Genomic DNA, 72,089 nt, shown 5'->3' on the forward strand with positions numbered 1-72,089 from the left:
TCATCACATTTAAGGACACATTTGTATTCCATTTGGGAAATGTGCCTACTTGCAAGCATACATATAGACATTTATCCTTTATGCCTGCCAATGACTCGCTTGTCAATAGAACCTGCTCGCACTGCTCAATTCTTACTAAAGTACAGTTATAATTCTGTGTGTTTACCACCACATTCCCACTTTATCTCTTTCTGACTTGTTCAATTATTTACTATTTTGCATTATTGGATGCCAGAGTAGCTTTGCATAAGGAAATGTGCAATGCATTCAAACCGCTCAAAGCACACGTCATGTTAAGGCCGACGCTAGTGGAAAGCGAATGATGATGGAAATTCGAAATTCACACTGCTAACTTTTCATGGGGACCTTTGATTGGCTCTAAATAATCTGAGCAATTGAAAATGCTTAAATCGAAAGAGGCAGTGCTTCAATGGTCTTTGAACTAATACAAACCCATATTCACTGACTTTAATCTCCACTGCTTTTATATATAATAATAAGCCCAATTAATGTCCTCGTCGAGCTCAACCGACATACCATAAAGGGTGCAGTCCGCATGAAGATAATATACATGTATTTTTTTTAATTTTGTTTTTATTAAGCCCGCAGATCTGGAATTATTTAGCCATTTGTTTATTTCGTAGTTACACAAAAATTTAGAAATGTGCTTTAATCAACCACTTAAAGAGGGAGGGTTATATCGGTTACTTATTTTTTAATATTTATTTTTTTTTTATATTTTGTGAAAATTTCAAGACGAGTGAAGCAAACTTTACGCTGTTTTATTTGAGCCTCCATTGTTTCAAGCTGCTCAGGACATCAAAACCGTGTTAGCCATCACTTAAAATCGACTGCATTTTGAAGTTCGTTTATATACTTAAAAAATTATTAATTTGACTGGCACAAATTAGGCGAGTTTTTTTCTTAGCAAAAAACATTATTGTTATGTCCAACGGCTACACAAAATTTAAAAATCAAACACATTCTCGCATTTATACCCCGAGAAGCACTTTTTTAAAAACGCATTTTTTTGCTTTAGCTGGTTCTGTTGTCGTGTATTTGGTGAAAACGACCGAAAGATGACTGATTTACGGTGATGTTAGTAGCTTCGTACTCCTAATGAACCTCATCAGGTTTTTAATATCAATGCCTGCCATATCAGGCGTAACAAAGATATGAGAGCCAACACACTTAAATATTAACCCTGCGAAGCCGAGCCAGTTAAGGAGATGTGTTACTGAGATGATTCTACCTCATCCTCCATACAACTGATGCAAAAAGGGCTCGAAGTAATGCCGAGTCTTACAGCATGTATAAATATACCTCGCGGTCAATGTCCTGCAAGGGCAGCCACAATAATAAGAAAGGTGATTTTTTCGCACACTGTTTTTAAATTGTTTGTTTTTTTTGTTGAATTTCTTCATGCACTAACTATACTTTCTGAGGAGCAGAAGAGGTTTAGTCTTTATACAACTCAATTATGAGATTTTTGTTTTCAAAACATAAGGCTTCCTCATGTAGTCTAGGCTACATTACAACACGTTTTATGCTGCACAAAAATAATGTATCACTTCTTTCAACTTCATATATACTTTACATGTATCGGTGTGCTCACACACACAAGTCATGGCATTGCAAGCAACAGTTTCCCGAAATGGTTAATTTTTTAAGAAAAATTTATCATTCCTCATTCCTGCTAGTCAACTCTTCTACCACTTTGTTGATTGAGCGCTTTCAAATGTTTATTTACATTTTCTGTAAATCTCATCCAGTGCTCAGCACTTAACTCCCATATCATAAACTACAATACCAGCGTATTTGCACAACAAAAGCATTTTTCATTCATCATTCGTTTTTTACCTTCACTTTACGAGCTTATATTTTCCTTTTTGCTATTATCTACTTTGTGTCCAACTTTTTACCCCTACACGTTTCTATATTTTATTTACCATTTCCTTTTTGAAGATTTCAACAATTTCACTTTATTCAATTTTCAAGCGTTTAGCGAGTGAGAATCGTAACGCAAAATATGTATGTAACGCGAGCAAGGTTAGAAATTCAAAGCTACAAATGCGTTTACGAACATAGATACATATGTAAATATCAAATCCATTACAACGTATTGAATCACAATATGACTTTCAAACGAATTGTTACAAATTCAATCGCATCGCAACGCAGCAGAATGCATTTTGGCATTGATTTGATTTTGCGCAAAACGAAATTTTACAAATATCGTACACGCGATTCATTTCTGCTGCTTTGAGCGTTAAGCTAAACTTTACTCGATTTTTTTTTTTTTTTTTTTTTCATTTTTTAGAGGTTTTAGCAGCAGCGGTTAACGTGAAAGGCTTTGCTCTCTTTGTGTTTCCACTCGTTCTGAGTGTGTGGGTGATGTACAAAGTTATTTTAAGTGCAGCAAAATTTGTTTTGTTGTTGTGCTTTGGAATTTTCACAAGCTTTAGCAATCACAACTTTTTATTTGGTGCTGCCAACTTCTTTTTACAAGAATTTGTTTTAGAAAAAATGTGTTGTGCCATAAATGCTAGCAAATAAAGGGGAATTTTTGTTTAGTGAAGCATAAAAGCATTGGTTAGCAAGTATTTTTATTCTTATTTTCGAAGTATTTAAACAACACATTAAGCTCGAATACCACATCATACTTACGGTCTAAATCAGAAAGAATGAGATGAGCCGGCTTTAAATGCAAATAACTATAAAAATTTCCAGACACGTCTGAAGTCCCTAGATTGGTTCCCTAATCCAGATTTTTTATAGTAATAGAAAAAAACTTGAAACGACATATCACTCGTTTACTAGTCAGAACTAGAATACTGCAAACATTGAATATAGAAATGTGCAACCAATCACGTTCGTGGTCAAATCCAATTTGTTCTTTTATTCATTTTTCAAGATGGCTGTTAGCCACGCTCTTAAACAAAACAAACAATACTTAAGGTCTCAACACTTAACTTAAGGTGTGAATATATTTTTAAGTTGACTAAGAACTATTGCTTAGGGGCTAATTACACATATCAATCAACGTGGATGTATGCTTATGCTCACAATACATAAATTTTTAGATAAATTTGCAGATTACCCACAAGTGCTCTATTGCAACCGTGACACATGACTTTCGGATAAATAGTATTTTTTTTGTTTTCAAAAAGTAAATTTGATGAGTGAAATATATTTTTCTTTATTTATTTACTTACAGTTTTATAAGACCTCTAATACTTTTAGGAAATTAAAATTTTCGTGCATTTGGTATATTTTTGGTATAAATTGAAACATTTTTACAACCTTAATATAGGTTAGGTCATGTAAAATTTGCTTTTTAAATCGGCTATAAAAAACAAACTAATCAATATTTTTTCAAACTTTTTTTTTTTATTTTGAAGATTGAACATTGTCATTTATGAATGAAAAATAATATGGTTCAAATTACTGCCACGACTGGCTTTACAGAGGCCATCCGATCAATCAAATTTTTAAGCACCGTTCTGTTGAAACCAAATGTCGTCCATGTCATCCTCTTCAATTTTTGGAAACAACTCGTTGAGCATGTCACGGTAACGCTCTCCATTTACTGTAACCGCGGCTCCTCGCTCATTTTCGAAAAAAATGGCCCGATAATGCCGCCTGACCAAAAACCGCACCAAACAGTGACTCGTTGGGGATGCATTTGCTTCTCTACAGTAACGTGTGGATTTTCTGAGCCCCAAATCCGACAATTTTGCTTATTGACGTAGCCACCGATGTGAAAATGAGCTTCATCAGAAAAGAAGAAGAAGACTCACCACTTTGTCTAGGTTTTCAATATTTCCCAATTTTGTTCAAGCGTTCAACTATGAACACATTTCACAAGTCATGTGTGTTACCATTCTCAAAAAAATAGGTGGTTCAAAAAGCAAACGCTATATGGCCCATGCTGTATATAAACCAAGAGAAGTTAGAAATTATAAAAACTAATAGAGAGCCTATGTAAGCTTAGAAGGGAGCAAATAACAGGGGCAGATAATTTAACTTATACAAAATTTAGTACTGGGAAAATATTTTGGATAAGTTGATTTCATAAGCATTGCGCAAAAAATTTATTTTGCTTTGAAAGTAGAAAACATTTTCCATAACTTACTTAGCTTAAATGACTCACCTTTTTCAATGGAAATCGAAAAGTTATGCGTTTTGATATTCACTTTAATTTTAAATTTTCTTAAATTTGTTTTGGCTAACGTTTTTAAAACACCACAACCTTTGGGGTTAGTTTCTGTTAATCGGGAGGGAACTTATGTCAGTGGGTAAGAATGAACGTATTTGGGTCTTTAGAAGAATCGAGCTACGCATTCTTACAACAAACTACTTTAAAACTCTACGTAATTTTTACTCTGTACCAAACAATCCAGCCAATAATAACAAACTTGAGGTCCGAACTCTAATGAATTTAAGGGTTATACACACTTGTAAGGCTGAAAAATCACGTTTTTATATTTAAATAATGTCTACTTTAAAATTAATTATAGCACGTAAAGTTAGTGAAAATATTGAAGTGCACGGGTCCTGCAGATGATCTTCCAAAAACAAGGATTCGGCGGTGAAAAAAAAAAATATCGCCGGTTTGGATTATCTGAGACCGAAAAACCAATTAGATTCTTTTTGTGGATAGATAAAGCTAGGTAGTAATCGAAGGAATAGTCAAAATTTTCGCTTCAAAACAAAAATTTTCGCTAAACACTGCCTAAAAAATAGAAAAATTCATCAAAATTCTCAATTCTTCGATTAAAACCTGGTTTAAGGGGGTCTTCTACCGTCACGGTTTGAAAAAATCGATTTTTTTTTTTTTTAGATTTTTTAAAAGCTACTAATGTTAAGAGTATGCTATAAAGAAGGTTTTATGAAAAACATGTTCCTTCATGAGCATTTCGGGGAGAATACATGCATGCGCGTGGCATTTTCGAGCGTTTCTTTATCTTTAAACGCCTTTTCCCGAAAGTTGACTTTTTTCAACTTTCTGGTCACACATCTACTATAAATATTTGTCGAATTCATTCCATCTTTTTTCCAGTTATTCAGTGAACATCTCGCTATGTTTTCCCAGACCACTTTTTTCAATTTTTGATTAGTTTAATTTTGCGGGCCTCTAAAGTGTAAAAAAAAGAGGAAATTTTCAAACTTTTTTTTTAAAATCACGCATTTTTTACAAATTTCAAAATATTTAAAATCGCCACTGGGAAAACATAGCCAACGCTACACTTTATGATAAAAAAAAAAATTTTTTGATTTCAGATAAGTAAAATGGTCGATCGCGTGCCACAAAGTCGCCTAGGACATTTTTACAAGGGCAACCTCGAGGACGGTTCAAGGACACAGGGCCAAAGAATTCGATTTGAAAAATATATTTTTAAATAGTGCAAACTTGTGCAAATTAAATAAAAAAAATCTGATTTCATTATCTCAAGTGGTTGCTTTGTAATTAATTCCCAAAAATAGGCCCGAGATTAAGGCGCGACGGTAGAAGACCCCCTTAAAGTTTGAAAAGCACTTTATATAAGGTAAAAAATCTCTGAAACGCCTTTCAAATTTGCATGTAACTTCGAAAATATTTACCGGAACGATATTAAATAAGGAAAATAAAATAAAAACAAACTCGATTTTTTGAAAATTCTAACTGTAGGTATATAACCCCCTAATAATTCGACTCGAGGCATTTCGTTTTAGTGCCAATATTTTAGTAAAGTACTGATTAACGCATTTAAACTGATAATACTTACTTATCACTGAAATGATAAATAAAATTATTTTCCCAAAACAATGCAAACATTTTCGAAATGAAAAATGGTAAGTGAAAATGGTTAGTGCAACGAAAAGCTAATAAATTTTAATAATTTGCATAACTTGTCGCTTATCCGCTAAGTTCTTTTCGCTAGCATTCCAAATTTTGTTACTACGCTTATTAATGGCTTTGAGGGATATTTTACTTAAAAACACTTAGCGCAGTGATTTTCACTTATCCAGTTGGTGGGTTTCATAACTTTGCGCAACTTCGATAAATTGCTAAAAATGCTAATTGATAAGTCATTGGTGCAACAGGAACCAAATATTCGTTTATGCGCTTTAAAAATTTCATGTCGATGTCTACTAGCAGTAAGTCATTAGATAAGAGTGCATGTGTATATTTAGTTTCATTTAAAAAAAAATTAGAAACAACGATACAAATTTAAAACTTCGAAGCTGTTTTTATTAAATTATTGGTTGTTTAAGTTATGTCAAAGGAGGAATATGACTACTTACTGTCTAAGAATTTTTTAAATGGAGATATGCAAGCCTTAGGGTAGGTTAAGTTGAAGCGGTTGCCCCGTGAGACACCCTCGGGCGCACAGCCCATTGTGCTGTGGCGTGAGAAATTTTTGTTTTTATTTCTCTTAAATTCTAGAATATTCCTGATTTCGGCAGAGCTCAGTTCTTCGAATTCATTAATAAATTGCTTACCTAAAATGGAAAGTCGACGTCTGGATATAGCAGTACAATGGCGCAGAAGGTGCGGGATACTCTCTTCCTCTTCCTTATCTATTCAGCTTCCGCAGAAATCAAGCCTTTGCCCACCCATCATCTGGGCGTGCTGATATATTAGGCAAGAACAAAACGCGAATAAACAAAATTAGCACACATTTAATAGCATGAAATTGCACATAATTGCGGTGGATACGGATTTCTTACGGTCTCTGCTATTTTTACGGCGAGAAAATATTTAGATTCATTTCTATTTTTCCGCCAGGCCGAAGACTCAGAGTTTCTTTTCTGATCAGTTGATGGCACTTTGTTTATTTACAAGCAATAGCAGGCAAGAAATAATATTTTCTTTGCGCGAAAAAATCCGCAAAATATCAATAATTTAAAAAGAAGTTGTTTTTTTTTGTAACACTGAGCAAAAAGATTTCACTACAAAACTAATTTTATTGTAATCATTCACCACCTGTCAACCCGTTAACTGTTGTCCGCTCCAATTCTGTTTCGGACCTATTCGATTGTGCTCATTTCATACATTTCTTCTAGTGGCCACTATTATCTATATATTTTATAAAGGCTTTTTCAATAAGGGCGGGTAGATGTGCAGAATGTCAATCGTGGCGTTTGCTGTGTGGCACGTAGCGCCGTCCTGCTGGAACCACATGTCGTGTAGGTCCATATGGTTCAATATGGGCCATAAGAAGTTGGTTATCATCGTTGTGTAGCGCTCGCTGTTGACGGTGACCGCCTCAGCAACGTCGTTTTCGAAAAAGTACCGACCAATGACGCCGCCGGCTCAAAATCCACACCAAACGGTAACTTTTTGAGGATGCATTATCACCTGGTGAACCACGTGTGGATTGGTTTCGTCCCATATACGGCAAATTTGTTTGTTAACACAACCATTCCTCCAAAAATGCGCCTCGTCACTAAAAATGATTTTTCGCCCAAAACTGGGGTTCTCTTCCAAACGATTCGAAGCCCAGTCAGCGAAGTCAAACGGCGTTGTCTATGGTCATCAACTTTGAGCTCCTGCGTCAGTTGGATCTTGTACGGGTGTAGGCCCAAGTCCCGACGCAAAATTCGCCAAGTTGAAGTCTGCGAAAGGCCAAGTTCTTGTGCACGGCGAGGAATAGACTGCCTCGGGTTCTGCTGTACACTTTCACGGACCGCAGCAATGTTCTCGGCTGATCGTGCGTTCCTTGAACGTACGGGTGTTGGCTGATTGTTTACTGACCCGGTCGTCTCAAATTTGGCCACCAAACGTTGAAGAGTCGACTTTGAAGGGCCACCACGTCTACCGAAAAATTGGCGCAATGCGCGCAAAGTTTGCGTTAATGAACACTCATTTTGATAATAAAGTTTTATCATTTGAACGTGCTGTTCAATCGTGTAACTTGCCATGATGATTTGGCATAAACAACTGAATAATAAACAAAAGATTTGACAGATGTCACCAAAATAAAATGGCTGCCACAGGGCGCTAAAATCAACCCGCGCCAATTGAAACCCCCTTTATATTCTCTATATATTTTATTCCATCACTGCACCTCAATGCCGATTTGATTCCCGTTTATTGACTGCACTTAGCTTTTCACAACTATTATTAGTGGATATATAACTAACTTTTATTCACTAGCTGGTTATTTACGGGAAGTAATGAGTAGCATCAGCCTTATTTTTATGCATCATATTATTCTGTACCCACTGACATGCACTAATTTATTAAATACGCTTCCACGCTAACGCCAAGCACATCCGAAAAATCTTTATTAAAATCCCTCAAACTGTTTATTTTCAACTTGCATCCATAAAAAGAATGCTCATATTTTTACATTTGACATATATTTATTATGTAGGTATATATACATATACTTTTAAACATTTTACATTTTAATCTTCAAGCTTCGAACACTGGGAAATCTGCTTTCAATTTCATATGCACTATTTTTCTCAGGTACAACATGTTTTCCGTGTGGCATTCATACCGCATATACCAATGTACGTACATACATATTTATGAGTATGCTTGTGTGCATACAAGCCACAATAAAATCACTCAAAAGCCTCTCACTTTATACATATGAATATTTCACCAAGAGATTTATGCATTTTGCATCGACCAAAAGCAGTCAATTGTATAAATTTTCAATTATACAGTACATCAGGGCGTATGAGTGACATGGGGAAATAAACGCACAGATAAACAAACGAGCTGATGTATGTCCATAGTTATTGGTAAGTGTTGAAAAGCTGTAACACACATGGCACACACACGAAATGAATATGCAATGATAGTGTGAAATTCATGGTTTTTCTTCAAAACTGTTCCCTTGCTCTTGGGACATATTGGTGGAGATGGATTTCCATTGAAAGCCTGAAAAAGAAAAATAATGCGCTTCAAGGTGAATGATGTTTATTGAAACATGAGTTTAGGGATTTCATGTTCTTGTTTTGCTGAGAAACAATATGAAAATTTCAATTTGATATTTGCATACCAACTTTTAAAGCACATTTTTAAAGCAAATTCACATCTGTTTGTATCGTCTGCTAACATTATGAAAACTAGTCAAGCAAAGCTTACTTCTACTTATCTCTTAGTTGTAAACTATGTATTTAATTTCATACTCTCACGAAAAATAATCGATGCGTTAAATTGCTTTTTAGCCACAGCTCTTGCTTTCGGCAACAAGGGTTTGGGTTTTGTTCAATATCAAGATAAGCTTTTCGATGAAGCATAACTACTACTATCTATAGGTTAACATAGGAAAAGTGAAGAAAACAGATTTTGTGCAATTTAAAAACTTTAAAAAGTTTTGGTGTTCGTACCTGCGTGCAACGTAAGGTTCACACAACTTTAATGTGCTAGGGCAGGGCAGATAGTAGCTTGTTGATAAGGTCATATGTTGATAAGTTTAGTCCACATTGCTTCTCCATATTAATTTTAATTATTTTTTTTATAAAAATATATTTCATTCTCTAACAAACACCACAAAAATTCAAGTTTTAAACTCTACGCACAATTTGCACTTCATTGCATTAAAATTTAATGGTGTATAAGACGAAGTGCCTAAATTTTTTGTTTATTCTAATTAAACATTTTAAGATTTGTTGTTTTAGAAGTTTCATGAATCCTGTACAAAGTTTGAAGTTTGGATTACTGTGGATTTTGTTATTGAATGAGCCATATTAAAAAAATAATAATAATTTATATCGAAAAAATAAATAAATAGTCAAGACTTGTCAATGTGTGGAGTTTTTACATTTTAGTCCTTATCTCTAAGCAAAATCGTACAGTATTTTCTATGTATACAACTATTATTTGTATTTTAGTATGGGAAGAGAGAATTCTTTTATTTTCTCGGTAGATTGACCCCTGTGATCGATATCTCGTAAAGAATCGACGAACAATTTGAAGTGTATGCCTTTTATCAAGGTAAAATTTCACACTAAAACAACGTTTGCTGCTTTTTGTTTGTTCCATTCAGTTGTAAGCTACAGGGTGTTAACAGTGGAAGTCAACAAAAACAAAATTCGGCATATTTTAGTGCTGTTAGAAAAAACCTGTTCTCTCAGTTGCTGTTTTGTGCTCGGAGTTTCGATCCCGCGCAGTAGTCACCCACACAGATTCTTTAGTATCTGGAAATTAATTACTTTATTACAGTTGAGAAAACATCCTTGCATTTCATAAGGCCTGTTAATACATCGATCTTCTTTGACAATTGACTATTCTTCGCTTGACAATATTTTGTAGAATATGGGAAAACCTTCCAAAAGACTATTTGTAATTTAGAGCTTTTGTGCTTAAAAATTTCAGCTATCCACTTGATAAATCAAGACTAGATAAATAATGCAAATACATAAGATTCATTGATATGACCAGGATTTAGGGGCTAATCATCATATGCAAGACTAAGATGTAGCTATTCGAACTCAGTCCAATCTATCAAACTTGTACTGTGATAGATTCTGTGATAGGATGAATAACAAATCAGTTAGCAATTACTGGGGCATTAAGCAGTCAGCCTTTCTGTGAGCAATAGCTGTAGCCCAAGATATTGTACAAAATATTACTGACTTAAAATTATGTATCATAAATATCGGCATGAGTCAGAATAATTAAATTTTACCTGTAGGGATGCAAATAAAGTCCATTAAGTTAAACTCCGCAAACAACTCACGATGCGAGGAAGAAAAGGACAGAGAACGCACAAATTTTCGAAAAATCTCGATTGCAGAAAATGTGTCTGTGTTTTCATTAAGCAAACAAAAGTTAATTTATTTTAACTACACGTTTGCAATTTTCTGTTTAACAAGCTACGTGGCGTATGAGTAACATTGGCTGTTAATGGCAATCCCGCTTAAGGGGTTATATACCTTGTGGTCCGGTGAAATTAGCGAAAGTTGGGTTTTTTTTAAAGATATGTAGCAATAATTTTATTGTATAAAAGTTTTTATTATTGGATATTACAATGTTTAAAGAAAAACAAAGGCTTTGTTTGTGTAAAAATATTTAAAAATGGCGGAGTTATGGCGTTTTCCCCCAAGACCCTTTTTTTGGAAGAGGCTTGCGGTGGACGCGATTCAAGTCCACCAAGTCAACTGAAATCAAAAAATCGAAAAGATTTCATTAGTATAGGGTTATGTCTTCTTAGTGAACGATCAATATATTAAATATTTTGATTTTTGTGAAAATAGGAACATGTTTTTAAAAAACTCCACTTCTACAGTCCTAAAATTGGCATTAAAAAATTCATATCTGCAAAATAAAAATTTATACATAAAAAGTTGATCGTTCACTAAGAGGCGACATCAATTACGAACAATTTAAAAAAAAAATTATAAAAATCGGTTGAATACTTTTTTTGCAATCGCGTCCACCGCAAAAGCATTTTTGGAAAAACACGTTTTTGAGATAATCGCGTTTAAAGTTTCAAGCGCCGCATGAGGCCGTACGCTCAGGACGTGACGACGCACAATTTAAAACGCTGTAACTTTCGATCTATTGCTCAGATCTCTATGAAATTTTTGGAAAATGTTCTCAAGGGATTGTACTTTACGATAAAGAAATAAAATTTATTTTGATTTTTTTGAAAAACACAAGGTATATAACCCCTTAATGCATACAATTAGGATTGAAAAGAAATGCACGACTATAATAAATAATTTGACACAATGACATTTTAATTTAATCATGATTTTTCCAAAGCTAAAGCATGTTAATACCTGCCAACAGAGTACAACAATCCGAATAAACGAACGATTACCGAATGAGAAAGCAAGGCTCGTTTAAAAAAAATAAAATTTTCACTAGGCATTATTGCCAATATAGCTTAACTATCATATAAATATGATAATAATTACCTTATGCAGTAGCCGAAAATCCAGTAAGTGAATGTTTATGCTTACATAGGATATGAATATTATAGCGGCAGCAATTACTGCTGCAGGAAAATCTCCTGCAAAGCTCCCCATTTATATTTTAAGTACGCCTGAGTATTTATTTGCACATGTCTGGACTTTCAAAAATGCATTAACAAACTTGTGCGCATACATTTCATACATTGATTAATGTACAACGCTTAATGCCGAAAAGAACTTTTTGCACATGCATACACACAGCTGTGTACAAAATAAAAGGAGCGTGACGAATTACCGAGTATTTTTGTTTTTTGTGTTTAATGATTTTTTTAAGGTTTTTGTTTTTTTTTTTTTGTATTTAATGATTTTTTTATTTAATCTTGTTGTTTATATCCTTTTTTTGATGAACATTTTTTTTGTTTCTTTTTGTATGCTTTTATAAAAGTTTGTGCATTCCACAGCAAAAACCGCATAAATCAAAGCTTCAAACTTTGTAAAAATTGAGAAAGAATTATAAAATTAAAAAAAATACCTTCAAAAACTTTAATTTTTCAACTAGAGTCTTTAGAAAACTTTAAGGTATGCAGTTTTGTGACCAATTCAAGTCTAGTATTATATAAAATATAAATCACATTAATTTTTGAATTTTGTAGTTTTTTTGTTTTTTACATTCAATGCTGGGAATTTTCATTCAGAAGTCTTTTATATAGAAGAAAACGCACAACACCTCAACCAAAATTGTTTTTTAAAAATCAACAAAAATTTTGAGCCACTTGAAACTAATACTGAATGGCCTGTGAACTGCATACCCAGAATTCTGAATAAAAGATTGGAAATTTTGATGTATTATTTTCTGAAATTTGTGAAATATTGTGAATTCCGTACAAAGTTTGCAGCTTCGAGCTATATCGTTTTTCTTGTAGAATGACTATACTTTTATAAAAAAATAAAAAAGATTAAAAAAAATAAAAAAAAATGTAAATTGTTCGCAATTAGTCGCGCTCCTATTATTTTGAACATAGGTGTATATACATACATACATATATATGTAATATATATACGTTTTTCAAATGTTGCACTTGTATCTGTGTTGCATTTTCCTATATAATGTGCATATGTGGCACGTGCCAGCCTGTGCCTGTACATTTATACCTTCTGCCATTTATTATGTGCTAATAGTCGAAAATGTTTATTTGTATGGCGACAAAGTATATAATAAAAGTTGTGTGGAAAGCGTACCAACTTCAATAGATAAAATGCGGAATAAAATGCGAAAAGTGGGAATGTGCAAAAGTGAGCGAAATTCAGTTGAATGACAGTCGAAAGAAGTTCTAAGTGAAGAGGCGTGTCAAAACGTGGCTATGTCTGAGCCAGAGGGCTACGTGAAACCAGCTGGTGGAAGTAAGCACTTAAAGTGTATAGGGCAGGAAGTGTATACTTTCAGCCAGTTGGCGCTAATGTGATGCAACAAAAAGGCTTTTAGTAGCAATTTTGTATAGAATTGCGAAAAGTTGCAAAGTGTTGCAAATTAATGTTAGAAAATGCACTCGTACATGGCATTTTTAAATGAACAAAATGATGCAGTAAAAAGTAGGAAAAAAACACAAACTTTTTTAAAACTTTAATTTTTGGCAAGTTGGTGTATGGCGACACGTAGCTTAACACCACGCGATTTCAGTGCTTTCTATTCAACTTGTGCACTTTTTGAGAAGGAATTATATGTTTTTTAAACTGTAGATGTTCAGGTGATAAGAGGTGGTATCATGCGTAAAGTAAAAAGGATTAGTATGTGATTGGTTCAGGGAAGGATGTGAAGGATGGTGCCAGTGTTTGTTTTCTTATTGCAGTCCACTTACAGGCCTAAAATGTGTGTACTTAGATTTTTTCATGACACAGCAGACTGATTTTGATAAACAATTTTGTTTTGACTTTATAATTACTTAAAGATGTCAAAGCATTTAGTTCGGTTTTGCCCACCTTCATCGTTGTTCACCTGAAAATAGATTTTTTTAATTTTCAGCCACAAAACTTTCTGATCACGAATGTGTATGATCAGTTTAAGACAGATGATTTTTAAGCAGTAAAACGTATAGCTCAACTCCAAATTTGATATCAATGAAACAAAAAGATTTACTAAGTATAGCCCAATGCTTATTATTTGACAGAGAATATTACTGCTATCTTTCAGGTCATAGTAGAGAGATGAGTAAAGGGTTGACTTCCTTTTCATCTTCAACATAAGCCAAGATTATCTTCTAAGGCTACTATGACAATATTCTCGCTTTCCAGGTTACTTTAGGAAATTTTACTGCGTACCAGATATAAATTACTTGATTCCATTTTAAGAGCATAACAAGTCATTTAACGTGTCTCGAGTGGAAAATCTGTACTGAGGCATAGGTACCTTCACTGACGGCTCCAAGTATAGGACCTCGATGTTCAGCTTTATACGTTGCTATGCTGCGTTTCCCGCCGAGAATTATAAATCCGTCACCAGCTGCCTTAGGCCTTTTAGTGAGTAGCACCAAATCAGACTTCGCCTGATTTTCGCTTAGTTCTCACATATTGCATCCGAAGGAAAAAACAGCTCGTTGAGTAACCTTTAAATCAGCCAAATGCCTTCTCACTTGAATTTCATACTATTTTAGGGATTTTTCTTAAATATACCCAACTATACCTCTCGATAGCCTCCATTTTAATACATTCAATATTTTCCTCTACTCATTTCTTCTTTCTTACCGAGTTTCTCGAACTGATTTTCTTGCAGAGCATTCGGCAAAACTCCCTTAAAGTTCCACAAGTTTTAGCAACCTTAGCGTACGCCATTTAAATTCCTTCAGTTTCTGTTATAGTTTCACATATTTCCCACTTCATTCTCACGTCGCAAACCTTCACTAAACTTCACACATATTTCCGTTTGCCCAAGTATTGGAGCGTCCTATGAGAGCACTTCTTAAGATAAAATATCTAAGTACTTGTAGTTTAAATATGCGAAACCACTTCCGGCAACTCCAACTTTAAGCGACCGAGTATGCGTGCTTATTTGCAAGCACATCAGTACATACACACATACACAGATTCAAGCATATACCGGTTTGATCTTGCACAAAAGAGCTTTACAATAGCCTCATTGCTTTTCCTCCGAGTTTAGTTAGTTGCTCGTAAGTCGAAAATTGAACTACAGTGAGAAATGGGTTGCCGGTAGTTTAGACAAGAGTGAAGTTATGCGAAAATCGAGTGAGTTCAAATTCTTTTCGTAGATGAATTGCTGCTACTTTCCCTACGGAAAACGAGTTTTGTTGAGTGCGTACTTGATAAAATAGCCACGTAGCAAACAGTTTTGTGAAAAGTCAATGAATCGGGCGCTTTTAAGTTGGCTGTTTTTCTACTTTTTCGATATCTTTTTATAAAAATTTTGCTTAAGCATTAAAAATGCCAATTTACAATTTCGGAGTGGCTACCAAATTGTTTGAGCAAAGGAATGTAAAAAAACAGGAATATGTGGTTTGCTGCCTTTGAGTTTCTTAAGTGATTGATACACTAAACAAGCAGTAATCATTGTTTGGTTAGGTGAATTTTGTACTCCTGCTGCTGGTTTACTTGCTATCTTTTATTTCCTATCGGTGTTGTTAACTTTGGTTGAAATTGAAACTGTCAGATAGTCTGTGAAAATACGAAAGTGGCCAATCAATCTTTTCTATTGTAGTTAGTGGTAAGTAAAGCTCACAACATACAATAGAATACAATAGAAAGCGAAAAGGTTTAAGTAAAAAGGTGTGAAATATGGCGGCGCATACCTAAGCGTAGCTACCCAAATATCGCGTAGGTGTATTGCTGAAAAAAAGGGCGAATTCGGGAAATGGTCTTACACAGTGGTTTACTGACTTTTTATGCTTCCATTTCATTTTAAAACTTTTTCTAAAATATTTTATATAGCTTCGCGTATATTTACACTTCAACTTCTGCTTAAACTTGGCCTTACGTCGATCATACCAAAAAAAAAAACAAAAACCGAAATACAAAAAAAACAGAAACAGAAACAAATAGAACCGCATTTAAGCACATTTTAAAGTTATATTTCAAAGTATCTAATTTATTATTTCTTTATAAAACTCTAGGCTAGTTTTCTTCTATTTATTGCAATTCTTCTACTGGTAAGAGTTTAAAAAAAACCTAAAAGAAGAGCTAGCGGTCGTTCTTTATGGCTATCTAAAAAATTTTTTAGATATGGCATTCTTTCAGCAAATACGTGATTAGATACACACATTGTTATATAGTAATTGAAATAGTATTAGGCAATCTTAAATAAGTGGTAAACTTATGCAAATATTTGCAGAGATAACAACTGTTTATATTTTTATATCATATATATATTTTTTTATATTTATAGTATTTCAGTACATTTAAACATATTTTGGAACGATTGTTAAAATAAATATTTTGTGTTAAAAATTAGGTGGCAACTCCGAAAAATATTTTTTTATATATTTTTATATTTATATTATTTTAGTACGTTTTAACATATTTTAAAATGATTGATAAAATAAATATTTTACATTAAAAATTAGGTGGCAACTCTAAAAATAATTTTGTATATACATTTTTTTATATTTATATTATTTTAGTACATTTTAACATATTTTAGAATAATTGATAAAATAAATAAAAAAATAAATAAAGTAAATGAAACACTCCAATGCTTAAGCGTACTACTATTCTTATCATAGAACTGAGATTAATTAAGTAAATCTTCACAGCCTAATTTATCTCTGTATTATATATAGGAAAATAAAATAGTCAACGCAGTCAGCTCAGATGCCCAATCCTCAGATATGATATTTAAAAGATTTGAATCGCAGGAACGCAACCCATGCGGTCAGGATATAACCACCATTTGAATCATTTCTTGATTGCAGGAGCCGGATAGCAGCTGTGAGTGTTCTGCTCGTTCTCTGAAACTAAAGGATATTTTCAAATTTGTCAAAGAAACTGGAAAATTCTCGCTGGACTAGCTATATCTATCTCTATTCTATCCTATATGTTTCCATCTGTCACTTCCCTCCTTTCCTCCTTGACTATCAACCCTTTTACTTTTCAGAGCTACAATGGGATTTTTAGCCAGAGTGTTTTTGGAGTAACTAATCTCTCGGTGCTTCTCGCCTTTTTTTTATTTGAATTTTTTAATTTCAAGTCGTCGAGGAGATGCAGTTGTTTTACTTCTTGTTACTTATAGAAAGACGGCAGAGACAGAGTAAACGAGTGAGTTTTTATGAGAATTAAAAAATAGTTAAAAATACGCTCTTTTACCTTCGCATCATAAGGCAAAACCGTAAATATCGTCGAGAAAATATGATTATACAAACCATCCCCCAAACTCTTTTCAACCATTTCACATATTTTGAGTCCCTCTATGTATATTTAGTATCAAAAAATTAGCAGTATTTAAAACTTACACTGTAGAACCGAAAACATTAAGTTTTGATCTTTTTTTATTTCCGTACTTATTCCCATTTTTTCGTTTCCTTCTAAATGTAAATTCTGTCTACGTTCGTTCAGTAGCTCTTTATTCAAGCAAAAAAATGTTAGAGTTTAGTTCTCAGCATTTCGTTATTTGTAACCAAATAAAACTGGGCCTAAACACATAAGAATCAGAAATTAATAAATATTTGCAAAGTTGGTAGTTTATTTTCTTTCATTTCAAACATAATTCCGTTCACCCAGCTCAGCCTCAGGCGCGAAATTTTCATTTATTTATCAATCATGAGATAAATATTTTGTTTTACCCCCATAATGCCAGTAAGTCACCCAATCAGCCAGTCAGTGTACCCATCCATGAGTCTGTCCATTCAGCTATTCAACAAATTCGACCGTACCCGAAATGTACAAATACAACTATGTCATTGATAAGTAGGCATTGTGTACATGTATGTGTAGTGGTGTAGGCGAACTACTTAACTGGCCTAGAAGAATAGCTCGGGTATGCGTCGCAGAGCAAATGCATTGAATTGATACTGTAGCCGCAGGTCATTCGACTAGTCAATCAATCAAAATGCCAACTAAGTAGTTGGATGGTTTGACAATAATGGCGCGCTACTGATGTGACTAGAAAACTTGGTAATCAGTAAAGTATTGTATAAATTTGAATGGCTATAGTCAAGACGGCTGGTAAGTAAGCGAAAAGTGAGAGCAGGTGGAAAATTAGTCAAACAATAAATGTTGTAGGGATGCTTTTATTTAATTAGTTATTCATGGGTGAACCATATCTATTTGCAATAAAGCGTAATGTTCTCTAAAAATAAATAATAATTCCCATTAAATTAATGCAACTCAAGCACTCACAACCAAACATTCTAAAAGCAACCAGCTGAAAACTCACACTACTGGCAGTAGGGGAACCTCGCTGCCGTGAAGTGATGATCGAAATTGTAGGTAATTTGGCAGTTTTCTTAGAATTCAGTATTAAGGGCAGACCTAAGTCTATTAGAAACTGCTACGCAAAAGATGAAACATACTGGTCGAAGTGCACACCTTCTTTTTCATATTTTGGAGACCCGAAATGCTCTAGAATGATTAGGTTTAGAGAGTTTTAAAAATGCGGCAGATTTTCTAAGACGTCATGTCGCTCAGCCAAAATTCAATAAAATTCACTCGAATATGAATGAATTTTTACCTACGAGCGTTTTATTTATTGACCTGGCCAAGTTAAGGAAGTAGCCAAAATAGTTAGCCATGCATGAAATGGATTACTTTTCATATCTACTTCATTTTCGGTAACTGACCCTTGAGAAAGGCAAAAAGGGCTATTTGTTAAAAACATTGCTTCTCGCCTTTGTTGAATGGGAAGAGCATGCAGCATTTTTTTTATAAAATAAAATAAAAAATTATTGTATTATAATTAATACATCAATTTATAATCTTAAACATCTTTTCCTTTCTTTTACTTTCCTACTATTGCCTTAAGCCCAACTTAAAACTTAATTATTTCTTACTTTTTCTATCAAATCAGTGCTTCATTTCCCACGAAGTAGGGATAAAAACTACAGCTCACTCAGTCAGCAACTTAATCAGCCACTTTATACGGTTTTTCTGTATTCATTTATGTATCTCGTTCATTCACTGCAAACCACTCAAATCCTATATTGTTTATTTACCGCTATTCCAGTTCAGTCCTGTGATCTGTGTAATTTTTGTTCACCAACAGCAGTTGAGGAGAAAATTGATTGTGCTGCGTTCGCGCGATTTGCTCCGACTTGTCCAATCTCACAGCGCAGTCCCAATCATACAAACTCACACAACTACATATGTACATATATTTTTACTTATACTAATGACATACTCAACTCGTGCATCTGCTATTATTTGTGGAATTGCGGCTAATGGTCAACCGCCAGTGCTACAGTCAAACAGTCAATATTTTTTGTTTGTATTTCAACCGTCATTCGGTCGCCTTTCATTCTCATTTTTGCTTCCGCTGCGATTCCTCCATAGTTGCATGCTTAACCAGAGATTTATTTCAATCTATTGAACCTTAATCTCTGTTGATTAAGTTGCATTTTTCTATATATATTTTTTTTATTTGTTTTTGCTTCGCAGGCATTGAATAACCAGACATTACAAAATATATAACTACTCACTCAGCGTAATATGAAAATAATAGTGGAGATGTAGTAGACGTACGTATATATAAGTGTGTATGTATGTAGTTAATATACAAGTAAAAGTCAACCGTCTGCACTTCTGCAATTTGCACCAAAAAGAAAAGTAAAACCTTGAAGGCATATCATTTGACAAATAGGGAGGAGACTCATTAATTGTGGAAAGTAAGTTTTCCTGAAAAAAAATATTGACGATTTATGCACACAAAAGTTTGCTACGAAAGGTTTCCGCTTTCAACGGCGAAATCGCTTTATTAAAAAATAAGTGTAAATGAGATGAAATATCGCATACCATATGTTATATATTACAGGTATACTCCGAATATGAAAGGTGCAGACAAATTGAAGGTAGTTATAAATCCATAGATAAAGTAAAAGTTCATTAAAAAATTACAAGTTATACAAAATATGTTAAAGTGTGATAAGTAAAAGCTCTAGTAGAACTACGTCCGCATTTGAAAATGCAGCACTGCTCTACACTACTGACTGCCGCTCTTAACTGGTATAGATGACTTGGAAGAATAAACAGATTTCCAGTTAGACAAATAAATCAGTACTCTTCACAATGCGACTTTGAAAGAGAACAGAAAAATAAAAAATCCGCAATAAGATCGCCTCACATTCAAGGTTAGGCTGCCAGAGTGAAAGAAAATTTCGACTGACTCCATCCACTACCCACAGGTGAAACATACTATATTCATTCACGCTAATCATAACCACATAGCATCTTTACTTTTCTGTTATACAGAAAGCAATTTTATATGAATTACCTAACTTTCCAACAACTTTTTCTAACTTAATTGGGTCAATAAAAAGTTTTCACTTACTTACTTTTCTGGCGTGATTTTTTTACGCACAACAAAGGTTTCGCATACGATAGAAAAATATTTGGCTTAACGGCGAAGCTGGTCTAATATAGCCGGTGTTTTTTTAGCTGCATGAGAACTATCGATATCAGCTGGCGGGTAAGAGTGGCAAACTGTGTTGGCATTTATTCAGTGAGGTTTGGCAGTAAGTCAGCATGATTCGTTTAACGCGAGAACAACCCTTCCACCAAATTGTGCAAATTCACTTTAAAAATAAAACAAATCTGTTCGCAATGTTTATAAAGCATTAACGGCATCATTGGTCCTAATTTCTCTCAGAATGAGGAAGGAGCTACCATTACGATGACTGACGAGCGCTATCGAGCCATGCTCAGAGAGTTTTTGTTTCCAAAACCTAAAAAGCTAAACAGCGGTGACTTTTGATACCGTACAACTTGCGTGCTGTACCGCTTAACAATCAATTTATTGCAATATTCAAGCCACCATTGACGCCACATTGCCAGATTTATTGGAAAAATTAATCAAAAATTAGACTGATTAAATGGATCATCCATGTAACTCGTAGCCGCAGTAGACATATGCCGGTTATGATATTCAAAGAAAATAAATGCCAGATTATAGTAAAAATAAAATTAATTCCAAAAATATTTCTGTTTTGTATCTAATAAATATTTCTGTTTTGTATCTAATAAATCTAAATAACTTCTAAGGTTTGTTAGCCGCAGCTCTCGAATCTCGAATTTGGTAGCTATCCTTACCGGACATTGTCCGTTAGGTGTCCATGTGGGGAGACTTCGGATTGCTTCAAGTCCATTCTGCAGCAGCTGTCTGGAGAACGAAGTGGAATCATCTCACCATCTTCTTCTAAGCTGGTCTACACTCGTCGGGCAAAGATTTAGACATTTAGTGCGATCCAAGTTTTTCTCTACACCTGCTGATATAGCGGATTTAAATATCACACACCTGGTGAAATTCATCAGTAAGTTGAAGCGGCTAATACAAACGTAAATAGCCAATGCTGGTCGTCATCCTCAAATCCAAAGTCACTTCTTCCTTTTTTCCCCCTGTCTGGCTCCTCTCCTTTACCTTTCCCCCTCTTTCCTCTGCAAGGTATCACAACCGACGAGTCTTGAATATTTCTCCAAAAGAGCCTCTCGCAAAGGTAGCCATTTATCGTAACTAAATTCCCAAACGCTGAAAAGCCACCCGCTACAAACCTATTTGTGTAAAATTATTCTGCTGGAAAATAAGCTTATGTATGGTAGGTTTTTGTTGTAATAGCATGGAATATTTTTCATAAGTTTTTGGTTAATATTCGGGTGAGTCGGGGTCATTTTTCTCTATATTCTCTAATGAAAAAAGAGTAACTACATAAATAAAAAATTTAAATTAGTAACGCTACCTTCTCACAAAAATTGTAGCCAAAAACTGTCTAGTGCAACATCGCATTAAGCAAAAATCTGTATTGTAAACCACTTGAGTAAAATTTGGCGTTGGCGAAGAGTAAAAGCACTACAACAAAAAAAAACACAAAAAAAAGAATAGAACCATATTTGCTGACCATTTAATTTTAGCATATTTCTTTCTTCCCTCTTTCACTTTTCAGCAACGAAACAAAATACAAAGTAAAAATCACGCACAACTAATAAAAATTTAAAGCACTTTACTAAAGCAAAAATTGGCATTGGAAAATAAGTGAAATCCAATAAAGAAAAACATCAATTTAAGCATTTTTTACTAACCAAATTACAAAAGAAACAGAAGGAATCAGAAATAAAATTTAAAAAATCGAAATCAAACAAATTGAAAGAAAGTGTGAAGGCTCAACGAAAAAATCGCGACAAGCATAATAAAAAACGCGTACAAACAGAAAAATCGCACACTCCAGCAAAATGTCTTCGGTCAACGATATTGTCTCAGCTGAAAATCAACCAGTCGCAGGCTCGGCTATACAAATGTCACAAATGCAAGCGACAAATGCGGCGTCAATGCCATCTCCATCAAACGACCAGGTAGGTACGGCGTGGCAGCCAGAGACAATGGCTCAGTGCCAACAAACAGCGACACAAACTCAGAGAAACTTACATAAACAACAACTTACACACAGTCCTGTGTAGTGTCACTTACACTCGTACACACGAAAGCTATGAAACATAAAAATGCATAATCTAATTTATTAGCATTATGGCTTTACTGATTTTTAGTATGATTTTTACGTAATTATCTGCATTTAATGGCTGTTTAGCATACTTTAGGGCATTTGGCCTTTTTTTGTTGATTATTACAGTACTTAAGTGGTAGTTTTTTGAATTTTTGGCACGATTTGTTCAATGGATACGTTAATGCTGAGCCTTATGTGTTCCTTTTACAAGGCTGGTTTTATTTGACTGAATTTGCCTTTACATCGTTGCATTGAATGGCAAAAAATAAGAGCTTCTGTTATCATTGTTGTTTAAATAATACTTCTCGAAGTAAGTGCAACTCTTTTTTAGTTATTTTGCATGCAAAATATTTCGATTACTCATTCCGACTTATAGTCACATGTAGAAACGGCTTAAGCTGATTTTATAAAGAATTGAGCTAGATATGGTATCATAAACTGCTAAAAAACTTATATATTTATATGAAATCAGTATTTATTTAAAAAGTTTTAATAAAAACGTAATATTTTTTAAAAAACTGTTATTAAAAACATTTCTCTCACAGACCTGACTACAGAACTATAACGTAAACTTTTTAAGTAATTATTTAAATAAAATCTGCAAATTTAAAGGTATTTATATTTCTTTTCTTCAAACTATGAAAAAAAATTATTTTCTCCTTTTCAATAGAGCAATTGCCAACCCCTTAACCATTTTAAGTATGTGCATGAAAGCCAGTGCGGCAAGCGTTTTCCCCTCTAAAAATCCCTGAAAAACTGCTTGACTCGAATTGGAAGCCTGAAGTAAATGAAAATACGTTTTCCATACGCAAGTCTAGCCGCCCTGCTCCTTTGTTACCACCAGCGTAAGCTAGCCAGAAGGCACCTCCGATTCGCCACTTCTCTGTTCGCTATCTCTGGGCTCTACTCACTTGACGAGAAATTCGCATGTGGAAGTAACAACAATACTATAAAGAAAGATTCGCCGCTAGCGGGTATGGTTATAACTCCTAAAACTGTTAAACCATACTATTTTAAGAGAGTTTCTTTAGGCCGTATTAATAGAGAGAGGATTTTGTTGCTTCAACATTGAGAATTCTCTTTTGGTGTTATCCGTCGCTTTGATGTACCTTACAATTGTAAGTTTTTAGTCTAAAGTCAACAACGACATTGAGAAGAACGAGAACTTAAAGGTATTGACAGAGTACGAGCCAATATATCCCTGTATGAAAACGGTCTTACTAATACTCATTAAGTATATATATATATAATTGGACGGTACACCCTTTTTGGGTGTTTGGCTGAGCTCCTCCTCCTATTTGTGGTGTGCGTCTTGATGTTGTTCCACAAATGGAGAGACCTACAGTTTCAAGCCGATTCCGAACGGCAGATATTTTTATGAGGAGCTTTTTCATGGCAGAAATACACTCGGAGGTTTGCCATTGCCTGCCGAGGGGCGACCGCTATTAGAAAAATGTTTTTCACCGAGATTTGAACCGACGTTCTCCTGTGAATTGCGAACGGTAGTCACGCACCAACCCATTCGTCTACGGCGGCCGCCATTAAGTGCTTCCACGAAATACCACCGCACTTACACCGATAGTCGTCTACTGCGTGACCGCTAAAACAATTCTGCCTCTTTTTCAAGTCAAAAGTGGACCTGATCGCTGAAGAAAATTCGTTTCCCAAAACGCGGATCTTTCACTTTTCACAGAGCGTCGATTTTCGTAATATTGTACATTTGTACGATTTGTAAACGTTGTTAAGGCGTAAGTGTTTCCATGTTGAAAAGAATGATGCATTTAGTTTGACAATAATTACGCGTGATCTGTCAAAAAATCCCTTTTGGGAAAAGCACCTCCCATCTTTACCACCCTTTAGTTGTATTCTAACTTGTCCGCTTTCGAGCAAAAGAACCACTCCCGCAGAGTGTGTGAATTTTTCACTTGGTATAAATGCGATTGGAAATGTGAAATCTCATATCTGCTGCCTGCCTTAAAGAGGATAAAAACAACAACTCAACTCTGCAACACACAAAACTCTCCAAGGTTTTTGGTAGACATCGCCACTGCCGCTGACTATTGAGTCAATAGAGTTTACTCGTGCAACCATAACCAAGTGTAAACTGCTTCATAAACTTCCAATTACTAGTTTACAGATCGGTAGCCTGTGTTATGTCAAGGTATTGGTCGGTGGATCGTGGAATTAGCGAATCAATCAATGCATAATTACCAGCGAGCGTTTTTTTTTTAAGTTTAAATTAATAGATAGCGAACTTATTACATCCTGTTGCCATTTACTTCCTGCAGCATCGAAGGCATCTACATAAGTAATTATCGTCTATTGTGATTTCAATATGGCTGGATGTGGCTTAGAGTAATTGGCAGTAAACGTCAAGTTAAGCCGCAATTAATTTCAAAGCAAATGGGATAAAGGAAATTACAAAATGCTACTAGGAAAATGAGAAAATGAGAAATAAAGGCTTAGTGAAATAAATTTGCTTTTGCAGCGGTCGAAGTTAGGAGGAAAAGTGTTTGAATTTTTTTTTTTTGTTTTGTGATTATTTTCTTTGCCAACCTATGTGAATGCAATATGCTTGGAATGCTGCTGCCACTGATGCAATTGACAAGCCCACAAGCATCTTTGACAAAATTAAAATGTGCGGACTTGCATATACTGGCAATTGTTGCTGTTGTTGTAAAACGAATACATGGGCACCATTTGAAGTGTGTTACAAGCTCATGCTTATGGGCATACACACATTATGCAATGCCCGCAACCTTGATGCATTCACTGCCGCATGTTACATGGAATGTCGTGTATCAAAAGGCCACATCAGGCCAACTCTACTCAAAGCCTGCATTAGCCTTCAGAAGCAGCGCAAGAATACTTTAGTGCACACATACAAGTAAAATAACTTGCATATGTGCGCGTATGTGCACATGTTTGGGTGATAGATCTGCCCGTGGCTTAAACACATGCCCAATAGAAAGCCGTGCAAAGCTTTGGTTGAAGGCAAAATGTTGGTCAGACATGTCGTTGCCAACACATCAGAACGTATGCAGGCATACTTGCGTATGTATATGTGTGTAGTACAGGCAGTCTTGTATGCACAATCTTTCTTTTCGTTTTTGTTTTTTTTTTAGTTTTTTTTCTTCCTACAACGCGTCTGTTCTGTCCGCCTGCATGTCTGAACAGCTCTTTAGCTTCTACGCCGCCACTGCAGCAAGCGCAAGCTCACTAATGATAATCAAATAAAGGATCAAGGAGATATGGAAGAAGAAGAGGAAAAACAGCTATTGCGGCAGCAGCGCAACGTTCCCCACGCTGCGCAGCCTAGTGAAGCCGCGAGGGGACATGTTTCTCGTTATCCCACTTGGCACTGCACCAAAAAATAATTTGCAGATTTGTATTCGCTAAGAAGTTTGCCAGCAACAACAGCAGATAAATGATGTTGGTTATATTGGTGACCCTGATTTCTGTTTCTTCATGTCTTTATTTCGGCGTGTATGTGTCTTCTGTTTTGCCATGTATGTGTATTGAGCATTTTTGGGTGTGTGTTTTTGATGGCAGAGCCACCGTAAAGAGGAATTTAAGCTGCAATTTATGTACATCTTATTATTGTTATTATTGTTTTTTCCAACTTTTCTATGCAAATTCGAGGAAAACGTGAAAACCCAAGATCATTGTTAGCAGAGTTTTTTTATTTAAAAACCAATTGCTTCTTTTTGTAGCCATACGCTAATCTGCAACCTATTTTGCCACCTACTTTTGTTATATTATTAGTTTTAATATTTTTTTAGAACACATCTTACTTGGAAGTTTATGCAACTTATTTAAATTCAAAAGCCAAAAAGAAGCATTTTTTTGCACCTTATTTAGTTTCTCAAAGAGCTAACTATTGCACTATGGAACGAAAGAAGTTTAAATTAAAAAAAAATATTTTAATTTGTTTTTTCATTAACTTTTTCATTTGTTCATTATTTAATTTTTATTTGTCATTACATTTTTTTCTCATTTAATTTTTTTAATTTATTTTTTTTTTTGTGTTTTGTTCAAATTTTATTCAATTTGTCTGCGTTATTTATATGTTACGTTAAGTTGAAGCGTTTGTCAACATTGGGACACACTCAGGCTCATATTCCATTCTGATGGCGCGTGGGAAACTAGTCTTTATCGCTCGTAAAATCAGTGTGTGCTTTCTCAAAATTTTAAAAGGTCTTTGATTTCCACAATACTGAGATCTTCCAAACCGTCAACAAATTATCTACTTCTTCTTAATTGGCGCGTTAACCGCTTATGAGATTTTGGCTGAGTTTTGCAAAGCGCGGAAGTCATTTCTTTCTCGTGATAACCGGTGCCAGCTGGGCACACCAAGTGAAGTCAAATCCTTCTCAACCTGATCTTTTCAACTCAGTGGAAGCCTTCCTCTTCCTCTGCTACCACCAGCTGGTACCGCTTCGAAAATTTTGAGAATCGGAGCATTTGCATCCAATCGGACGACTTGTCTCAGCCAAAGGCCACGCTGGATCTTTATTCGCTGCACTATTCCATGTCGTCGTAAAGCTCGTACAACTCTTCGCTTCATCGCCTGCGATACCCGCCGATGCTAGCGTTCAAAGGTCCAAAACTCTTTCGCAGAATCTTTCTCCCAAAAACTCCAAGGGCTGCCTAATCGGGCGTTATCATCATCCAAACTTCTAAGCTGTACAATAGAACGGGCATGAGAAAGAAGACTTTACTACTCAATTGGCTACTTAGTCCACAATAGCGCTCGCTGGCAAGGAAGATCCTACGTTGGATTCCAAGGCTGACATTGTTATCGATGTTAATTTTGGTTCCTGAATAAACAAAGTCTCTTATAACCTCGGAATTTTAACTGTCAATAGTGGCATGGGTGCCGACTGTTTGTTTGATGAGTGAAGGTATTTCGTTTGGACAATGACACAAAAAGTGCAAGATCGTCTCTTTCTCTTCCTCACCTAGGCAGCTTCTGCAGAAGCCTTGTGTTTGCACGCGTGTCTCTGGGCCTCTCGGACTCATTCCAGCAATGCATCGAAAGAGCATCACTAGTGCCGCACACTTTTACCAAATTTTTTTTTTTTTTTGTCTTTTGGGATATGAAAAAGCTTAACGAGGGCAAGTTTTGTGGCACAACAGCATTGACTGCTAACTTTTACTAGCAAATAAATGGAAAGTGGCTTTTCCAAGATGGCATCACAGATTCACTACGTAGCTCAAGATGGCTGACAGAGGGTGCAAATTAGACATCTTACATCAGCTTCAATTATTACTTCATGTGCAGCAACCTAATGTACATTGAATGTTACTATCGTCTGGGGTTTTCTTATTTTTATTTATTTTTTTTTTTAATATCCACCCTGTGTTGTGTAAAGTTGTTGAAACTACTTGCCATTGTACTTTTTAAATTTTGAGGCCAAATTCGAATTATTCGTTGTGTTACAAATTCTCTCTGAGCCATAGAGTCAAAATAATTTTATTTTTAACTTTTATCTTTTTTATGTACTTTGCAACTGATTTTGTACTGATTTTTTTAGTATTACTTTAAAATCATAATAATATATTTTATATGTAAAATATAAAATAATTTAAATAGAAAATGAATTTGCTATCGTATAATAAATTTGTTAACGCCTTTTCTGGGATCACTGCTAAAATTTGTTGCTCATCCTACATAAAATATTTGCTTTTTAATTTGCACAGGCATGCAGATACAGATTTTCTCTTTTTAATATGCCCAACATTTTTTGTCCTGCTCCACATATTTGTTTGTTTTTCAAGCCCCACTGCCTCACGCTTGAGTTTAATTGGACCTGCACACTTCTTTTTTGACGGCAAGCAACCGAAAAATAGTAAAACACACAGTATTTTGCAGAACCTTAAACTGTTACCTTTTTCCTGTCGCTTTCCCTTACACTCAATACTCAGCACAATTCGTTCTCGCGCTATACTATTGTTGTTTTTGTAGGTTGTGGTGAAATTTTGATTTATAATTTTATTTTTATTTTTTTTGCAATATATTTGGTAGTGCGCACGCTTGCTTTTATTACTTTTCGACGCATGTAAACAATATAAACGAAAGTAACAGAAAAACAAAAAAATTATAAAAAAATCCACAGCAACAACAAATAAAAATAGAACAAAAACACAATAACGCGAAAAATAGCGTGAATTGGCGAGCATAAACGAAATGATTAATATTTTCATTTTCCCCCATCATGCGGCTCCCATAACATGGAAACAATAAAACAAAAACAATGCTGTGCACTTGAAAACAATACGAACAACAATTATCCGCATAACAACTTCAAAAATGCCAACAACTCGGCGCACGTGAAGTGCCAACCAGCCACTCATCAATATTTTCATCATTGCAAGCAACAGAAACAACAGCAGCAGCAACAGCAGCTTTTATTACAACAGCAACAATCATCTCTGCAATCACAACGTTGTGTAATGCGCATACCGATGCAACAGCACGCACCCGCACCACAGCAACAGCAGCACCAGCAATCCTATGGGTCACTGAAACCGCAACAATATCAGTACCACAACAACATTAACATGCATCCAAACCACGTCAGCGCCACTCTAAATGCGAGCAGCAACATGCCGATGTACAACAACAGCAGCGGCGGTGGTGGAGTTGGTGCAGTTGGTGGCGCCGAGGTCAAAAGCGGCGGAGCTACCGTTACATTCGATGAATTCACGGAATTCTACTGGCCACATGATAACAAGCCGCAACAACAAAAACAACAAATCCCTACACAGCATGGCAATTGCAACAACATCGATGCTGGCGGTATAGATATCGGCATTGCTTCCACAATGGGTGTTGCAGACACTACAATGCCCTCCAACATCAGCAGCACCGGTCGCACTTTCATCACGCCTGCAGACATACCGCCACCACCACCGCATCCGCCTAATATAACGGCACGCAAACGTTATCTTAGCACCAGCCAAAGTATGGAGGAGCGACCGCGTGAGAGTGGGCGCTGTCAATGCGAGCATCCGATTGAGTTTGTTGCGCAACAACCGCAGTCCACACAGCAGGCGCAAGCCATTTTGCAACAACAGCAACAGCATCAGCAACCAGCGCCACATCAGTCATATGCCACTCATCATAATGCATATCTGCCAACGCAACAGCAACAACCACAGCAACAGCCACTTCAACAGCAGCAACAGCAACTAACACAGCCTACATATCGTTCACACGCGCTCAGCCAGTGTTCTCATAATGATTACAATCATTTGCCTCCACCACCACCTGCCACACTAACGCGTGCCGACTCGCATCGGAGCCATCACAACTTGGTGGCAGTAGCAAGTTCTTCGTATTATAAAAATCGTTTCTTCGATGATGCGCCACTGCCACCACCTTCGCATCTCTCCACTTCATCACTGTCATCGAAGACTACCTTCGAAACGAGGCAATTGAAGGTAAGCAAAGCGCGGCGGAGTCTGAAAGGCGCATGGATATAACTTTGTAACTCGGCTTAACATTTTCCCAAGAGATGCGCTGCATTTCTGTGAATACTCTGCATGCGCTGTGTAACGCATTGCTCTTACGGCGTTTTCGGTTATGAACAACCTTCGATAAACTATCGCTGCTACACTGAACCAACTTCCGTATGCCTAGTAAACACTTATAGTAGAAAATCAAGAGTTTACAGTTTGCTAAAATCAACTGCGGTTTGAAGAAGTTTGATCCCAAGTGATAAATAAATTGATCTGATCATTTTTGCAGGCCTCTCTCGAGAGCAGTTTTGTACCGTAACGAAAATTTTGCCAGTTCTTGAAAAGGTAACAATAGCTTGGTGCTAAGTCTGGAATATACGGCGTATACGATAGAACTGCATCCAAATTATCGAACCTTCCATCCAAGCTTTCCTAGGCTTGACAGTCGTTTGGGCTAACTCACTACGATTTGAGCACAATATTTTTAGGCTACTGTGATTCTTTTTTCACCATCAGTTACCACCCGCTTCAAGAACGTGCCGAACTCCTCATATTTTAGCAAATACTCACAGGCGTCAATTTGGTACAAAAAGTTCTTTTGCCACAATTTATGTCGCAGCTATACATCGACCTTCCTCGTGAGGCTAGATTTATGATAATGCAGTGAAACCTCTATTAGTTGAGCCCTCATCGTCAGTCAACCTTTGTCCGTCCAAGATAGGTGTCTGTTCAACAGACTGTAGTTTGGTATGGGAACAAATGTTCGCCGAAAGGAAGTTACGCTATACAGGGGAAGTTACAAAAAGGTTACACTGTACCAGTGTTACAACCACTTTTCTGGCTAATCTTCAGTTCCAAGGCACAGAAATAAGTACTCTCTGGATCGACCCTCCACGATGTTTATTAACAATTTCGACAATTGGCCTACCATAACATGTCGCATCTACGATATTCATATTAGCAAAGGGACAGTTGTAACTCTATTGTTTCATTGGATACTATACAGCATTTTGTACTTCAAGTTTTTCCCTTGGTCGTATTGGTACTGAAGAATGTATCGATTTTTTTTTTTTTTTAAATTGTATCTGAAAGATCTTCTCAATACTCATGGCGTTCGTTGAACATCAATTTATTCCTCTTCTTCATCTTTATTGGTCCTAGGACTATTGTTTGACTAAATCCTTTTTTTCAACGAGATATATAATATTATAATATGTTATCTTTTAAAAAACATATATAATTATAGCATCATTCGGATCGGGATCCAGACGTCCAACACTCATTCCAACGCTTTGGCGGTCTTCCTGGAAGTCGTGGTGTTTTAAGTTGACCTTTTATTACAACCTTTGCCAACCCATTGTCTCCCATTATCTTTACATTCTATACCCATTCTTTTCTTCGCATCAAAAGGCACGAGGGATTTTTTCGATACCTGCCAAAAGATACATTAAATGTGAGCTGATTCGAAAATATTTCTAAACGCAAAATGAGATGGATCTCCGAGATTTAATTGAAAATATGTACAATATTTTCATACGGCGAGTCTATGAACAAGTGAATCCTGATGATCTGAGTCAACAATCTTCTACTCAAAATTTGCTTATTTTAGCCATTGTTATATTATTTAGCTGTTAGCATATTTTAGCCGTAATAGTTAACTTTTGATGAGGCTAAGCTCTGACATAAGTTCAATATTTCAAGTCAAAATTTGTTGCGAAAGATGTTCGCAAATACCGAAAATGTTCAAAATAATCTGCATGGTCTTTCAACGCCTACGAACTGTGAGAGCTTTCAGAATAAAACACTGTTCAAAAAATAGAATTCAATCTTCAAAACCTCAAATAAATTTATATTTTCTGTATAATTTGTTTATTTTCATCGCTGTTGCTTGCTGGGTAAACCCGCTGGTATTAGGAATTTCACTCGGAAGTGGCCCATCAATTTTGTGTGATTGTATGAACGCACCCTAAAACGATTGTCCAAATTGATTTGCATATTTTTTGCAAAATAACAGAAAGGATGCATAAAAACGGATGTGTAAATTGATGATGGTCATCATTGGTCAGTGCGGTTAGCTTGAAGAATCGAAGTCAGAAAGTCAATTTACGTTTTTATACGTGCTTTTATGTTACTTAACTCCACTTTAACCTGCTTATATTAGTTTTATAGCAACAATGATTTACTGACTATTTGAATAACTGAAATCACTATAAAGAGAAGTCTGGCGATTCCATTTCAATTCTACGGGGGCTTTTTTCTGGTTTCTAAATTCCATGATTTACATGACAAAGCTGGATGATTTATCTGCATGCGAGTGACTTGAAATGGAAATAATATTTATCAAAATTGATAGTAGGAAAGCGAAAGGAAGTAATTTTTTAAAGCAAACGCAGCCAAGCAATGTGAATGCCATGAAGAAAGCGAAATGCAATATTATGTGTAAGTAATAAGCTGACTCATGCCTCTTTTGGAGGGCTTTCTTTCCTAGAAGGGTACACGTAAAGCTATGAGAAGGGCGTGATAATGCAATTTGTTTATTTGTTTTTTACAGTTTTATTATATATTTGTATATGTACTTATTGCTCTCAATAAAAAAAAGTTGTTGATTTACTGACAGCAGGATTATATAATTAATTATATATAAAATAATTATATGTAATATATTTCAAAATACTTTTAAGTGACCTCGTAAAGTTTTTAATAGTTTCTTTACGGGAATACATTTCGTTGCTTATAAATTAATAAATGTGGGCAGCGGTTGCATGAGAGCCCTTCATTGCAAATAGCCTCGTTAGGATGGAACAATTTTTGGGAAATGAAAGCATTTAAAATTTCAGCAGAATGAAAATTTTCTATAAGAAACAATATATGAAAGTGTAGAAAAATGTGGCACACAGATGGCGCTCCAAGCAGTAAGAAGGCGTTGTTCCTAAGTAACGACAGGTGGGCATTCCCACTACTTAGGACTGGTAGCGGCACGCTTATCACCTACCCTGCCAGAAATCAAATAGATTAACGAAACCAACGCAAGACAAGTCTTGTCGAGGCCATGCACCCGAGAGGATTGAACAAGGAAAAAAATAGAAGCATTAGTCACTGCATGCAAATTTATATTTGCTTAGAGAGAAAATTTTTTAGATGACTCAATAAATTTTTTTTTTTATTCCAAAAATGTAACTCGTAGGCAAGGTTATATTATGAGGGTACTCGTGAGAGAAACCCCTGTCGACGAAAAATCAATACCGTCCATAGAATACTACGGCAAAGAAAAAACAGGAAAAGAGAAAAGAGGTGGAGTGCAAAACTAGCCAAAGTATTTCTGTACAGTTCTAAGCAAGCTTTTTGAAGTTATGAGCTATTAAGGGGCAATCTCTCGTCTTAGCAGTCGGCTAAAAAGGCTTATCATGATTTATTTAGTTCTAATTTAATAAAAAAAATTATTAGATTTTGGTAAGCAGATTCAAAACTGCTATCATGATTTCTTTAAGAAACATTACAAAATTATATATATATATATTATAATTGCCGCTTACACCCTTTAAGGATGTTTGGTCGAGCTTCTCCTTCTATTTGTGGCGTGCGTCTTGATGTTATTCCACTAATGGAACCTACAATTTCAAGCCGACTCCGAACGGCAGATATTTTGTAAGAAAAGCTTTTTCAGGGCAGAAATACTCTCGGATGTTTGCCGCTGTTAGAAAAACGTTTTTCTTAATTTTTGGTGTTTCACGGAGATTCGAGCCTATATCCGGCCTACCCATTCGGCTTTGGCAGCTGCTAAAAAAATTACTGATCTTTAATTTCACAAAGTCAAAAGAAAGTATGCACCACATATGACAAATTTTTGACTATTTGTTTGTTTATTTGGCAATCTTGATAATTTTTTAAGAAAAAAATTCTACAGCATGAATCATATAAAGCAAAGTTTCAAACTTTGCATAAAATTTGTAAAAGTTCGCCAAAATTTCATCGAAGTTTCAAACTGTTTACTATTTATTTTTAGAAATATGTTGTGGATGCAGTTTTATAGATCATTTAATTTTGGTGCATTAAAGAGCAAATTTGAAGTAACTGGGTTGATTTTTGACAATTTTTTTTGCTGACGGTGTTGGGTGTTTTCTTTCATATAAAAAAATTTTGTGTAGGCACAAGACCGCGACCGTAAGTTTTGACCTCCTTGAAACTTATATATACTATACTAAAATTTAATGATCTATTAAATTGTATACATGAATTTTTTCTTAAATAAATAGTAAGGGGTTTGAAATATATATTATTATTATATTGTATTATGTTTGGAGAGCTTTCGTAGAATAATAATAGATATTCGTTCAGGGCCTAATATGTATGAGTGTAGGACAGAGAAAATATTGATCCGTCCTAAAGTGCCTACATATAAACATATACACTTATATTCTTTAAAGCCAAAACTATCTATACTTATACTTTCTGCCGCAGCCTTGTCTACCAACCGCCAAACGAGACTAATTGTCTTCTAATGCGGCATGTGGCGTATGAGTAATGCGCCATACGGCTGGCTGAAGGACAAAGGAATGCAAGTGTGTTAGTATGTAAGAAAAGCTATGCGCGCATAAGCACTCAACTTTTTACGCATATTCCTTAAGATGCATAGATGTGTACATATAAACACTTAAGTACACACCGGGTGGTAGCAATAAAAGGCAGAGGCAAACACACCAAAGTAAAACATTAAAACAAAGCCACCATTAAACGCCCATAACACTCAACAAAGCAAACACAATAAAAGCGACTGGAGAAGAATTTTATGAAACAAAAGCAATTGTGTTCTCATTAAGCTTATATGTATGCATTAACATTGTCTTCAAATGCACAATTGTTGCTTCTTATTGGCAATCACATAAATGCGATTATGCGACCCATGGCGCCATTTTCTCTATTATTCTCGCTTTTCGAGGTTCTATGACAGCAGCCTGTGCAAAGTAACAGAAACGCTGAGCAATCAGCCACTAATATGACATATTCGTAGGCAAATGTGTAAGCATATATGTTTATCCTTATATGTGATGTACACAAATGATTCGCCAAGTTATTTGTATCGCACATGTCCTTGAAATTATCTATGTTTGGGCGTAAATAGTAGCCTATGCGAATTTTTAAAGTGCTTTCGTCTTTCTGCCTAGTCAACAAATGATTTGTACTAATGAGAAAAAGAAAAATTTCTTTAGTGTAAATAATTTGCCATCATTTGTCGTACACCATTTATGCCTATTTGTTTGATAGTAACTAAATAACTGCAGACTACATTTGTTCAATATCCGCAAAGCATGAATAACAGCTGGTTCCCAGCACAATGAGTGCTACCCCAAGTAAAATCATACATCAATGCTAGGCCTTAATTGCGCTGAGACTAAGCGATGCCTTCACAAGCACAGCCATCAAAGCGCATGAATACAACCACTGATCCAACATAAAGTAAATAACAGTACATAAAATTCTACCAACAAAAAGTTTCAGTACTAATAAAGTAAGAGAATTGTTTATTAGTTGCGGGACAGGGAATGAAGTAATTTCCTTGTAAAAGCGGATCAGTTTTTGTACTTCCCAAGAAATTCAATACTTAATTTTTATGAACCAGCTCAACAGATCGAAACATATCCTTATAAGAAGATGCTCAACTGATTAAGCAAAATACTTTATTTCTGAACCTTTTTGCAATTAAGGCGATAGCTAGAAAACTAACATTTGAAACTACTATTTTTATTATTAACTATTTATTATTAACTATTTTTTATAGAACCCCAAAACGATTTTTTCTTAGATTTTCGTTTTATGGGGGCTTTTTGGGTTCTATAAAAAATAGTTAATACAAAAAAATTAATTATTTCATAATTGGTTGTTATTCCCTGACCAATTATGAAGAGAAACTGAGGTATCCGGTTAAAATATATTCATTTTCCAGGTTTTTACATGAAATCTACGAAAAAGTATTTTTTTCCCATGCAAAATACATGGGATATTTCAAAGCCCCGGCGGCACCATTAAATATGGTCTGATTAAGAAAAAAAAAAATACGGGTCTTTTTATTTTTCATTCTTTACTATTTTGGGGGGCGGCAGCATACAAATTTTTTTGGACCACCCTAATGTGTAAGTATGTATGTGCAAGCGAACTAGCTTTTACGTATTATGGCCAGCGAGCAGATGAAACAAGTTGATACATGGCAAACTAAAATTCTGAGAATTCAGATTCAGCTTTTGAATTATCATCACCTCAACTGGTGTGCTAGCGCTTTGTTAGTAATATTTTAGAACTTTTTTTTTTGCTTCATTGTAGTTATCAAAGATTTCAAGCAAACGTTGGCCGGCCTTCCTTTTCTATATATTCATATGTGTGTCCATATTTAGTACCCTTACGGTATGTTTTTGTAGCCATTTTTAATATGCTTGTCATCTTACACTTATTCTCATGTGTTTACAAATGTGTGAACAAACTACTCGTATGTATGCAAACTTATTCATTTCTTTATACGAAATTTCTCTAACTGTACATGTGAAGTAAGTCTGGTGAACTTTTCCGTGAGCTCGTGTTTTTCTGCGCTTTGTGGGCAATACACTGCACACCATTTCACATGAGTCGCAGCAGATGTGTCTGCACAAATTTCTTTGTGATTTTAGGTAAACCGATATGAATGTGTGCATGCACGTCAAAATAACATAGTAAAATATATTACTTATGCATACTCGTATGTGTATGTTCCTTGACATTGTCTTTGTTCTGCGGTTCTGACAGTTTCACACTGCTTCAACAATCCTGCTGATCCCTTACTTTATATCGGTATATACTATTCAATTTTTTTATTTAAACTTCCTCTTTCTTTCACGTCATACCAAACTTTTTCGCTGCTAATTCAATTTTCCTCATGTCATCAGCCAAACCAACCAAAATCCGTTAAGCCTTTAAAGCTCTCGATATATGGGGGATTTTATTTTTTTTTTGTTTTTTTTTTTGCAAAGATTTTTATTGTTGTCAAAGTGCCGCTGTGGTAAATATTATCCTTTCGGTTTAGCTGTTTACAAGCAAATATACTCACACTCAGGTAAAATATTTCTGTGAGTGCTCAGTTTGGGATTTTAGCTTTTGATTCGTAAAAAGGCAAACCAGTTTGGTGGATTCGTATGCAAACCTGCATATATATTTCATTGTATTTGTGTAGCACACGTGGAATTGAATCTTTTTTGTTGAAAGCTACTGAGAAGTGAAGATGCTTGCCAATACCTACAATAATATGACTTTCCCGGTAATAAAATTGGCTTTGTAGTTTTACTTTAAATATTATAACACGGCATTTTATTTCTTGGAGAAAAACACATTCTGTGCTTTTTATTTGGCTGGTCGTTACAGAGTGAATCGAAGTTGATAAGATCCTTACTCGTTAAAAATATATTCAGTAAGAATATATGTTTGTTTGACCTACGCCTCAGAAATCGTTGCCTCAGCAACTGCACAGCAAAGCAGCGAATTTTCTATAGCTAACAAAGTAGATGCCGAGGTAGTGGCATATCTCTGAGTATATTTCTGCCCTTAAAAAGACTCTAAGCCTATCTGCGTTTGGAGGGTGCATACATACAATTTTTTGAAAACAATTATTTGGTATTAAAAATTTTTTTTGCAACTTTTGAATAATTTTTTTATTTTTATTTATTTTTTTTTATGGACTATTTTCCTACTACAAGATGTAGCTTAAAACGTTATTTGAAAACCATTCACGTCACTTGGAATACGGCCAAACAGTCGCTCGAATGGTTGACACTGAACCCAATTTTTGGAAGCAAAATTTAATGACTGACAAGGCGCATTTTAACCTCTGTGGCAGCGTGAATAAACAAAATTTCCGCATTTGGGAAACTGAGAATCCACTCAAGATCCATTAAACGCCATTAAACGCCATTGCATGACCGAAAAGTAACTGGTTGGGCCGGCATTTGCGCCAAAACCATCATTGGGCCATTTCTTTACCGAGAAACAAAACGGTCTATGGAAACCGATATCGATGGATGTTGGCTCATTATATCTACCCGCAAATGCGTGAGAAAGATTTAGACAGTTACTGGTTTCCACAAGACGGTGCGCCATGCCAAACTGCGAATGCAACAATTGAATTTTTTCAACGAAGAATCCCGGGACGTCTAGTGTCAAAAAGAGGCGACATCGACTGGCCCCCCAAATCACCTGACTTAACCCCCCCGGACTTCTTTTTGTGGAGTTATCGGAAAAGTAAGGCTTACGCCAACAAGCCGCAGACTAATGATCAGTTAAGGCGAACATTCGTGCCGAAATCGACGCTATAAAACCCGAAATGCTTGACAAGGCGATGACAAACACAGAAAAAAGATCGGAGTTTATGATTGCTAATAAAGGCGGCCACTTGATTGATATTGTATTCAAAAAATTGTTTTAATAAATTGTAAATAACCAAACCAAAAAAAAAAAAATAACCCACTCATACAAATCAGTTGTTTTTTTTCAAAGTTATTCAATGTTTTCATACCGACATAAAAGATGACGCACCCTGTAGAATTTTACGTTTGCTCGAAAAATACATTAAGATCGACAGACTTTCAGATTTATGAAGACAAATTTTTTGCCCCGTTAACTTAAATTGTTTGCCATTCCTTCATTTCCATTTCACACATTTCTTCACCTATCGCTTGAGCTTCAAAAATGTAATAAAATTCACTGTAAACAGCCCATATCCTATGAATAAAAAAACATTTGCGTAATTTATGCCGCTTCGAATTAAAAATAAAATCAATTGCATAACTTTTACCCATTAAAATTCCAAAATTATCTGAAAACAATCGCTTTAATATCTACATAAAAACTTTTATCAATTTACAAGAATCACGAATCCAGCCATGCTTGGAAAGGTGCGGTTCGGTGAGTAACCAACACTAGAAAGTTTCCCCTTCTCTACTTAAGTTTTCTCTCCATTAGTACCAAATTTGTGTACGCTTTTTCTTGCTTTTAGCCAACTGCGTGTAGATTATTTCTACGTGAGATGCATAAAACAGTTGAATAGTTGGGAGTAGTACAAAATAAACAAAGAATGGGCACGTCTTCCACAACAAACCGAGTGGAATATTTACTCTTGTAATAACAAATTCTAAGCAGGCACTGCATTAATGCGAACAAATCTCTTACGCAATAAATGAAAATAAAAGTTATTTAAGCTATACAAAGCACGGAGTAAAGCCAATAAGAGTTGTGAAGCACCTACATTTATACGTACATAGATCTTTAACGCTGACAATAATACGAGTATAAGTGGAACACCAATCTGATTTGGTGATTATGGGTAAATACTGCACGAATAATGAGCTAATGGCATACTTTTTTTATATTTCTTTTCTAATTTTTTTGAAAGATCAATTTATTATTGAACTTGAGTTGTATTTATTTCCTCATATAAATCTTCTGTGTGAAGCCTGATTTGGCAAAAGTCGGTGGGAATAGAAAAGCTGTTCCTTAAAAAATTGTGAAAAAAGTGCCTTAATAACAACTCTGTGGACATATATGTATATATATGTATATGTATATACATATGACCTTAGCTTAGTAGGGGGGAAATAGCTCAAGCAGCAAAGAATTAAACTTACGTGTAATAATTCAATTAATACGCTTTGACAATAGTTAACTTACGTCTTTACCAAACACTTTGTGATTTATATTAAGTAATGCGAATTGCAAGGAATTCAGCGCACGCTCACCGCTTTGTTTAGCTTAGGTTTAGGCTCAACTGCATCATTAGAAAATTTGTTGGTAGTGAAAAAGTTTTTAACTATGGTGGTAGTAGTAGGAATATATATTTATTTTTCAGAAATTCAAACAAAAATTTACAATTTCTTTTGTTTACAATATAAATGTACATATCCATAAGGCATGATAATTTGTCGTCCGTCCTTGTGTGTAATTGGCACGTGCACCCTTTTTGGGTGTTTGGCCGAGCTCCTCCTCCTATTTGTGGCGTGCTTCAAGACGATGTTATTCCTACATGTTGACACCTACAGTTTCAAGCCGACCCCGAACGGCAGATATTTCTTATGAGGAGCTTTTTCATGGCAGAAATACACGGCGTAGACCGGGTGCTAGTAAATTGGATTCGTTCGATGCTGGCCCAAAGAATCGTTTCGGTGCGAGCAGAGGAAGATCTGCTGGTGTCATCTGGGGTTAACAGAGGCTGCCCCCAAGGCGGTGTGCTGTCTCCATTACTCTGGTGCATGGTAATCGATCCTCTACTCACCACCTTAAACGATTCGGGAGTCTACGCACAAGCATATGTGGACGATGTTGCTTGTTTGGTAACAGGCTCTTCGCTTATGAACATCTGTAGGAAAGTGCAGAAAACTCTGGATCGGATTGACACTTGGTGCTGTGCGAACGGGCTGTCAGCAAATCCCGCCAAAACTGGTATTGTCCTCTTTACCAGAAGGAGGAAGCTTGACGGACTCGTTCTGCCAAGGCTAAAAGGAGTCACAATCCAGCTATCCAAGGAAATTAAATATCTAGGAGTAATCCTCGATAGTAAACTCCTATGGAAATCACACGTTGAGACAAAGGCATCCAAAGCGCTGACAGCCTTCTGGCAGTGCAAAGGTGTCTTTAGGAAAACGTGGGGTCTCTCTCCTAGCAAGGTCCTATGGATCTACACGACTACGATAAGACCCATTATCACCTATGCATCAGTGGTCTAGATGAGTAGACTACCCCTAGTGGGAGTCGGGAGGACCTTATCGAGACTACAACGCACTGTGGCCATCTGTTGCACCGGAGCTTTTCCGACTACTTCAGGCCCGGCACTAGATGCTCTGATTGGTTTACCACCACTTGATGCTTTCATCCGAGAAGAGGCCCTGAAGGCCATCTGCAGACTGAAACACAGTGGGAACTGGTACGGCCCTTGTCCGGCATTGGAACACAGAGAAGGCATGGACATCGATCCAACGATTCTCTCCATGCCCCTTGAATCAATGCCATCAAGAGTCGTACTTGAAAAGAGATACAGTGTAGTGCTACCAGAGGCTGAGTTGTGGGGAGACTCACAAAATGAGCCCGGCAAACACTGTTTTCGCATTTTTACGGATGGCTCCAGGACCGAGCATGGCTCCGGCTCTGGGGTCAACGTGGAATCCAGCGGGACAAAACTGCATTTTGCTCTTGGAATGCATGCATCTGTGTTTCAAGCGGAGGTGTATGCAGTTCAAGAAGCGATGAACTTTGTTGTGGAAAAACGATGGAGAGGCAGATCTATATGTGTCTGCAGCGACAGCCAAGCAGCGCTTATGGCCTTAGACAGCCCTCAAACCACATCAGGGGTAGTGAAGTCCTGTAAATCCAGGCTGAACTATGTCGGCAGACATAATAGCCTGATGCTAACATGGGTCCCGGGACACGTGGGTATCGCGGGTAACGAGACCTCTGACTCCTTAGCTAAGATGGGCTCTGAAGCCAACTTCTTTGGCCCAGAGCCCGCTTTGCCACTCCCCTCTGCGGCCATCACGGCCACGGTTAGCAAATGGGTAACTACTACCCACAAGCGAGCTTGGCAGGCTGAGAGAGGCTGCAGATGGACAAAACTGATGTTACCTGTCATCTCCGATCGACTGTCGCAAACCCTTCTGTCATTAAGCAGAGGGGAGTGCAGACGACTGGTTGGACTGATGACGGGTCACTTTCTGTGGGCAAAGCACATGGAAAGGTTGGGCATCTCAGACAGTGTACTCTGCCCAGCTTGTGAAGAGGAGGATGAGACGGCGGACCACTTCCTGTGTATCTGCCCCACCTTTGCCTGAATCAGGTTTGAGGTCTTTGGCACTGATGTGTTAAGAAGCGACCATCTTGGCTCCTTGGCACCACAAGATCTACTCAGATTTCTTCGGAAATCGGGTAGATTTAAAGAAAATTAAAAGGGATCCAAGTGTAGTACAATGGACTCAATTAATGTCTGAGTGCTGCACTTGCTAGTTGTCCCGACAAAAAAAAAAAAAAAAAAAAATACACTCGGAGGTTTGCCATTGCCTGCCGAGGGGCGACCACTATTAGGAAAAAAACCTTTTTCATCATTTTTGGTGTTTCACCGAGATTCGAACCTACGTTCTCTCTGAATTCCGAATGGTAGTCACGCACCAGCCCGTCGTCTGTCCTTACATAAATATAAATAAAAAACCAATTAGTTAAATTCCACTGTCAAATAATGCTGAATCAAGGCACTAGGCCACCAACAATGTTTTATTCGTTTGATTGTCAAAGCAAAGTATTGGGAAACTAGAAAACAAATAATGAATTCGTCTTTTTTCATTCTGGGCTGACAGCCACATGGGCACGGCGAAAGAAAAAATATCAGCTGATTTACCAACACCACTTTTAATAGATTCGCCTTGTGCTGAATACAAAAAACCTAAAATTTTTCTCCAATTTTCATCATTTCTCCATTTATTGCGCTAACAATTTCTTTTCTTTTTAATTTTGATTTAAACAAAAATTTCTAAACTCAGCGAGTATAGGACATCTTCCGATGAAATGTTTCACCTTTTCTTCTTTGTTCAGATTGCAGAGGCTGCATATTTTGGAAACATTTCCGAATTTATTGGCATTCAACATAAGCAGGCCACATCGTCCTTTGGAAATCATTGAGATTTCTTCAATGTGCACTCCTTTTTTAATGCAGGTTGAACCCTTTGTTTACTCTAAGTATTTTATATGCGTGATGCGCAAGTGCCTTTTCGCTATGTTTTCTGGTGCGGTTGGCCTTTAATTTTGAAAGCAAATGTAAACAAAAGCTGTGCCAGTGCATACTATGAATGCATTCGACGAAAGTTAACCCGGGTTCTGAGCTCATTTCATTTAGATGTTTATACCAGAAAATGTTTTTTCGCATCCCATACTGTGACAATTTATGCGAAAACCTGCTTTCTTTATATTCATATCAAGATTTAAAAATATACTTTATTTCTTTTTTAAGTATTTTCATTGCAACTAGGATAACATGACATACATATACTCGCGAGCAATTTTTGTCGAATTTTGTTGAAACAAAAAATTTCACTTTTTTTTAATTATCTATTTTTTTATTGCTATCTGTTTGCTAACATTTAAGAATGTTTATACTTTAATCTAAGATACTCTACGGGACATGCATGGAATGCACCCAGTGGTGCTACCATTCCTGAATTTTTGCTGTTTGGCATAAATATCTATTGTAGATTTCCTCTTGAATCTGTGAAAGGAAATGGCATTGGTGGTAATTTCTGTAATTAAGGGGATTGAGTGCGCTTGGAGTTTTATATTGGTAGTCGAAAAAGTCTTTGCGTATTCTTTTTAAGCTTCATTTAACAAAAAAAAATTTAATTCGTAGAAGTCGAAAAATAGTTATAGCTGTTCAAAAATTAGTGAAAATAATAAAGAGATTCGCTATATTTTGAAATTTTTGTATAAAAATGGGAAGAATGCCACGCAAGCCACCACTGAAATTTGTGAAGTTTACGGAGACGATGCTGTATCAGTTCGTGTAGCACAACAATGGTTCATTCGCTTCCGTTCTGAAAATTTCGATGTGAAAGATGCACCTCGCTCCGGTCGACCTATCGTTGAAAAAGTCAATGAAATTATGGAAAAGATTGACCAGGACCGTCACATAAGCTGCCATGACATCGCCAAGGCACTAAACATTCATCATCAAACAGTTTTGAACCATTTAAAAAAGGCTGGTTACAAAAAGAAGCTCGATGTTTGGGTACCACATGAATTGTCTGTGAAAAATTTAATGGACCGAATTAACATCGGCGATTCTTTGCTGAAACGAAATGAAATCGAAGCATTTCTGAAGCGAATGGTAACAGGAGACGAAAAGTGGATCAAATACGACAATAATGTGCGAAAAAGATCATGGTGCAAGGGTGGTGAAGCTCAACAAATGGTCGCAAAGCCAGGTTTGACGCCTCGAAAGGTTATGCTGTGTGTTTGGTGGGATCGGAAAGGAATCATCCACTATGAGCTGCTCCAGCCTGCTCGAACGATTGATTCTACAATTTACTGTCAACAACTGATGAGATTGAAGCAAGCAATCGAAACAAAACGGCCAGAACTGATCAGCAGAAAGGGCGTCGTCTTCCATCAGGACAACGCTAGGCCACACACATCTTTGATGACTCGGCAAAAACTGGGAGAGCTTGGCCCTGACCTTGCACCATCGGACTACCATTTGTTTCGGTCAATGCAGAACTCCCTTAATGGAGTAAAGTTGGCTTCAAGAGAAGCCTGTGAAAATTACTTGCCGCAGTTTTTCGCCGAGAAACCACAAAAGTTTTACACTGATGGATTAATGTCTCTAGAAGAAAAATGGCAAAAGGTGGTCGACCAAAATGGTACATATTTGGTTTAATAAAGTTCATTATAAATATAAAAAAAAATTAGTTGAAGTTTGATTAGAAATACGAAAAGACTTTTTCGACTACCCATATATTGGGATAAGGCATGCGTTTTGATTTCTTCAGCTACTGTGGAAAATTTGAGATCGCGATGGATTTGGGCAATTGCGATCATTCTGAGAGTTTTCGATTGGAACCTTTGGAGTATTTACACTTATGAACTAAGATATACATATATTTTTTTAGCATTCTAAGCCTTCGCTAATAAAATGTTGCATTCCCTTAACACAAAACATTAAAGTCAGCGGAATTCAGTTGTTTAGTTCTATTTTCATCAGTTATTTAAAAAGGTGTTGTATAACTTTTCGCTAAGATGTTGTATAACTTTGTTTATATACTCTATGACTTTTTATATTAGCCTCTACTGGGTATTGGAATGAAAGTTATGATGATGAAGGCATTCGCACGTATTCAGCAGGCATTGTACGTAAAAACTTGGCATTACGCTATTAAATCTACTCACTAAAGTTACATGGCTTGCATTCAGCGGCTTTTTATTACTGTCTTTCTCAACTTACACACCGCTTGCATTTGAGTTGAATTTATTTGAATCTTCCCACTTTCATAGTCCAAGTAGCGTGCACGTACAATTGTCCAAGTATGTACACGCATACATATATAATTGCATACATATGCATAAATTTACATTCACAGTGACCAACAAGTTTGAAGCGCGCACATGAATTCGTTGCCAATTACATAAACTTGCGTCTTGCGGTCTGGTGGACTGGTGGTCTGGCGGTCATTGTTTGCCGCAAATGATGCAATGCCATTGTATATGCCACTTGCATGCAAGTAACCGGATAACGACTTTTCATACACACAGAAACACAAACAAGCATTAAATTCATTTTTATTTACACATTACCACTCACTTTCCCCAAGCAGCATTCATATCGGCGTTGTGCATTCGCCACTCGCATGTCAACTAGTCACTCAACTCAATTCGTTCCGATGCGCTGCACTTGTTTGTTGCTGCGCATGCGCTCACAATTCATTGACCGTCGCGAAGCAAACATCCACAGACCAGGCCCATTTGGCCAGGCCGTTAAGCTATCTCAGGCTGCCTGGTGGCACGCCACTTTATTGCGCTGACATACATAAGTGCATATGCACGGGCTTACATGCTTCTGTACAAACTTAACTTATGGTTGTGAAAAAGCGGCGCGTACGTGGAGAGAATGTCAATGTTGGTAGGTCTTTTCTTTGATTGAAAGAGTCTACAATTTTGTAACAAGCGATTGCTGCATTTCCGTTGTACTTTAGATGTGGCTTCCTTGATGCATATGAACTAATAAATATGAATATTTGTTGTATTGACTAAAATAATTAATATTTCAAGTGTTTTTGTAAATAAATATAATACATATATGATTTTCTATTTCAATGTGAGTGTCATATGAGATATTTAAAAACAAAATGGTTGTCGATTAACTATTTCGCGATAAAAGGTTTAAAGTCTTATATACTAACATACTTACAAGTGGGAGAGAATTATAAAAAAATCCTAAATATTTAATCTTAATTTAAGTTTTGTATAAAAAATATTGTTTATCAGCACGAGGCTCTATGTATATTTAACGCTGCTTGCCAATAAAAAAACGATGCCTAGCACAAGATATAGAATGAAATTTAGTGGTGGAAATATATTTATGCTCATAAAAATATCGACAGAAAACTTTATGTAACCCAAAAAGGGTTACGTTTAAGTAAATACTTTATTTCATATACAACTCCAGCGAATTTTTTCATTCCGACCTTACAAAAGTCCTTTTCTACTTCAACAAATAACCGGTAATCAGATTGGAGGTACTTTTTCAATAGGGTTTTTCGACAGATCACGCAAGACTGCAGTCAAACTAAATTCATAATTTTTTTCAGTATTCATTGACATATCATCATGCAAAGATATATGCCTCACTTACATTTACAAATCGGATATATGTATTACGAAAATCGACGCTCTGTGGAAAGTGTTCATCGCGCGCTCAGGCCAACATAAGTATGCACAATCGTCCTACCGAACCCATTATTCGGACAACCATCGGTGAAATTGAGAATAATTTTTCATTATTGGATGATACTCGACCGATTAGACTACGTGCAGACCGAAATTAAGAGAATATTTCGACTGTAAATGATAGTTTTGCAAAGGCCCGGAAGGATCGATTCGAGGCCGATCTGAACAACTTGGCCTATCTTATGGCACTACTTGGGCGACTTTAAGCAAAGATCTTGGTTTGAAAGCGTATAAAATAAAGCTAGTCGAAGGTTTGATCTTCCAAAGCGCCATAATTTAAATCGTTGGGCTTTTGAAAAATTCGTCGATGATCCGCATTTTAGAACACGAATTTTGTTCAGCGATGAGGCACATCTTTGGCTTAATTGCTAATTCAATAGTCCAAATTGCAACATTTGGACTGAAGAACAACCCGAAACCATTCAAGAACTGGCATTACATCCATTGAAATCAACCGTTTGGCGCGACCTATGAGCTGAAGGAGTCATCGGAGACGAGGCTGGCACCAATGTAACAGTGAATGCCGAACGCTATTGCGCCATGATAAATGACTTTTTTATGCCGAAAATTAAAGCCCGTGATATCCACATATGGTTCCAACAAGAAGGCGCTACTTGCCATGTACTGCGTCGCCATTTCTGTGAGGAATTTATCTCTCGTCTCGTACCAGTGGACTGGCCACAAAGATCGGGTGAAATCACACCTTCAGAGTTTTATTTGTGGGGATGTGTAAATTCTAAATCCTGTGTGGATAAGCCAGCATCAATTGAGGCATTAGAAGTCAACATCACTAAAATTCTTCAAGAGTTACTGACCGAAGTCCTCCAACGAGTCATTCAAAGTTGGTGTTTACGGATGGCCGAATTACAGAGCAGTCGTAGCTAACATTTTAAGTCCCTATCTTTAAAAAATAAAGATTGTCCAATCAATTTGAATTTTCATTGTTTTATTTCAATTTATAATTCGAGGATATTTTTCTATGAATGCCAAATAAATAAATATTAATTCAAACCTGGTTACAGAGAAATATTATTATTAAAGTTATGCTCTTTATTCTATAAGCATTTAATAAGCCATAAATTTGAGTACTAAAAAACCTGCTGGGAATTCTAGCGAAAAACTGTGGAATTGGGATAAATTTTTTTTTATTTTTTGCGTGAAATCCGAAAATAGGTTTAAATGGCTTTTGTTAGACATACATTTACATAAGAATAATAAACATTCAAAAGCAATTTTCTGGGGTATATTTTCCAGAAGCATTGAGGAAAACAATGCCATATTGAGGTACTACGACCCTTTAAGTGGCCACACAAAAAGTAAATTTTGGAGAATTTCTTCGTCACAAAAACTACAACAAGAAAAATTTGCTTGCCGATTCAAATAGTTTACTACTTTTTCTATAAGTACAATTTAATGATGTGTAGCGTCATACCTACATCCTTTGCTGGCTGTTTAGCAGAGCTTCTGCTCCAATTTTTGATGTCGGGTAGTCCAGAATTTAACCCAAAATCACATTGCCTTGCTCAAGAGGCGTATTGGGAGGACTGCAACACAAGTCTCAAAAATACCTTAATTAAAAAAACAATCCATTAAAAAAAAAAAATAAAAATTTTAACATTATAAAAAGTAACAAAATGTAACTTGAAAATCAATTCGAAGAAATAAAATAAAAAATTATTAAAATTAAATAAAAAATGTATCTTCTTCTTTACTTTTTGGCGAAATTCCGATGAATTTCCACTCTGGGTATGTTAACCGAACAAATGCAATAAAATTTATTAAGATCGGTTCATTCAAATCGAAATCATTATCTGAAAATATCTTGAATGACTTTTCTTTTCATGTTTATTAAATTTTTTTGACCTCCCTTTTGAGACTCTAAACAGTTGAAAATATAAATAAATATTAACTGAACTAAAAACCAACGCTTTTAGTAAAACAATTTTTACATTTTTTTAATGTCGCCCCCTGATCTCTCTTTCCAGAATCTGGGCTACTCACCCATGAAAATACGCAAGCTGCGTATCATACTCGGCACCATCTTCGCGCTAGTCCTGATCGCCACACTCGCTGTGGTGTTGACATTCATCATCAAAGCTGGGGATGATGATGATGTCACGCCAGACACTAAAGAGAACGGCGTTCAATTGGATGAGGTGATATCAGGTGCATTAGCGGCGCATCGCTTCAATGGGACGTGGGCATCCAAGTCAAATTTACTCTACCGAGAAGACAATGTAAGATATTTTATTTACGAAATTGGTATTTAGTTATAAGCGTAAACAAAATAAATACTAAAGAATTCGCTTAAATTGCAGACAATTGTCGAGTACGATGTGAAGACGAAAAAGAAGAAGGTTCTATTGTATGATGAGCACGTAAGTAGGGCATAGGATGAACTGAAATTATGGGCTATGTGCTACTCATTCTAGGTAACACATTTTATTGTTTGTGATTTTTAGCAACAATTTTCCATGTTTGAGAAGTCCGCAGATGGTGAACTGCTGTTATTGGCCAAGAATTTGTCCAAAGTAAGTTTAGTAGCACTGAAAAACAATAATTTTAGATTTACTCCAACCACGCATTTTCTCCTTTAGCACTTCCGTCACAGTTTCTTTGCGCAATACGACATCTACAATATCACATCTGGTCAGATTCAACCGTTAACCATCAATGGCGTTCAACACTTACTTCTTTTTGCACAGTGGGCACCCGTTGGCAATGGACTGATACTCAATTTCGACCGTAATCTGTACTATAAGACAACAGCCTACGCGGATGCCATACCAATCACAAGCGATGAAAACCTTGCCATCTTGAATGGTATACCTGATTGGGTGTATGAAGAGGAGGTATTCAGCTCGAACACGGCCACATGGTTCAATCCGACTGGCACACAAATCGCATTCATCAAATTTGACGACTCGCCAATACGTGCAATGGATTTGCCTATCTATGGTGAGGCCAATGATCTACGCTTCCAGTATCCACTCAGCAAATTGGTACCCTATCCGAAGGCGGGCTCCTCGAATCCGCGTGTCAGTCTCTATACTGTCGATTTGGAGCGTGCGGCACAAGGTTTAGAGTTTCTCACGCAGATTCCTGTGCCCAGTTCCTTGAACACTGAAACCGATTATATTATCTCGGCGGTGGAGTGGCTGGATAGCGAGCGCGTACTATCTGTGTGGATGAATCGTATACAAAACTTAGCGTATCTACAAGTGTTCGATGGTGTACGTCGAACTGAGGTACTACTCTTTGGGCATTTACCAGCGTTCGCAAGCGCTACAATTTCAATTTCTAATTTCAGATTTATAATATTGAATCCAAAACTGGTTGGGTCAATTTGTTTACGCCACCCTTGAAGAATCGTGACGGTTCACGCATAGCTTTTATACTGCCACAATTGCAGAATGACCAGACATATTATCGTCATCTCTGCGTACTCTCCACCAAAACGGCTAGCGGCACTGTCGAGATACTTACAAGAGGAAAATTTGTTGTTGAAAACTTACTTCATTGGGACGCGGATAGCGACATAATCTTCTATATAGCCAATACGGAACAGAGTTCCGAAGTGGCACAACTGTATGCAATCAAAGCGGAGTTGGGCCGTACACCACAGTGCCTCACATGTGACCTGCACGCATCGGGCGGTGAGTTTTATACACCAGCTCTCAAAATTCCCCCTCTCAAATTATTCTCTTATTATCTCTGGTAATATTACAGGTGTGCAGCAAACATACTATGAAGTTTCATTTAGCCACGAACGTCAAATGGCGATCAGTTCAGAAGGTCCTGGTGTACCGATGACTGTCATTTATGAATGGGTTCCCGAAAGTGGTAGGTTCGCATTTAATATGCCAAACTCCTTGTATTAATGATCTGATTGATTTCACTTGCCTCCATCAGATAGAGTTACACTTAGAAAACTCTTGGATTGGGAGTTAAACGACGAGTTGCATACCAAGTTGAAGTCGAAAGCTATGCCCACCCATGAAATTCATACCTTCCCAATTGCTGATAACTTTACTGCCAAGGTTATGTTACAATTGCCACCTAATCTCGATCGTAGTGGCAATACAAAGTATCCACTACTTGTAGATGTTTATGGTGGACCCGACTCTACCTCGGTATGAGCACTTATTCCACTGTTTTCCTCCTTTTCTTTTATTTATATGCTCGTTTTTACTGTACATTTGCAGGTGATCTCGCGTTGGATGGTCGACTGGGGCACATACCTCTCGTCGAACCAGTCTGTGATCTATGCCATGATCGATGGACGCGGTTCTGGCTCACGTGGCGATAAGCTCTTGCATTCTATTTATCTTAAGTTAGGTACTGTCGAGATCACCGATCAAGTGAATGTAACCAGGTGAGTTTAATTGACGGTGCAAAAATGTGCAATACTTGGAATCTTCATCAATGTAGTATATCTTATGATATGAATATGAATTTTTTTTTTACTGTTTTCAGGCAACTACAACAGAAATTTCCATTTATCGATGCCAATCACACTGGCATCTGGGGCTGGAGTTATGGAGGTTATGCAGCCGCTATGGCTTTGGCTAATGATGATACTCAAGTTTTCCGTTGTGCTGCCTCGGTGGCGCCAGTCACCGACTGGGCTTACTATGGTAAGTTAAAGTATTTTTTTTTTTAATTATCAGGGATAATAATAAAAGTTCATAAAACCATATCCGTTTTTAAGAAAAAAACTTCATCAATTTTAAAAAATCTTAAGCATTTCACTGAAACTAAATTTATTACGCTTTGTGTTATTAATGTTTTTAATGTTGCGCTTATTTTTGTTTACCTTTTCAGACTCCATATACACCGAACGCTATATGAGTCTGCCCAAACTGAACGAAGAAGGTTACTCAAGTTCTCAACTCACCACACGCGCAAATCGTTTACGTGGCAAGAAATTTATGCTCATCCATGGCACACTCGATGATAATGTGCATTATCAGCAGACTATGGTTTTGGCGAAAAATTTGGAGAGATTGGATATCTTGTTTAAACAGATTGTAAGTAATGATTGAGAGATGAATTTTCTCGTCTTAAGTAATTGAGTAATGGATGATTATGGCCAAGGATGATAGGTTTACGAGTTCTGTTCTTTAAGTATGGTGAAAGAGAATATTGTGAGGGGAACTTTGGCTGGCACGTCATTTGGGGATTTGGCAGCCGAATTCTGCACAATCATTTCACATGTATTCACACGCTCGTCCAATCAATCGAAGCAACAACATTAACACCATCTCAGATTTTTCACAACATCAAAAAACTTTTCACCAGAGATTACAGTGGCGAAGCGATAGCACTTCAATATTTTGACTAGTTTGACATAACTTTTTTAATGGTCATAATTATTTTAGAGAAATATAGTTAACTGTACTTCAGTACACATTGCATCGATGAAGATCCGGCTTGATTCTCGGCTTTGGCGTATGTCCTAGAGCCACACTCCACCACTCCTTTATTTGCTTCATAATGATGTATAAGCACCATTTCTCATCTTCCGTGCCGATTCGGTAAGAAAGGCACTGTTTATGATCCCGTGTTGCTCGATGGCGGGCGAGATGCTGAGAAGCAATTTGAAGGCGACTTTCTTTTTTTTTTTTTTTTTGTTGCGCTCATGAGGCACACAAGCTCCCAATTTTTCTAATCCCAGTTCATTTTTTTCGCCAATTCATGGCTGGTTTGGCGTCCCTGCTTCATCGCATTCAGAACGCCTTCCGTTGCGGGACGTGTCATCGGCGTCAAAGTCGACATTTTTGAACTTTGCAAACCATTTCCGTGTTGTAGACTCGCCTATGACACCTTCTCCATACACGTCGCATATGTCTTGCGCTGCTTCGGCAACTTTTTCACAAGCAAAGAAGAGCAGGTGTCGAAAATGTTGATTTTTGCCTCCTGGGTATTCCATTTCTAAGCCTCGAACCTAATGAAACATTAAATATCTCAAAAATACAATTAAAATAGTTTTGTAGAGCAGAAAGAGTTCTATCGAATGAATGCTCAGCCTTGGCCAAATAGCAAACAAATCGTGGTGAAATATAAATATAAAACGCTATGAACTTATTCCCCAACCCAATATATCGAGCCCTATTATTAGTCTTGTTTAACCTTTTATATCTATGAACCTGCTAAACTAACAGTTACTTTACTTAAGAGGAAAAGTGAGAAGGCTTCACATAACCACACAAAATCATTTAGTTTTATCTGAGTTCGAAACTCTATTTTTAAGTGACTTTCCACCCGCAGCAAATTAGGTGGTATTTGATTTTCAATTAAACTCCCTTTTTCCATCTCCACTACTTCCAGAGCTATACGGACGAAGATCACAGCTTAGCGTCGGTGCGTCCGCATTTATATCATTCGCTGGATCGCTTCTTCGGCGACTGCTTCAGCAAGAAAAGTATGATCGCGCGTTGGAGTGGCAAATGATTGTATCGTTATAACAACAGCAACAACAAAAGGCAAAGTAAGAAGCTAGCCATTTAGCGAAGGCAAAGGGAAGAAGAAGAAGAAAAAAGAAAGCAAAAGAGTAGCGTAAAAACAAACTGGTGAATCAACTAATGACAATATCGGTGGAAATAAAAATGTTTTTTAACAAAAATTACGGAGAACAAAGGGATCGAAAGTTAGAGAGCTAGAAACAAAGTAAAAAGGAAATATAGAAACAAAAACCCGGAGAACTAAATCAAAACGAAGCAGCTGCGCAGGAGAAAGAATTTTGGTACTTAACTAACATAAGTATGTAAGTGAGCCGCAGACTTTCAAAACACAAAATGCATACATACATCAGTAGAAGTAGCATTTATCTATGTGCATATGTGCGTATCTATTGAGTGAATCAAGCAACAAATCTGGAGAGATTCAGAATATTATGCCGCGAAGAGAATCAATAAAGCTACACATGTATGTATGTAGTGGGGACGCACAGCGTTGACAAATTTTATTAGCATTAAAATTGTAATACTACTTACAACAAAAAATATTACGAAGAAAAGGAAAATAACAAAGAAAACGAAAAAACAAACAGTGAAAGTAAATTACAAACAGTTAGAAAATGTCAAAATATCCAATTAAAAAAAACCAAACGACGGACAAAAAATATCAAAAATTTGAAGCATTTAAACCATTGGCGGTTAGACAAAATATTGCTTGCTTGAAAAATTTTGCAATAAGTAGTAGAAATTTCAGAAAAATTATTCGCATGGTAAATTCGTAAAAGAATACGCGTACATGAATATGTACATACACATACATATAAAACACTCCTGTCAAGTGAAGAGATTAATTGAGCATAGCTAGTTGTTGTTGTTGGTGCCTCAGTTCTATGAATATTAACTCTTTGTATGACAAAACAAAATCAAAAACATTTTAATTATTTTTAAAGCATAGAATTTTTAACAAATAATAATTCTTTAAATTGTTCACACATTTCAGCTGACAAAGAAATTTAAAACAACAAATGTGATCGTCGATGTTAAACTATTTTGTTCCCTGTTATTGTCAATTTTTTTTTTTTGTATTTTTGTAGCAGCACACACTTAAGCACACAATTCGAACTAAACTTAAAAAAAAAACATTTGAAAAAATTTTTGAAAAATGTTTTTTTACTAGAAAATAAGTTTGTTATTATTTTTTTTATGCTCATTAAATTTGTAAAGTTAGAGTTATATTAATTAACTCTATTAATTCTTAAAATTATCTGCTTGAACTTTCCACTGTCTTTCAATTCTTAAAAAAAAATCGTTTCCCGCTTTAAAAGCACAATATATAAAAATTGCTAGCAATTTTTATTTTTTATGATAAAAAATTTTTTAAAGGCCAAAAATATTTTCAAGGCACTCCACTTCCAATTGTATAGAAGTATTATTGAATTTATTTTTTTTCCAAAATTGAAAAAAAAAATAATTTCCAAACACTCCTTTACAATTACACACATTTGCAAATATTTTTCTTCTGTTTTAAAATTTATATTTTTTTTTTTTTGCTTCAAAAGCTAAAAAAAATTAAATTTTTTAACGGAATTCGGCTTTTGATTTAATTTTCAAAACCTGTACTCTTGTTCGATAAAAATATGTAAAACAGTGCCCGCTTTCAGTACGTAAAATATAAAAAATTTAATTTTAAGTTTTCCAAAAAATTTTCGTGTACATATTTTATAATATTTTTTAAATCAAAACACATATTTTGATGCGTTATTGAATTTTAAGCCACTTATTCGTAACATGAAAATATTTTATTTATGTCCATTTAAATTTTTGATCTTTCCAATACTCCGCAAATGGCGTAAAGAGCGATTGAATGGAAAAATGTAAAACTGAACTTTTTATTAGCAGTAGTAGCGCATGCGTAGATGCCATTATAAAGCAAATATTCTAAAAATTAATTAACAAAAAGCAAATATAGTAAAAAAATCAAAAAAAACAATACAAATCACTTCCGAAGCCGCTCCAAAATGGCGGAAAAGTAGTGAAACAAATTATTTTTGTATTTTGTATTTAGCTTGCAAAACCAACAAAACCACATCAGTAAAAATGTTTGATTTGTGCCAAAACATTTTTGTATAGAAATCTTAGTAAAGCAAAAAAATTTATCAAAAGAAATCTTACCCTGCCTTGCGCAGTAAAGCAGCAGGTAAATTAAAAAAAAAACAAGGGAAGTTTTATTTTTACCAACTATACACATTTTGTAAGAAAAATCAAGAATACTGAATTTAACATAAAACAACACAAACTGCAGTGGAATATGCGTACGCAACACAAACACATACATATAAACAGTTTTGAAAAACGAAACACGCACAAACATTCATTAAATACACACAAAAAAGCGGCATAGCGTGCAATGTTCGAAATTTTTTGCTTACTTACAAAAAACTTTTTTTCGTACTTCAACGCAACTATGTTTGTTGTACTTTTAATTTCCAGCTCGCGTATTTATCAGCGCTGTAAAATTCATTTAATTATGTATGTATGTGATTTATGTTGTATCTTTCCCCTCCTCGTTTGATGATCACATTTTTTCTCAGCTCACTTCTTTCTTTAGTTAGAAAATCAAGTATGAGTGTTCATACAACACAAATAGAAGTTGTTGTTGTGCGTACACACATACACGCATACATTTGCTGTATTCTTTCCTACTGTTTATTGATTTTAAGTACAAAAATGCGTTCATAGTGATAATTTAAAATTTGCTTCTGTTTTTTTCTTTTGTTTTTGGTTTTGTTGTGATTATTGTGCTTTTTTTTGTTTTTTTGAATGCTAAAACTTAATGATAATAATAATAGTGATGTTAAAAATGATAATAATAATTATAGAATTTAATAGTTATTGTTAATAAGCGTATGTATGTAAGTAAGTAAATAAGTATGTAATTGAGAGGAAGGAATAATAAAATTGTATAATAAATTAAAAATTCCGTAATTATCATCTAATGTGAATGTGTTTTCTTTTTTCGGAATGTGAAAAGATAAAAAGATTTTTGTGGGTTTTGTTTTTGGGAATTTATGAAAAAAGGATCTAATAAAGTATCTGAAATGGATATCCGAGGTAAGACAGATGCCATGCACTTAGAAAGGCAAAACAGTTATTGTAATAATAAACTCTGAAGACAGGAAATCGCCTGCAAAGTCTTCAGTTACTTCAGATGAAGTAGAAATCAATATTTGTAAAACTAAAAAAAAGAAAACACTGTAAATGTCACCGCCTATGCTGTCAATCCAGGGTTTCACTACTATATCTTCTGTTAAAAAAATTAATTCAAATTACTTTCTGTATTATTATTTACATACTGTTGACTTATTATAATATCTCCGTAAATCATATAAGATGCATTAACACCAAAACAAAATGTCTCTAGAAATCGGTGTGATTTGCACATATAGCGATGATAACTGTGTGAATAAGGGATGTGTTGAGAGGAGTAAAGAGAAAATTAATGGTTTCGGGAAGTTATAACCAAAAAATGTATATCCTCAACTACCGTACGCACCCTGTAGACTCCTTGCAGGCCATTTAGCAACCACCGCAACTTAGTACTACAGACTTTTGTCGTTCCTACCACAAGAGTTGTGCGTTACCAAAATGACCCGGACTAACATATATTCAGGCTGTCATAGGCTGTCACTTCAACCACTTCAGCAGTACTTCTCCAAAATGTAGTATGCTCTTACAACAGACTTTTATCCATTCTTGATCTAAAAGTGAATAGAAACAATCTCAAAAATAAGCCAAGCCGGCCGCTGTTGCCGAATGAGTTGGTGCGTGACTACCATTCGAGAAAGCGCAGGCTCGAATCTCCGTGCATCAACATCAAATAATAGAAAAGTTTTTTTTTTAATAGCAATCGCGCCTCGGCAGGCAATGGCAAGCCTCTGCCATAAAAAAGCACTCATAATAAACATTCTTTCGCTTAGAACATTTTTGTAGTTATGATCAAAAGTAGTATGACTGGAAGTAAAAGCGAATAGTAGTTGTTTTTGTTTTTCGATTTATGTTTATAGAGTATCTCTTCTAATTGTTTAATCGATTCAACTATAAGGCAATTCTTGTGCTATATCTATGAGACGCAATTGATATGAATAATTTTTCTCTTAAGTTGACTTAGGCGGTTATTTATTTATTTATTTTTTTTTTTTTTTTTTAAATTGGAAAACTAATGAATTACAATCACAATGATTTTAAAGCATTAGCGGCTAGGCCGTTATGTACTATAAGTATTTATATAAGTATATTAATATTCGTATATCATTTATATTTCAAAGTACAAATTAATTTTACAAATAAAGTGTATAAAACTTTTAATGTCTTCTGCGTTTACTTCGGACAGGGGTTCTTCTATTGTATGGCTTGATGTTGATTGCCTTATTGAATGCAATGCTTCACAATTTGTAATGATGTGCTTATTGTTTTTACCAAAAGTTATACGACTTATGTTTTCTGATTTAATCTGTAAGTATTCAATCAAACACATCGTTAAAATAACATAACTTTCTAGCGCAAATCAATTATTCACAAGTTAACATCACGAAGTAAAGAAAAGTAAAAAACCCCAGCGTACGCCACCCACTCGTGGCCTGTAAAAGTAAATTCAAAATCAAAATAGAGACAAACAAATATGAGTAAAGATAACAGTTATTTCCGCTGCTCTCCATTTTAACCATTTTCCCTCACTAACACATGCGCTGTCGTACTCTCTCACTGTTAACACTTTTCCCATAATAACAGAGCCACCTGTAACACTCGTAACTGCTCTTCTACGCCATATCGCATTAGTTACGTCATCATTTGTGGCATATGAATTTCTCTTTTGCTGCATTTTATGTCGCATATTTAGCGCTTATTCTGTGTTTTGCTCCACCGGCATAAATGCGTTATAGCGCAAAAGAGCTAAATGAAAAGTAAGAACTCGTAGAAAGGATAAGGGTTGTACAGCGTGCATGTAAATTGTGTGTATTTTATTATGCGCGCCATTTTTTCTGTTTCTTATTTCTTTTCTTCGTCATGTTATATTGTGTTCTATGAATTTTCATTCGGCTCCTTTCTCCATACTTCTTCGTTTTCCCATGTGTAAGTTGGGAGCTGTATTTGCTAAGCAATCAGAAAACGGGTTAGTAGCAAGCAGCGCCTTCATTTGAAATGATGCCTTTCCGTAAGCAATCCACCAAATGTACTATCGAAATGAAAATGTGTACTTCACATATTCGAAAGAATTAAAAAAATTGGGCAAACATATTTGTGAAGGCTTAATGAGCAATATGGCCAAAGAGCTGAAATAATTTGCTAGCATAAATGTTTCTTTCATCATATGATGCATATGATATCACATCACGTCATAGCACCTCACCTGTGTTGTACTTGCACACATCTCACAAAACCTTCGAAAACCAGAGAGTTAGGCTTAGTTTAAGCTCTATGTTCTATCCTTCTGTGCTGTTTCTGCTTCCGAGTTCTCTTCAAACTGTTTACTATATTTCTCTCTACTGCTCACTACTGGAACTAATAAGTTCCTGCGATTTTCTTTCATAGAATATAAGCGACGGGGTTCTTAGGTTTAAGGCATAATGGAATATCTGCGTTAAGAAGGCCTCTCATAAGCCACTGCTAGCGAATAAAATGGGTAAATGGGTTTCTAATAAAATGGGTAAATTTACTTTAGCAACAACAACGAAATTGAGGTTATGTAACATCATAAGACATTTTTTTATGGTTGCGACAATGGCCCCTATTATGAGTTACATTCGATCTTCGATATTCGCTGGTAGTCGAAGATCGAAAATCGAATGTCAATTTGGTATTATGAGCGGTGCAACCCTATCGAAATTTTCGTTGTTTACCGAATTTAGAGTCGAATGCAATTTTGCTTTCGATTGTGTAGCGTATTGTGGGAAAACTTGTTAAAGTGTAAGTTGTTTGCGATTATTTATGGCTTTATAGTAACCAAATAATAAATATATACTAATTTTGTTAATTTTATGCAGGTCGAAAGTCGTGAGTACCAAACAACAATTAGAAAGGCGAATCCACAATTCGCAAAAAGGATTTGCACCAAAGTTCAAGCAGCAAAAAATGGGAGGAATTTACAACGGAGCTGAATTGCTTGGGACTACCAGTGAGAACGGCAGCAAAATGGATTAAGCTTAATAATTTATAACAAAAATAAAACAGAAACTGTGGCGTAAAGGTTTCTATTTAATACTTTTTAGATTTTTCTATACTATTCTCAAAATTTCATTTCTTATGTTTTCTACTTCTCCGTTATTTGACTCCACTTCAATATCTTCAGCATCATCGTACACAGTGGGCTGAGCAAGTCCTAGCATACCTTCATTACCAATACTCAATTGGTACGATCCCTGAGCACAAAATCGCAGAACTGTGTCTAGCTTTAAAATATTTGGAATCAATTTGGCTCGGGTGCACTGCTGCAACCGGTTTCCTGTACTGGACAGTAGGTTCACCAACGCCTCTTTAGATAATCTAAAGTTCTTTAAAAATCTGTAAAGAAATTTCTGTAATATTAAGTACGTCAACACATTTTAAAAAGTCTAAATTTACTCAGTGGAAGCCATTTCTAGGGGGTTGGATGCGTCCCTCAACTGTTTTCTACTTCTAGCTAGTTCCACTAATCTTTCATCGTCCGATGAATCGTCGAACCACAACTCCGTTGTACTCATTTTCACAAAAAATACTTTTTTTAACTTTTAAAAATAATGTTAGCAAAGAATTTCAACATAATCGGTTTTTCTTTTATTTTGATTTGCTGTATCAGCTGAGAAAAAATTATCTATTGTAAATGCGTCGAGCGATCGAAATTCACAATAGTCCTATTCTTCAACGAATGAGCACCATAATACCAAATGAAAATTCGTTCGATCAGCACTTTCGACTACAGTCGAAGATCGAATGTTGCTCATAATAGGGGCCAATATGTCAAAGTACTACTCTCATTCAAACCAATTAGGCATGAGTTTTGTACAACAGACTCTAAGAATAATGGCCGACTAGAGATGTAGATATGTCCCCTGCAAACTGAAAATTTTTAATATAAATATTTCTTACAAATATACAAACGTTTTAAAAACAAGTGTTATCAGACTGGCTGGACGGTTGGATTCCTTAAATTAATGACGATGTTTATTCCATCCTCTGTCAATTTCTTCTCTGCCGCCGAAAAAGAGGAAAAGATGCCCATTCCCATTGCAGACGGTTCTACGTTACCGGAATGACTCGGGTTTTTCCCAAGTAAACTAGCCCTGTCTAGTGTACCGTATCCCCAGGAAAAGATGCCGACAAGATGGCTGACTGGACATATATAATATAACAGGGTACTTTATATTATATATGCTTAGCATTTAATTACTTATGCATACAATGGGTGGTTCAGATAATTTATAGTTAAATTAGTATTTAAACAGAGAAAAGTGTTGCTAGTCATACAATGCAAAATTAATGCAGTTAATTAAAAAAATCGAATTTTATTTAATATAATTTTAATATTTACTAAATAAATTAAAATTATAAATTTTAAAATACATAAAATTCGTTATTCGTTTATGCAGAAATATTCAGTAATCAATTTTTTAAATAAATTCTAGTAAAACATTTTCCCTTAACAAATAATTATGCAGTCATGCAATTAGCCTTTAGAGACATTTATAAATTAACGTGAATCTATTAAATTGTACAAGCTAAGTTACACAAAAGACAGATTTCCATTTTTCATCCATCCACGTATTTCTGCATATTTCAGTGCTCCGAATACTTCTTTTCATTTACCACCTTTTTTTGTATTTACCATTGTTTTCCCCATCACCATCAACAAAAAAATTAGTAAAGTGAGTCAATGCCAACGCGAAATCACAGAACAATTCGCTGTAAGCAAATAATGAAATTCAACCAGCCAACTACTACATAGTTAGTAGGCGACTGAGAGTCCTTTAAACCAGTGCGTAGATTACATGAATACAGCCTGCGAAAAAAGTATAGCAATTCAACATTTTCACAAGACTTTAAATATTTAGTTATTTTTTTAATTTAAATTATTTTTTTATAAAAATATTAATAACGATAAGATCATATTGGCTCAAGTTTCAAACTTTGTACAAGATTTATAAAAATTTTCATCAAAATTTCAAAGTTTTTAATCCGAAAAAGAGAATTGTTTACTCTGTTTGAAAGCCCATTAAATTCTAAGGGGCTTTCCAATAACAGGTGTTATTTTAATAGCCCGGTATTTCGATAGATGTCACGTTTGAAGCATTGAAAATATTAAAATTCACTATAAAAATGGTAAAAATTTGGCAGAGACGGTTCGTAAAACTCGAACATTTTTGGGTCATCGTGAAGCACCTTGTCGAACCGCAATACAGAAATTCGTGAACACATTCGAGCTGTTGGGACAAGTTAGTGATGTGAAGAATAAAACTCGCGCACGTCGCTCAAGAACAGCCGAAAATATTGCCGTTGTAGCCGAAAGAGTTGAAGAAAACCCTGGTTTGCCATTCCTCGTCGTTTTTTGGCGTTTTTTGGCCACTTCGGTGGCTTCGTCAACAAGCAAAATTGTCGGATCTGGGGCTCAGAAAATCCAAGAGTTATTGTTGAAAAGCCTCTCTACCTCAACGTGGTACTGTTTGGTGGGGTTTATGGTCCAGCGGAATCATTGGACCTTACTTTCTCGAAAATGAAGCTGGAGCAACAGTTACGGTGAATGGATTGCGCTATCGAGAGATGATTCACGATTTTTTATGGCCGAAATTGGATGGTATTGATCTGGACAACATTTATTTTCAACAAGACGGCGCTACTTGCCACACAAGCAACGAAACCATTGATCTTTTACGGGAATAACACCTCTTATTGGAAAGCCCTTTAGTATAAACCGGGCAAGCTTAAAGTGACTAAAAATTTTCGTTGATTTTTTATAATTTTCTCCCTGGAGGTGTTGCATATTTTTTCGGTATAAAGAAATTTCATGGAACGGTTATATGGAAAAGGTATGCAATACATTCAAGGAAAAAAATTTTAAAAAATCAATGGCGCTATCCAGTAACTTTAAACTTGCACGTTAATTTACTAAAATTTAGGGGGCAGTAACAGCGAGTTCATTGTTTTCCATTAATATTGTTTAAATCTTGATGAAAATTTGGCCAATTTTTCTAAAAAAAAATTTTAAATTTTGATTTATATGGTTTCTTATTAGACAATTAGCTAAACCTTTATAAAAACATTATATAAAAAATAGAAATATTAAAAAAATAATAAAAAAAAATTAACATTAAAACAAGATATAAAATAATAATGAAACTGTAATAAACATTGAAAAAAATATCCAAATATAAAACAATAATAATAAACAAAATACCTAAAAAAAATATATAAAATAATAAGAACAACAACTATATACATTAAAAAATATATAAAATTGCTAATAAAAAAATATTAAAAAATATATCTCGTAAAATATTATATAAAATAATAATAAATTAAAAAAAAATATAATAATATTATATATTATTAAAAAAAATGAACATAAAACAAAAATAGTAAAAACTGATCAAAATATTGAGGTGCTATATTTTTTTCGCGGGCTGTACATTCATTTAAATAAGTAGGTACATACAAACCGACAGATAGTCAAGGTAAAGCTATGCATAAATGACGCAAGGTGGCGAGGCATGAGCCAGAGGAAAATATAGTACTTTGCAGCTTTCATTGAATAGCCACGAGCAACTCATGTCAAACTCAACAAATCGTTAAACTGTTTACCAGTTCTGCTGATTGTGAAAAGGACTGACTGATAGCCTAGCGCTTTTTAAATATTAAAGAATTGTAAATGAAAGATAATAAAGTCCGTGCAACTGCTTTTGAATTTCTCGCACTGAGGTCTGTGACTCGATGTTGTTTGGGGCAATCTTTCTCACTTTCAAATAAATGAATGTAAATTGGTGTAAGTGAATATGTAAACAGTTTGTGTACAGAAGTACACAAGCAAATAACTGCCGCTGGCATGTTGTCACTGACACTTTGGTTAAGTCAACAAAAAATGGGAAAGGTGGCGTCTGAAGCGACGCTGTCATTAATGAGTAAATGCCAAATGAGTATTGGCAGTGAATTAAAGAGCGTAAGCTGTGATTAATTCTACAAATAGAGGATTGGTTTTGGATTTAGAATGAGGCAGAAAAATACGAGAGGCCATAAATATATCGAAAACAATTAAAGACTACTCATTACAGTGGCTCACTTCAAGCTTCCCTGCTTGACGTAACCCGCCGCACCAGTTTTTGGAAAATCTTCAAATTAATTTTTTGCGTTTAATTAATTTCGTTTCCAAGTTGGATTGTAACCTACTTGCGTACACTTAACAACTTTGAATATTCCAAGCAATTAGCACTTAGGGAGCGGTAATATATGGCATTTTCAATTAAACATTTGCACAAATTCTATTTAACACTCTGCTAGGCGTCCATAAATTACAAATTTTGTTAATGTGTTTTTAAAACTACTTTACATTTATTTGCTATACTTTTCAGGCACAACTGCAGTACAATAACAATTTTTATGCAATTTATTGTGAATTCGTTGAGTGCACAGCAGTGTCCCTCGCCTAGCCGACGGCATAACGGCATAAAGTTAGTACCTTGTTGCCGCTAAAAGTGCGAGTAATACATCAGCCGCATCGGTGCGAGTTGTTTAATGCCATCACGTACTCGTGCGCACATAGACGCCACATTCTGCACTCACTGGGGAAATTGCATGCCAAACCAGCTAGGGAACCGAATGAATTCGAGCAGCATTTGCTGCATTGGCCAACAACATTGTTAGGCAAAGTGGGCGCGCAATGAAGCGAATTCTAGCAGATGGTTTCAAGTCTACTCTTCCTGTGCCTTTTCTGTGCTATGCTGGTTTGCCACGTTTCATTGTTTTGTGTATGTGTGTGTGTGTGTGTGTGTGTGTGTTTTTTTTTTGTTTATTGTTCATTACAACAATGTATGCCAAAAGGGTGCGTGCTTTCCTTTTTTCCCCCCATATCTTCTCTCTGCCTCCTTACCTACTTGCCAAATGAAATTTTTTATTCCACTCAGTAGAGGCTATTCGGCAGAGTATCAAGTCAACAACAAGAAGTTTACGTAACTTCGCCAAGTAGTCACTCAGTCTGACATCATAAGAGTCCAATGCCTTTCTTCCCCAAACGGGTTTTTTCATCCTGTATCCTACAAGTTCATCATTCGAGGCATTTGCAGGAGCAGCATATGATTTGTGTTCACTCTGTAATGTGCCGCATAAAACTTTCACACTTTGGCGGCGAGAAACTTTAGAAGTGTGCGTATGAAATATGTATATTTATAGTATGTGCGTTAGGGTGGGTCAATTGGCATGACACGATTCTTCTCTGCATTGCTCGTAGCAGATTCGGATTCCATATGTAAATTTAAGAAAACACGTTCATGGCAGCATGGCACTCAAGTTGATTTCGAGAGCCCTAAATTTTAAAAGAAACCCTCTTTAATTAATGCGAAAATTGAGGGGAGGTTTCGGCAATGAAGATAGAAAGTAAAAAAAAATACACGTCCTGTTGAAAGTAAAAAGTATCTACAGCCAAAGTAAAAAAGTGAAAAAAAAAATTTATTATAATAATAAAAAAACAAATATTGAAAATAAATTTTTGAAATATTGTAGAGTTAATTGTTTTTTAGATATTTTGCAAGTTTTAGTTTTTTTATAAAAAAAATTGCATACAGTCACTTTTCCCTTCTTCTTGATTGGCGCGATAGCCGCTTAAGCGATTTTGACCGAGTTTAACAAAGCGGACATAAATTGGACAAACCAAATAAAGATAATACCTTCTCCCCCTGATTTTTTCAGCACAGAGGAGGCCTTGGTCTTCCTCTGCTAACACCAGCTGGTACCGCATCGAATACTTTCAGAGCCAGAGCGTTCGTATCCATTCGGATGGCATTACCCAGCCCACGTACCTGCTGGACCTTTATTCGTTGCGCTAGGCTTATGTCGTTGTCGCCTTGGTCCAACAATTTTCCGCAGAATATATCTTACAAACACTCCAAGAGACGCCTCGTCGAAAATTCTCCGTTATATTTCAAGGCCGATATTATTATCAGTGTGTCGGCGGGCTGGTTCCTAGCTAAACGAAGTCTCTTACAACCTCGTATTATAATAACTGTCAACAATGACGTGGGCGCTGATAGCGAGAGTTTCTAGTTTCTTTCACTTTCCCCAATATATGTAGTAAAATTGGCTTTAGAGCTGTGATCTAGTCCAGTTTTTTTCTTTGAATGTTATGAAGCTTCCGAAACTGCAAAATTACCCGCCTGCATATTTACCCGCCCTAATGTTCTTGTATGTATAAGAATATGTAAACAAAAATAACCGTCCCTTGCGGTGTTGGCATCTGCTGGCCCGCCTTGTGCGCCTTCTTGCCTTCCTGTTCTAGCTCTCAGCTACGCCTTCTGCAGTTGGCGTATTCTCACGCGCGTCACTCTTGTGCCTGCGTTCACGTGTTATAATTTTTTCCTTGGTATTTTTTTTCTTTCAAGTTTTACATGAAGTTTTGGCCGCGCTTGCGTGTGTCGCTGAAATTAGGTGCTTATGGTGACAATAATTAGGCGTATAACTTTTTTAATACTTTTTTACAGCCCCTGTTGACTTTCAAATTTGCGGCAAAGAGAAAATAAATTTTTGTAAATTAGCCATTTCCAGGCATTTTTTACATGCACTAAGGGGATGTGTTGCACGCAGCAAATTTAAAATATGGCAGAAAGAATATATTATATTAACTTTTCCGTCGGACCCTTGGCATGAAATGAGATAAGAAAGCTACAGCCATCTCTATTTTGAAAAGTACAACCAAAGAAAATTTGAATTATAAATACTTTGTAATATTTTGCAGAATAGTTAGATATTAGTTGGTGTTGGAATTATATCATAGTAGTTGGAATAATAACTTTAGTTTTTCACTAAATACAAAAAAAATTATTTTGAGTGATGAAAATCTTTGATCAATAAGCAATCAAATTTGAGAATTACGCCCTCCATTGCTTGTACGAGTATATTTGTTTATAGCAGTTGTCTGGTTTACAAGTGACAAAAATTATCGACGAATGACGCCATTTGCAAAACTTATAAATCTTAATTAATTTTGCGCCACCTTGTACTTAGTTCCCCAATACATGTGGGGCCCTTTCCTGCCCGCTTCAATATGACCATTTCTTAAACCAGCGTAGGGCCCAATTAAGAATTTGGCCTTAAGGAAGTAGCTCTTGGTAAATGATTCCCTGCCAATCCCACCAAACACATGCAAAATCTTTATTCAATCCTGAACGTCAATCCTGGCTTAGCCATAGTGCGCCCGCATATCGCGACTCGCTCTCACTTGACGCTGTCAAATTATAAGTACTTGTACTTCTGGTGAGTGGTTTGTACTATAAAGAACTCACTTAAGTTAAAAAATGCCCGGCTCTCCCCTTTCTGGCCAGCAGTGAAATTCTTCCTGTTTTTGCGCATTTCCAGTGCTTTTTTCTAGTAAAAATGATAATTATTTATAATCAAATGTGTGAACTTTCTCGTACGGGGCGGAAAAATAAAAATTAAAATAAACGACGAAAATAAAAAATGTGCTAATGGCAACAAATAAAACTAAATCAGGAGTGAGAAAAAAGCAAATGAAAAACATTTCACTCCCAACCGAATGGGCAACTGTGCGACTGGCAAGGATGCATTGCTTCGGTGAGCGCCCTGCTAAAATGTTCCGAAAAGGTAATAACAACGTTGCTGTAGCCGGCATCACGCCATTTAAATTGTAATTGCGCGCGTAATCAAATAAATTACAAGAGAACTTTACAGTGAAGGGAGAGGTGCGAAGCGCAAGAGTGCTGAAGTGCACAGCACCTGAATGGTGGCGATTTTTAGTATTTATAGCGTGAATTATACGAACATACATACGTTCATACAAGTATATGTACATACAGGGTGGTCCATACAGTGCCGGCTTCTTTTTAAAATGTTTTTATTTCGCTATATTAAGCCGTTACATACGTCCAGCAGTGCCAAAAATGCGCTAAAACAAAACATGGAAAGGATAGCAATAGAAATATATGTATGTAAACACATTTTATACATTATTTTTTAGACTTAAAACTTCATAAAAAATGTATTTTAATTTTTTTTTACAAAAATTAGTATATAAAAATTACGTGTGAAAGCACAATGAAAAAAAAGTTGCTCACGTCTGCATCATTACTCCTTGAAAAGCAAAAAATAATCTTGTAAAATAAAGTAGTAGTTATAGTCTGTCAAGCCGGATTTTTTAATTTCGAAAAATTTTGCAATTTACGGCATTAAAAAAAAAAGTATGCGTTTTACGTCATAAATGTCACACTTTAATTATAGTTGAAAATTTTCGAATATTTAAAAAAAACCGCGTCAAAAAGTATTAAAAACTGTATGAGTTATTATGTAGACCGTGCCGGAAAAAGTAGTTTCGAGAAAAACTAGTTTAAACTTTCAAGTGCATTTCGCTCGAGGTCGCTACCTGTGCGCATCAAACTCTCGTCGCGCAGTTACATTTTCTACCATAACTTTGTATTTATGGGGAATTTTTACAATCGACTTCCACAGAAATACGACTAAGACTATAAAAAAAGAGGTTATCTGTAAAGTCGGTTTACTGACGATAGTTTAACGTGACAGCGTCATAAGAAAATACTGATGTAATGGTTGCAATTTTCAAAACAAAATTTTAATTTTATTTGTTTGATAGATATTTTGTATGGATATAGAGGAGGAGGTAAATGGAATCGCAATGGAATAGGTCAAGTTACATTTACACAAACGTGAAAAATGACGAACCATTTATCAAATTCATGAAAGATATGTTCAATTTCGATTGTGCATCAGACGTTAATAAGTCAACAACGCTAAGAGGCAACATCATCGATTTGCCTTTTTCAAGACACTTTACACTCGAAACACTCCCTTTTATTTCCTACTTTTTCTATCATCGTCCTATTCTCAACAGAGAAATGGTTCATTACCATGCACACAGCAAGAAGGCATATGCAAATACAAGTATGTGAATTTATATACAAATGCGCATATACATACATATATGTATAGGCTCACTCAAGTAGGACAGAGCCAGATGTCGAACGTTGCCGAACGCGGGGGCCGATTGTGCTCTTTGTCGTTCGTTCCGCGCTCTCGCTTGCAGTTCAAGCACATTAGCTTACATTTGCTTGCGTACGGAATAGATTCGTATATTTGATATGTCCATATGACTTGTATGCATCTTTACATATAGATTTGTTCCTTTTGAAAATTGCGCGAAATTGTATATGTATATGCATGTTTATATACATATATCAGTATACAACATATCTTATAAGGTATATGGTAAATATTACCATACATTTTTTCCTTCATATACAATATAATAAAAAAATTAATAATAATAACATTAAAACAACAGGTATTATTAACAAACTTGGTTTTATTTTAAATTCTTCAAGTAAATCAAATTAATAATAATCAATAAGAAGGCATATGCAAATACAAATACGTGAATTTATATATGTACATATGCGCATAAACATACATATATATGCTCACTTAAGTAGGAGAGAGCAAGATGTCGAACGTTGTCGTTCGTTTGCTTTGTTTGCTTTGTCATTCGTTCCGCGCTTTCGCTTGCAGTTCATTCAAGGTAACGACAATGATCAAGGTAACGGCAAATAAGCAAGGTAACGACAAATGAGCAAGGTAACGACACATTTTTTCGTGCGTGCAGCCGGCTAAATCGAATTATAAGACGTTATCACGTCAAAAAATCCTCTAACATGCCTCTGTAGCGCTCACTGTTGACCGCATTGGCATTTTTAGCGAAATTTTTTTAGAAAAATAGATAAATTATGCCATCGCTTCCAAATCCGCATCAAACTTTCACTCTCTGGGGATGCACTGGCTTCTCAACGGTCCTAGGTGGGGTTTCCCCTGCCTAGGTGTGGCGGTTTTACTTATTAACATGGACGCCGATATGACAATGCGCTAGGGATGATGCACAAAGGATGATTTTAACTTCTTTTCAATAAATGCGTTTTGGTTACGATTTTTTTACGATTAAAAAACCTCTATATGGACCACCCTGTACACAAACTAATGTGCGCCTATTGCCAACACATTAAAGCGGCATAAGCATCATTTATTTTTTGCTGTTGCTTACACTCGCAAGCATATCACGTGTGGATATGCCTGCTTTTGCCTACTTTTGGGCGTGAATTATTTGTAAAACATCTTTTCAAATTCCACAATACACTTGCACAAATATATTTACTTTTGTGGGTGGGAATAACAGCCTACAACCATTTTTGTTGATGCTGAATGTACGTCGACAATGGATGTCAGCCAGGGCAAAATACGCCTTATTTTCCTGTTTTGCTTTGATAAAAGCGACAGGATGTGAATAGTGTTTATGGTCCTATTACTTTAGTAGGCAATCATGCCCAATTTTAGTTCTGTCGATTTTCTTCTGATAATTTTGATGACGAAGAAGCCCTACGCTCTGACCGACCAATTGCCGAAAATGTCGTTAAAATAATGGAAGTTTCACAGTGCGACCGCCATGCAAACAGTTCTTCGATTATTTAGACGCTACACATAACACAAAACAAAGCTTGGATTCATTGGAATGATGATTAAAGCAGAAAATTGCATTGACCGAATTTCCATCTGCGAGTCGCTGAAAAATCGCGTCCAAATCGATACTAAAACAGATGCATTTAATATAAAGTTACTACGATTTTTGTCGCATTTTAAGGTACACATTTTCGTCTAAAGCAGCAACAGTCTCAATTGTATGGACTTCACTTTCGATCGCATCTAAATTCCTCAATCTAAGGCTCATCTGGGTACCTGGTCATACCGACATTGCAGGACACTGCAGGTGAGCTGGCTAGACAGGCGACTTGTGAGGTAGTTACCTATCGAAATGAGAGGATTGGGATCCCGTTGACTACCTGCGGTCTACTCCTGGAGAGGTGGGCATGCATCAACTCAACGAAAGCTGGGCAAATACACAAACTTATAAGGTCGCGAAATCTTTCTGGCCACGAGTGGATCGGAGGTGCGAAAGTGATCTTTTCAGGTTGATGAGATCTCAGCTCTCGAATTTTGAGAGCATCCTTACATGACATTGGCCACGAGGTAAATATGCTTTGAGATTCGGCATTGCTTCAAGTCCTCTTTGCATCATTTGTATGGTGGATGGACTTGAATCATCTCAGCCTTTCTCTCCTTAGGACTAAGATTTAAGTGCTTTGGCTTTCATCCCTTTGTTCTGTCCAAAGCAGGCATTAATATTAAAGTCAATAAACAGGAAACTATTAGAGGTACCTAGCATGAGAAAGGGTGCAGCAGAGAAAAAGGGTCGTACAGAGAAAAGGTGGCTGCAACAAGAAACAAAATGTGGTGTAATAGAAAATGCGCTAAACCGACGTCTGCATCAAGAACTCTTTCTTCTTGGACTTCTATAGGATTTCATATTTCATACAAAGTGTATCAATTTCCCTAAAATATATTAAATACAACAAATGATTATTACAGCAGTTATATGTGTTTAACCATGGAAGGTCTTATATGGCTCATCCTGTGCATATTTGATATACCCACAATTTTTCTTTAAATTCAATATAAGTAGAGGTGGCATGATTCCCATTTCACTTTGCACCTTAAGTGGAATCTACAAAAAATTGCATACAATACTCAGAAGGTCATGCCATACATTTATACTCCTCTTAAGAATATTATTTCTTTTATATAAATAATTTAATGTCCACTTATCGCACAGTTCGCACACTCACAAAGCCACACTTACACTTAAGCGATATGAAGCACTGCTCTCCCTTTGTGCAAAGCAGCCAACCGACCAGGGTCAACGCAAATGTATCTTCACTTACTTATTTGCGGCAGATAATTACATTACCGACTAAACAGATACAATTATCCCATACAATCACGGCACTTCACTTAATGGTAGACACACTTAATTAACCCTAAAAGCATAAAAAAGGTTGAAAAAAACACGCACTGAATACTTAATTTGTATGGAGAAAAAGGAAAATGTACCAGCTATGCTGTTAGTGCTTGGAATATAATCACGAAAAAATCTGTGCCATTTGATAAAAAAATTAAGAAATTTATACGAGGGGAAAAAATTTGTTTAAAAATTTAAAAATAAAAAAAAAAAGTTGATTTTTTCAGCTGAAACGATTTAGGGATAGCTGCTCTCAGAATTCTTAAAAGTAGTAAGCACACAGGAGAGCCAAAATCGCATATACGAGTGTATGATTGACTTGCTTTCGGAAGATTTTCCGTCGTATTTTTTTAAACCAGATTTTAATAATAAGCCCAAGGATTTTCCTTCTTCCTTTAAGGGAGTTTTATGCATTTATTTTTGAAAAATCGAATTTTGATGGCAAAAAAATTTCTTGCTATGCCAAAATTTCAAAGAAATTGGAGAAAAACTTGCGGAGATGTGTGATTTTAACTGAAATATTCAAGTTAAGGAAACTCTAACCAATCGAAGCTTTAAGCCAGTGTTGTGCATTTATTTTTGAACTAACGAATTTAAAGTGAATACGATCTTAGTTTTTAACGAAGTAGGACAAACAACCATCAATTACGTTACATGGAAAAGTGTGCGCTAATGAAATACCAGCCCAAACAGTTTTTTATTAATTTTAGTTTAATTTAATAATAATATTAATAACTTCAAGTTATGCAAAGCAACCATATATTACTCAATTTATTTCTGACTCACTGTTATCTTCCTTTTGTGTACAAGTCACAACCTAATTCCATAACCCAGAGCGCTTAAAAAATATTTATAGCTGAAATCCCCTGCATTAAAATGGATTTCTAGTACTCAGTCATATAAATAAAATGTTTTCCGTTTTTCCTTAATATTCGTTCACATTCAAATATTATAAAATGCAAAGGGAAATAAAATTTCATTGTCGCATTCCAATTTTTCAAATTGTCAGAAATTTGATAACCATAAAATGTTTAGAGCAACACATTCTCCGACCAATCAACACGCCGGAGA

General features: G+C 35.7%; 1 protein-coding gene across 1 annotated transcript; it reads left to right on the forward strand.

Moving 5' to 3' along the window:
* Nucleotides 1-21,932: 21,932 nt before the first annotated feature.
* Nucleotides 21,933-55,132, forward strand: LOC129242770 (venom dipeptidyl peptidase 4). The gene is made up of 12 exons (XM_054879601.1): nucleotides 21,933-22,359; nucleotides 48,443-48,694; nucleotides 48,776-48,835; nucleotides 48,920-48,988; nucleotides 49,055-49,705; nucleotides 49,768-50,113; nucleotides 50,187-50,300; nucleotides 50,370-50,590; nucleotides 50,663-50,832; nucleotides 50,934-51,094; nucleotides 51,282-51,487; nucleotides 52,788-55,132. The coding sequence occupies exons 1-12, from the start codon at nucleotides 22,240-22,242 to the stop codon at nucleotides 52,908-52,910; spliced, it is 2,493 nt and encodes an 830-aa protein (XP_054735576.1). The 5' UTR covers nucleotides 21,933-22,239; the 3' UTR covers nucleotides 52,911-55,132.
* The last annotated feature ends 16,957 nt before the right edge of the window (nucleotides 55,133-72,089 follow it).

The sequence above is a fragment of the Anastrepha obliqua genome, chromosome 3 (genome assembly GCF_027943255.1).
Source record: "Anastrepha obliqua isolate idAnaObli1 chromosome 3, idAnaObli1_1.0, whole genome shotgun sequence".
Taxonomy (NCBI): Eukaryota; Metazoa; Arthropoda; class Insecta; order Diptera; family Tephritidae; genus Anastrepha; species Anastrepha obliqua.

Coding starts and splice junctions, on each gene's coding strand:
- LOC129242770 (XM_054879601.1), top strand. CDS start 22,240: ATGTCTTCGGTCAACGATATTGTCTCAGCTGAAAATCAACCAGTCGCA. Junction 48,695..48,775: donor TACTCTACCGAGAAGACAAT/GTAAGATATTTT, acceptor CTTAAATTGCAG/ACAATTGTCGAGTACGATGT. Junction 51,095..51,281: donor CACCGACTGGGCTTACTATG/GTAAGTTAAAGT, acceptor TTACCTTTTCAG/ACTCCATATACACCGAACGC.